Source organism: Phaseolus vulgaris, chromosome 9 (assembly GCF_051622355.1).
Source record: "Phaseolus vulgaris cultivar YP4 chromosome 9, ASM5162235v1, whole genome shotgun sequence".
NCBI lineage: Eukaryota > Viridiplantae > Streptophyta > Magnoliopsida > Fabales > Fabaceae > Phaseolus > Phaseolus vulgaris.
The window spans coordinates 28451430-28517349 of record NC_143506.1 but is presented as its reverse complement, the minus strand read 5'-3'; the positions used below and the strand labels follow the sequence as shown (position 1 = coordinate 28517349).

Sequence of the window (65920 nt, the reverse complement as noted above, 5' to 3'; positions counted from 1 at the left end):
TCAGCTAAAAAGTTGGATTTGTGAAACGTGTCAAATAGAAAGTAGAAGTTAGAAACGTGATACGGGGTTAATCAACACTTGAGAATGATGTGTTTCTTTTTTTTTCTTACAAGTTCTTTTTTGCGTATTTTTATCTACTACAGTTGGGCTGTACCAGATCTTTAATGAATTTCCCCCCACCCTCTAGACATATATAAGTGTATTTCATACAAGTAGAAGTAAAGAAGTATAGAATTAAAAGTAAAATATACTTAAGGAGGCATTCCCTGGGGATCCAATGCAAATAACCAAAACATTTGAGCATCGTGTAAAACAATTTAAACAAGTTCTATATTTGAATTCAATTTTAGATCCCCTAAAGTACACGGTACAGCTAAATTGTTTCATGAACCAAATCAATACTGTTTTGGTACTTTATAAAAACTCAAAAAGTGTTGTTATATGCAGAGCCACAGACAAGTTTTATTATACAACTGAAATCTCCGAATTCATCATTGCCATTCATTTTTCTCTTCCATCTTTTCCTCTTCGTTTCACAAAAATCATTTGTCCACAAAATGTTCGAGATTCCTAAACCTCTTTCTGTGCAAACCCAAGCACTTGGAAACCCACCCTCAAAAACAAGTTATTGAGGGGGAGAACAACCTCTATAGGTAGTCCTTTCCGAGACACTTCCAACTAGGTTCCAATACCGATTGATAAGTACCCTAGCATTGGAGGATCCCACCCTCAAAAGCTAGCTATTAAGGGGGAAAACCAAACACTTGAATACTCCAGCAAGTATCTCATATCACTCAATGTAGGACTTAGGCACCCCATAATGCCCAAGTTCTTATCACTATACGTTGTCAAATCTTATTTGATTTATTCATCAATAGATTCTAGTGTACTTTTATTTGCTACTGTGCACTAAGCCCCTATGGAGCCTGATTAAAATTCTAAAAAATCGTTACTCTTCTCATCGATATTATCTAATTCTACACTATAGAATCTTAGCTATTGACATATACACACCTGAAATGGGAAAATTAGAGAAGATGGGTCACTACAATCTTGTCGGGCATTACACGGGTCTCCCACATCACAGCATACAAGGCATTGGTCAGTAATGTGTTCCATGATTTTCCTTGACACAGTTTCCACCATCACAGGAAGTGCTGCAAAAAAGTTGCTATTTGTTAAGAACACTGGATATAGGGAATGCAACAACTTATAAATTAACCAATGGTTAGCTCCGGATTGCATAAAACAAAGAAAAATGAAACACACAATCTGCATGATAATTCTACATAGGCTGATTTCTTTAACTTTATCTTAGTAATGAATTCCATTTCTTGTTAGTTTCAATACTTGATGCCCACCTCCAAACAAAAATATGTTCATTACCACCAGAGTAAAACTGGATCCCACATCTTGATTTGCAGGTCTATCCACTAAATAAATAGTTAAAACTGACACAGCCACATCCCTGAAGGTTTTATGAGCTATAATTTTAAGATGCTTACTACTGTTGTTACCTCACATAGTTTAGATACCATATGCCTTTCATGCTATCTGTTTAAAAAGTTAATCAAGAACCGACAATGACTGGGTACCATAGGGTAGAGAGAGATCCATTGAACCAGATAAAAAAACTGATATTCTCCAACCCCAATTAATCCCTAAATTAAAATAAATCAAATCTATATTCACCACACCATGAATATAAATTCAAAGTACATAATGAGTAATAAATCCATCCAATTAGAAAGAGGAAAAAGAAGAAATCAGTAATACAATCTGACTTAACAAATTATGCATGTCTGCGCATCCATCAAAACTGAGCTTTAGATATCATTGAGCAATCAAAAGAAGTGAAACACATGTATGACTAATTGAAACGAACTCTCATTTAAAGCACTAATAAACAACAATAATAGAAACTAACCAGCAAAGACTCCTCTGGAAAGATCAATCAAATCTCTAAGAGCAAAAAAGTCATTGCTTTCAAGAAGATATCTCCTGTTTCCAAGTCCTCTGTTAATGGCCCTCCGAAACGGGCAGCGAACGTATGGAAGCATTATACCTATCTTTTTTCTGACACTCATAATATGAAGTAAAGCTGGGACCTTTGACAAAAGGAAGGGATTAACGGCAGTGACACAGAGCATGGGCTGCAGAAGAAATTTAATCAATAAAATTGAAAAGTGAATGGTAAGAATATTACAAAATATACAACAGAAAAAAGTACAAGGAGGAAAAGAATAGCATGCATCTAGTGTATTAATTGATAAACAACCAAGAAAACACAACACAGATTTCACATAAACACAAATATTTCAGTGTCCAATCCAGAGTTATGCATTATTTTCTACTTAGAACACATCCTGGGGACTCCTGGAAGAAAAATCCAATGATATATGTTCACAATGCTAATCGTAATTGCAAGCAAATAAACAGAACTCATTCAAAACTAGTAATCCTACATTAGCATATATCCACCCTGCAGGAATAAAGAGTTATGCAATGGTAAATAGAACTCTTCAATTTGGACATTCTATCTCAGAACTTTCTCTCACTTTCTATCGTTTTTCTTTACTTCCTCAACCAAATAAGTTTTTAAATATTAACGTGGAATATAAACATTCACATCAAAGATAAGGTAAGAACATTATAAAAGACAAACATTAGAATTAAATTTACCTGTTCATATATAGAATCTAGATAGGATTTTGCCAGCTGAGAAACATGATAATGAGTAAAATCCCAGTGATGTAAAACTCTGGCTGGCAAGACTGCAGTCTCATTTGTGTGGCAAGAATAACAAAACAATTGGCCCGTGTATTCACAAAGTCGAGGCTTCCCCCATCCAAATGTCTGTACAAAATCCCAAATCAAAGTCTTTCCATCATCAAAATGCTTATGGCATCCAGCACAGGTATGATGCTGTGCTTCTAACAACTGTTTGATAGATTTGTTTGGTGGAATTTCAACAATGAGTGAAATTGTCTTTCCTAAATTGGAAACGTTTCGAAAACTTTTCCATCTTGTAAAAGAAGACTGAGACACCAGTACATTTGACACAGGTGAAATAGGGTACGAATCTTGATGGGACAAAAACCATGTCAATGCCCTAGGAGGACTTAAAGAGAACCTGGAATGGATAATAGACTGTAAACACTCTTGAATGAGGACACTTCTCTTCACAATAATATCAGGAGATGCACTTCTAAATATCTGGGTTTCCTTCTCAACAGAAGACCATGGCAAAGGTAGTTTCCAGCCTTGCTCTTTGAATAATGCTTTCATGCAACTATAGAGAGTGAAGAAATCACGATATCGCCTTTCAACCTCCCACTGGTCCTTGCCACTCCACACTTTAATTTTGTACACAGTGTATTCCTTCACTCCAACCAATCTTTCACTGAAAGAAACATCCCCTTTCTTCTGCCTCGCACCTACCACTTCAATCCTATCAATTCTTCTTGGCCGTTGAACTAGCAGGTAAGCATCATCTGTGCTAGAAGTAGAAGCAGTCAACCCACCATCTCTTGAAGGCATAGAAAATTGAGGCTCAGCCAATCTGTTACCAATGGAAAGCCTAGCCCCAGGAGAATCCACTGATTCCAGTAAAATTTCTTCCATTTCCTGAACAACCTCGTCATAAAATTCACTTAGCTCAAAGTCTTCTGTCTGCAATATTTAGTGAAACATCCAATACCACAATGTCAAATCAAGTATATGTGCAGCCAAAAATGAGTAACTTCAACAATAAGTCTATGACATCATTTATCACCATCTCTTTTAAGGGATATGGCATAATAGCAACCTTGACATAAAAATAAAAATAAAAATTATAAGGCTAGTTAAATCACACATCTAACGTTTCAAAATTCAAAAATTAATTTAGATGCTAGGCTCTAGTTTCAATTGCATACATCTTATAGAATTAGTAATAAATAATTACATTACTCAGCCAAAATAATCTTCCTCAAATGGCAACCCAATGGGTTTACACAACGTTTTAGATAGAGACTACACACCACTTGATCCAGCCACTACAATTTGGTTGCAGTTATCACAAGTACATCACACTGTGATCGTTCTCCATATTGGCCTACAACAGTCATAATGCAACTATGACCATAACACAACAACTACAACCCCAACTTAAACAACGGGACTACGCATTAATTAAAATTGACAAAATTCAAGTGGCAAATATTAACTGAAAAGGGTTGAATTGAAAATGATAACCTGAAAGACAATGGGATGCATTGCTCACCTTAGATACCACAGGACTTTTCTGTAAGAGATTTGTTGAAGTGGACGAACTCTCTAACGTTTTCTTCATTCCACTGTCTGGCAGCTGCGCAGTTGATTCAATACACTCAAATGATTTTGAAATAACGTTCTCAAGATGGCTGGATGTATTGGAATAACTTTTATGAAATTGGCTATCATCAGTAATGTGATCAAGCCGGAACATAGAATCATCAAGCACCGACTTTACACCATAAGCATCACTAGCTGCAATAGCTTCTTCACTGTTCACATTCCCCTTCTCCGTCCAACCACAACCATTAACACCCAAACCCATATTGCGAGGAGCTTCTTTCTCCCGCAGCTCCAAATCAACTTCATCCACCTCGGCAACCGAAGAAATTTCAGGACAACTAACCAAATCCCCAGAACCTCGGACCGGCATTTTGACACTGCGCGGAGAATCGATTGGTGCAGAACTTTCCTCTAAGTAAACAGGCATAACAACTTCTCTGTCCCTAACCTCTTCTACGGCATCAGAATAACCTATATCTTTAGTTTCTTCAACTTCATTGACTATAACCATGTTCTTTTCATTCTGCCCTTGCTCCTTTTGACCAGAACCCGAATTCAATCTATCATTCTTTTTTCGCTGAGTGTGGAATAGATCAGACATGACACAAACGGGACCGTTTTGCAGCAAAAAATCATCCAAGTCTAGCGAACCATAGGCCACGGAAGTGTTCATAAACAAAGAGTTCTCGTTTCTCACTTCCGTTTCTTCACAATAACCCATGTTTTCCGTCAAATAAATTTCCTTCCCACCATCACCATCATCATCACCATTACCATCACTGTCATAGTTATACATAGAATCATCACCCTCCGATAACTCTTCCAATTCTTCTTCTTCTTCTTCTTCCTCTTCCCTTTTATCAATTTGAATTTCAAAACCATTTTTACCACCTTCTCCAACACTCACTTCACCGTTCCCATTCGACACTCCGATCCGGTTAAACCCAATCAATTCCGATGAATCGAGCGCAGTCAAAGCGAGCTCCTCACTGCAATCACCGTACAGCTCCAATCCACTGGAACCGTACCGCAGACTCCGTCTTCGGTCGCCGGCACGATTCGCCTCCGCCGTTCCCTTTCCCAAACTGAAACTCTCGAAACCCTCCGCGGAAGAGGCGAAATCGTAATCGGAGAAATCGTGGAAGAGCGTGACAGCGCTGCACATGCTCATGCTGGTGCTGGGCGTTCCCATCACCGAGTTGGCGCTGCAATACCTCTCGAACTCGGAATCGTCCGACGCACCGTCCGATTCCCGAACCCGTAACGGAGGAAACGAATCCAACGGATCCGGAGAACTGAGTTCTCCGCGCGCATTCATGGCTTCAAATTCGACCAAAAAAAATATAGAAGGTTACATGCGATTGATCGAAGATGCGAAGCTTCGGAAGGTTCTCGAAGGAACCGCACGGTTCGATAGAGGTGAAAATCGCACAGGGAAGGCGATGATGATGCAGAGGGAAACAAAAATAATAAAAATTAAAAAAAATGAAAGAAAAATAAAAATAAGAATCTGATATTTGTTTTTTTGTCCTCAAAAAAATAAAAAACAGAGAGAAAAAAGAATTGTGAGATGGGAGAAAAGTGGATTCAAAACTACCAGTATAAATAAATATACGACCATTTATTTATGTGCATCTTGTTTTACCTACCAATCAAACAATTGAACTTTTTTTAAAACTCAGTTGAGTTTGACCAACTTCATATCTTATTTTCTTATCAATTTAATGTTACATATTGATTATCCAGAGACATTTTGTATTTGTATTTTTAGAAAATCACAACTTTTTTTAAGAAAAAAAATAATTTGTTAGTCCAATAATTTCTTTAAATAACTATATCAGAGGGATCCGTTTCAAATAAATAACTTTTTTCACAATGATGAGTTTAAAATCTTTTAATTATATGAGTGATACAATTTTGTAGTTGCATGAAACTTGGTTAGTTATTACTTTAAACAATGTTTTTTAGATTGTTTGAAGGACTTTGTTAGTTGGTTTGAGTTGGTATCTTTTTATGGTTTGAGGGACTATTGTGGTATTCGTCCTTGTTATAACTGATATGGTACACTCTTAATTAAACCCGAAAATCTTTTCTTTTTAATTCAATTAGGTAAGTGGTGTGAATAAGATTGCAGATTATTTAATAAAAGCTAATAAACATTATCGTTCTCATTTTTAGATAACTATGTAATAAACATCATATCAGGTATTCAAGAGTTTGATTGATAATGAATATTTTACTGTGTTCAAATTACTTTAATCAAATTTGGTATACGGAATCTTAATCGAACTTATAACTCATATGTGAGATACACAAATATTAAAGATATATTAATTGATAAATCTTGTTGTTTAATTATGTTATGATAATTTTTAATTTTTTATATGATATTATGCTTAAACAGCTGATAAAAAAAATATATTAATTGATAATGTTTTTATTGTTCAATTATATTATGATAGTTTTTATTCTTTATATGATATTATGTCGATACATAAAAACTAAAGATATATTAATTAATAATATTTTTGTTACTTAATTTTATTATGATAGTTGTTATTCTTTACATGATATTATGTTAATACATAAAGATAAGTGTGATAAGATTCTCAAAAGTTCTATAAATAAAGGAAAGTTCTTAGGAAGTAAGGCAAATTATATATTTTGAATACATATTACACTCAAATACAATATTTTATGCTCTCACTTATTTGAGCTTAGAATTTTCTAGTGATGAAGTTTCTCTCCTCACTTTGTGACTTCCAACATCATAGACAAAGTGTGTTTTGTCAAACAAATCACTATAAAAAATATTTGATGTATTTTTCTTCCCCGGTCTCCTTTATATTGTATATTATTATTATCTACATTAACTTAAGAAGAAGAATTATTGTGAGAATTGATTTATAAAAGTTTTTAAACAAGTAAATATATTAAGTTATGAAGTTGTATCTATTTCATCCAATCAGATGCAATATAGGTTAAAAAGTCATTAACAAATTGTCTGTCATAAGAAATTATTATTTAAGTAATCATTAAACGAGGATATTTATGAAATTTTAAAAAAACACAATTTATCCCTCCCTTCTTATATTTTGCATTTCCTTACAAAGATGTTAGAGAATAAACATTTCAATAAATATTCTTATTATTTTCATCTCAATCACATTTCTCCCATCAAAATCCTATTTTATATTTTTCCAATTAAATGGATCCAAATAATTATAATTTACAAGCTTATTAATTATTTGGAAAATTACCAATATATTTCTACTAGTCAAGTTCTTATAATAGTCTTATTTTACTAACATTTCCACCACCATCATAAGAAGTTATTAACTGATCACTATGTAAAATTAGAATTTTGTTAATCTAAGTGTATTGATATAAAGTTAGTTTGTTACTTTATAATGCAATTTTTATGAACTCTTCACCTCAAACCTTCAAATCTAAAGTGTGATGCTTAATAAAGGTGGATGTTTCTTCTATTAGATTTGTTGTTGTACCTCTTATGTTTCACAACCATAAAATCTCATCGAATTAATTAGAGATAATTTGTTCTTTAGGAAAGTATTCCTCAAGACCCATTAAACTTATATAAACTTTATAAAGAAAATATGAAAGAAAGAACATATATATTGGTCATAATATTATAAAAGCGAATTGCAATGGAAATGATTATCATAGTCAATTAATTTCAAGAAAATGAGTTATATGGGAATCACCATTTGCATAATAATACAAAATATACAATCATCTTACTATATATATATAACATATAACATATAAGTGGCACCAAATATTCAAGAGTTATATGACATTTTTCTTTTCAACAATATAATATGATACATCAAAGTAGATCCTACAACACATACCCCCAACATAATTATTAATGTGTTGGTTTTCTTCAAATACACACACGATAATATATTGATTAATCTAATATTCAACACTTGAAATTGTTCGAATTTATAGAACATCCTCACAACCTTTATCATCAATTTTTATTTCAACAAGTTACTTTTACCTGTAAAACTTTTTTGTCCCATTCAATTTTGTTTACGATCGTGAAATATATTTGTCACCTTTTTTTTATCACACTATCATAGTCATATAATCTAACATCATTTATGGGTAGTTATAAACCTCCTTACACAAATACTACCCATGCAATTAATGAAAAGATAGATAGAAAGTGTGCAATCATGAACATGGTAATAAAGGGAAATTCAACCACCTCCACCACTAGCATAGAGCATAAATCACAAGGAAGACCATTGGAGACTAACTTATATGGGACAAAATTTCATGAATAATTTGATTGTACAATTTTATTAAATTATTTTATATATATTCAATAATATTTTCAACTTAATTTAAAATATTTATCATAATCTTTTTTAAATAAAGCTTCATTTTAAGCATCCTACCATAACGTAAAAAAATATTATTAAAAAAAAAAAAAAACAAAACAAAGACTAGACCAATACCCATATACAATGAAGAACTTCCATCTATATTAATTAGAACATAGGTTTTAACACCTTTTAAGAAATAACCCCAAAGAAAAACTATGGAGTAAACAAAAGAACTAAAACAACACCTATAGATAAATATCACAAAAAGACAATGATTTTCCTTTCTTATTAACAAACATTTTAAAACATTTTATAGAATGTCCAAACCTCCTAGTAATTTTAACAACATCATCTCCATTATCACTAAGAGGTTGTCCCGTATCAGCCTCACCATTCAAATACTTAGCAACAATTTCATATTCTTTCAGAAACAAAGTAACACTTGAAGAGGGAACCGCATTAGACTCTAGAGCAACATTTGTATTAGGCACAATTGTCAAAAGAGTAAACTTCTAAAAGACAACATCAGACACCAAAGCAACATCTAGAGAAACATATGTTAGGCCATAAGATGCAACATTTTTGTCGAAAGCCAACTTAACTTGGGTAGTGCAATTGGTCTATGCTACTACATTCTCCAACCTAAAAGGGATTCAAAACAATTTTGCAAGGTCAAATCATTAGAGATAGTTTTAGATGAATTTTTTTTTGTCAACAATAGACAAGGAGTCCTTTTCTTATAGTAAATCTCCCGACTCATGAAAACTCTTCAACAAGGGCATATTAGCAAAAATATCAACCAAAGATCCAGACCCAATCTCTATATCATCAATAGGGTTAGGAACAACAAACAAATTCTTATTGACTTTCTGAACAACAACATCATGAACTACAACAATATCCTTAACATATACAATAACATCAAAATTTAGAACATTATCAATAGATTGTAAAATTGGTTTGTCCCTCATTTCCCTCTTTTGAGAAACTTCTTCCTGTTGGCTATTCGAGATGCTAGCTTCCTTGGACTGAGCAACAACAAGCTTATATTGAACAACCACAAATTTAGGCAAAAAAGTATTACCTGTATTAGTATCAAGTTGTCTCCTACATTCAGATAAATTATGACCAATCATTTTGCATGATGAGCAAACTAGAGGCAACTTCTCATATTCAATATCTGCAATGGAAACATAGTCAGACATTTCCACCAAATTTTGATTGGACAATTTGATAACATATCAATATCAATTAGGACCCTAGCAAAAAATCTTCTAGATTTATTCATTGTGTAATCATTAAGAGTTAGCGGGGTATCAACCCCTTTAGTAATATAAAACATAGCTTTTGGTTGCCAATATTCCAAAAGAAGACTATGTATTCTAATCCAACATTGGATTTTGGTAAGCTTCAAAAGTAGGGACGAAATCTCTAGATCAAACAAATATTCTCAGAAATTCCAAAACCTCGGACAAGGACTCTCCTCATATCCTCAAGGAAATAAAAAAACATACTCATAAAATCCCTTTTCAAGGGGAATAACCCTTTACGATAATTTATTTTAATTTTGTTTTTTCTTTTAAATTACATAATAAAAAAAATCTAACCTAAATAAAAAACCATATTCAAAATTTATCATTTAAAAACAACGAATTACGTCTTTAGAAACATGACCTAAATATTATTTGTAAAAGTAACATTATTATAATAAAAAAATATTAATAAATTTTTCAATTAACTACATTAATAGTTTTAATTTATATATTACTAATTAGTTTATATATTATTTTATGTTTTCAATTTCACTTTTGTAATTAAAATATAGATATATAGATAATTAAAATAAGAAGTTAAAAAGAAGGTAAAGCCATAATTCCAATTTATAAGAAAAAGCAGTAATATGATGACTTCAGTAACAGGAAAATACACAAATTTGTCAATTGGGTGACAACTTCGTCATGGAGTTATCAACCAATAAGGACTTTCTCAAATCCGTATTTAAGAAAAACTCAATTTAGTAATTTTGAAAAAAAAAAATCACACCATCGTAAGTGTAAGGAAAAAGAGGTGATATTAGTTTATAGATAAGTGTAAGGAAAAAGAGGTGATATTAGTTTATAGATAAGTGTAAGGAAAAAGTAGAGTAGACAGGGAAATATGGGGTTTGGAAACGGAAAAGATGAAAGCATTTAAGATATTCAAATAATATAAAGAAAGCACCAAGTAACCTTTTTTTTGCAACAATTCCACTTAATGAATGCAAGCTTTATTAGCATCTTGTCTTGACGAAATCTAACACAAAATCTCAAAAACTCAAGGTTCCTTTTTTTTCAGATACAAAAAGAATCCATTTCCAATGTCACTTTTTTGTGACGTAAATGTAAACAATTTATGATCCTTCTTTCTATTCTAAAACCCTTTTTTGCACAGTACAGAGATTATTTTTGTACATCTCTGTAAAACATGTACTGCATGAGGCCTGAATTACAAAAGTCAAATCTGAGTCACGATTCAGACATCCATGCCCACATCATCTTTAAATTTCTGCAAAACAAAACAGGAAAAGAGGTTAGTCAATACAGCATTGCAACTGAGTAGGTTCACTATCCAACTTAACTCACATTTGAGACATCCTTAAACAAGTTGAGAGTTTTCAGAGCCTTCCCTGATTGTTGTGTTTCCCGCGCCAGAGCCACCCCTTCAGCTAGGTTCCTCACATGGCCACTAACCAATAGAGCCGCTGCTGCATTTAGAATCTAACCATTTTGTTTGCACAGAATAAGTAAAACATGTCTTAATTAAAAGACAAGAGAATGCATTCAAAATATCAGAGGAGACCAGATTATTCATAAAGAATGAGACAAGTATCAAAATATTTTATGCAGGAGATAAACACGAATTTCGATATTTTAACAGCAAAAAAGTCTTATCTCACCAAGATGTGGTTGGTTGCATTAACAGACAGCATTATTTAGTTTGATTATAAACTCTATGGTCTCGGCCAGTTCCAAGTTATAGAATAAAGGAGGGCTGTGTTAGGCCTTCGCCAGTCAACTTAAAACTCCCCAAAACAACACATGGATAACTCGTGAAATTGGGAATTTCACTGTGAAAGTTTTATATGAATAGGACAATAAACAGCGGCCCTAAATGGATTTCAATAAAATAGGACCCTAAAGCTTTCTACTTCCGAGTAAAAGAAAAATACAGACCCAAACAACTGCTGTTCCTATTACGTCAAGTGGACAATTTTTATCTGTTTTAGATGCAAAATGTTAATGCTGGAAAAAGAATATTAAAAGGGAAAAACAAGATATCAAGGTAGGTTACTAACATGATTCCACAGCAATCAGAGTCGTAAACCCATAAAATTATAAAGGTTAACTTACAAAGTAGTTTATGCCTAACTCAACTGTATAAACCTCTTTGTAAAATAGTATCAGAACCTATCCTAAATCCATTAAAAAGGTCACTCACCATCTTATCCACATACTAAGTTCAATAGTTTTGGATGTGAGGGGGATGTATTACAAAAAACTCAAGTTCCATATTGACTATAGATAGTATCAAAATATAATACGCGAATAATTGTCACTTTATAAGGCGGTTTTGTAAGGGTGCATTAATGCCTAAACCACTTGGTAAGATGTGTTACAATCAAAATAATGTGTACAAAATTTGAAGGTAACAAGGCCAAATTTAGAAGGGCACATGTTCCATCTCAATCAAAGTTTCGTAAACTCCTAGCATCTTCCCACGACTTACACAAAGATGTCATCCTCTCAGCCCCAAAAAATATTTAAAAGAAAAAAAAGGAAATGAAACAGATGTACTCACTAAAGCATCTGCAATAGCCCCCTTCTCTCCACCTAGAACACGCTTCAGAACCTCTGCATTGTACTCGGGACCACCACCTTTTAAGTCCTCAATAGTACAACGAGGAATGTCAAAGTCCACTGTTCCAATGAAAGATCTATTATAGCACTCAATTGGCAGCATGAGAGATTTATTAATTTACTGCATAACAGAATCATATAAAACCATAAACTAACATATGCTTACAGGGATCAAATGAGAACTTATCAACCCTGTCAGCAGTAACATCAAGCACTAAACCAGGTCCTGCATGTAATGCAAATAACTGGATCAGATATAGTACCGATTTAGAAAAACTTCTCAAAACACACTTATGAGAGAAGAGAAAATATGGCGATAAAATGAATCAACCTTTCCTTCTCATAAGTTAAAACTAAATTATTCACCATGAGCCTTTTAGAAGTTTTCTTGTCTAACTTTTCCAAAAGTTGAAGCATATAACTTCATTCTAACTCGTAATAAGAGTTTGATTCATTTTTTTACCAATCTATTTCTTCTCCAGTAAGCTCTTATGGAGAAGTTTATTCATAATAGGCTTAAGATATTTATAACTTAAAAGAAAAATATTTCAGATACAGAAACAAACTAGAGATCTTACCAAGAGGACTCATCTCATCCAAACCTTCAGAGTGAACAACTAAAGCTCTTTTCATGCCAAATCTGTTGAGTGCTTTAGCCATTTTGGAGACCTATCCAGAAAAACATGACCAATAGCTAATTAGGGATGACATAGATGGAGAAAGTCAGAAACATTAGTCCTCAACCATTCAACCTCTATCTTATTTTTAAGGAAAAGATACAAAAGTAATAAACAAAAGCAAATGTTTCTGGAATAAGAGTATAAAAAACCACATAATCCATAATGTTTGTTTGACAAATACAATTCCCCAATAAAACAAGTCAAATTCGATTTGTGGTACAATCTCTTCAGTTAAACAGAATGACTCTGGGCAATTTAAAAGTTTTAATTTGAGGAGAAACAATCTATAGGGATGAATAGTTCAACCAATGGATTATAGAGATTTTTAGAAGGATACAAATAAAAAAAATGTGAAGGAAAAAAACAAGTCGGAGTTCAGATGCTTTACAGACCAACTTTATAGAATAAAGAAAAAAAAAATACTAAAACAAGTTGATAATACAGAAAAGAATTCAGCTTGTTCGTAGGATTTCAATGTGAACATTCCTTCAAAATTCAACCTGATTTCAAAATTACAAATCTTTAATTCCAAATTTAGAGCAAATAGACTTTTATATTTTATCCTTTCATGATTTAGATATTCTATCCTTAACTCAATTTTGGCTTTCCAAAAACTTGCGAAGAAGATTACTCTGCATGTAAATATTAGAGTGATACGAAAGTCTTTTCTGTAAGATTATTTGAATAAATAACAAGTCAAACCTGTAAGACAGGATGGCACTTACCAAGTCCTCTGTGTATACTCCAACAACTGCAAAAGGTGCGTGTGCTGGATTCAACATTGGACCCAATATATTGAATACAGTTTTGATCTTCAACTTCTTTCTTATTGGCCTGACAATCTTCATCGACGGGTGATATTTTGGAGACATCATAAACCCAATCCCAGCTTCATTCACACACTTCTTTACTCCCTAATTCACAAAACATAACAAAACAAAAACAAATAAGCAAACACATCAATAATAGCAATTTCTGTTCAATAAATTCTATCAATGCAAGACAAACCTATAGTCAACATACACAAAAATGCATATTACTGAGCAATAAATGCATCAGAGCTTAACTAACAAACTTACCACTTTTATTTTCTAAGTAAGCCCGAAATACACCACAGTATTGGATAATATCAATTTCATTACATAAATTGAACACTAACAGAAAGATTAGTATTGTTAATATATTGCAGCAGTGGTCACAGTTCCAGTTTTGTGACAATCTTCGATATTACAAAATAAAGACAACTTAAATGCATTTCCTCCTGTGTTTCTAGTGTTGTTTTGGTAATCATGATTCCTGAAATTCATATATATCAAAAATCATGATTTCTAAGAATGATAAAGTCCTGTTTGATTGGTCCTGTATATTCTTTGGACATTTAGAGTAAAAAACTTTAATTAGTTACCACATAAATAATCAATAAAAGTAATGTTTGTTTTTTTACAAATTGGGAAAGTTAAATAATGCAGCTATTTTTTACTGCGGTAAAACCCTTTTTACATCTAGCATGAAAACAATTTTGTGGGGAAAAAAAGAAAAAAAAAATCAGAAAACAATGTTTGATCGAAATGATAATTTCTTTTTCAACTTGAGAAAGTTAAATAATGCAGCATTTTTTTTACTGCAGTAAAACCCTTTTTCCATATCGCATGAAAACAATTTTGTGGGGAAAAAAAGATAAAGAAAATTCAGAAAACAATGTTTGATCGAAATGTTATTTTTTAAAACATAATACAAACACAAATTTTCCAACCTCTGATGCCTAAACAATTAAAAAAAAAACTCTCTAGTAACAAATACCCATTTTGAGATCAACATAGATTATCAAAAGTAATACACTTTAAAAAAACACCCCAAAATAATTGTGTCCAGATGATTTCCAAATTGGTAATTGATATCTTGCACTAACCTCAGGACCTAAATCAATCACCACTCCGAGGGCTTCTAACACGTCCGCACTTCCACACGCAGAAGAACTGGACCGGTTCCCTTGCTGCAACACATCACCCTTTCAAATTTCAACCACACAATTTCAATTTACTCACACACCGCAACTTAACAACAGCAAACACCTTCGCAACTCTGGCACCGCAAGCCGCCGTGAGAATGGAAGCCCCCGTTGAAATGTTGACGGTGTTGGCACCGTCCCCTCCTGTTCCCACAATATCCACAACATCGTTCAATCCCTCAACCTTCGTCGCATGTCTCAACATTGCCCTTGCTAACCCCACAACCTACGAATCCACAAAAACAAATCAACAAAATATAAAAACTCAAACTTTGCAAACACAACCACTCACTTCTTCGAAAGTCTCTCCTTTGGCTCTGAGAAGCACAAGAACCGCGCTGATTAAGGCCTCGTTTGGGTCCTGAAGCAGCGAGTCCAGACACGCTTCGGCTTCATCTTCCGACAAATTCACCCGGGAAATCAGCGTTTCAATCAGCTAGAAACGCGTTTTAGATTTAAATTAAAAGAATGAAACATAAAATTATGAACTAAAATCTGATGAATTGTGGAGTGACCTGGGGCAGAGGTTGAATGGAGGTAGCTACATTGCTGGAAACGGTGGCGTTTGAGGAGGCAATCGAGGTCGTTTGAATTAGGGGTGAAACTGGATGAGAAAAGAAACGGCGTCGTTGGGAGCTGAGATTGGAATAGCATGAAGGAAACGGAAGAGTGCAGGGTGAGAAGAGAGATTGTGGGTGTGTCATGTTGAAGAAGAACTGGATTTGGTTAAAGAAAGTGATAATAGTTAAGAATGAATCAGAGATAGAGAATTTAAAGAACTCACATCTTACACTTGAGAATAGTGATTTACACCATCAAATACATAAATTAACATTACAATTCACATAAATAAATTTCAGACAAAGTTTTGTGATTTTAAAGGTGGGTGAGAAATTGAAAACAAGAAAAAGAAATAAAAAAAAGTTAAAATGTTTAGAAAATAAAACAAAACAATTGTAATAGTGTGATTTGTGAGATGCACATTTTTTTTAAAAATTTTAATATATTTTTAATCCATATATAATATATATTAAACAATATTACGCACAAAATCTATTGTAAAAAATGTACATACAAAATATATGATCTTCTTTTATTTTAATTTTTTTAAAAGAAAAATATTAGTTGGACTTGATACTTTTGTAGTTTTTTTGGTTGTTATAATTAATTACATATTTTAGCTCTAAAAAATTAACATATTTGAAAATTAAACAATATTTTAAATTAAACTAATTAAACTATTTTTACATGGACAATTCAATCAAGTAATTTACTTACTATTCATTAAAATAATTATATTTGTTTATCATTTTGTACGTATTGTGTGAGCACAAGAGTGTTTGTTGTTAGGATATGTCTTGAAAACATTTATTCATATTTATTTTAGAGTTAAATTAGTTCTATTCAAGTTTAATTGTCCATTTTAAATTTTGATTCATCAAAATGCTATTGCATTTTTTAATGGAAATAATTCTATAAAAAATTAAGTCATAACTTTGGAAACCATGTGATACTCGCCTTTATATTAAACTATATTAGTTATGATCAATAATCGCTTAAGAAAAATTAAAATGAAAATTTTATAATAAATGAATAAATTGTATATTAGTTCTTCTATTATCTAATCTTAAAATGACTTCACTTTTGTTTTCATATGGAAGTAAGTTGATTATATTAATATAGTTTTTATACCATCAATATAAAAAATTTCCTTTTGTAGAATCGTTATGCGTGAAAGTGAAGGTATTTTGATGGAAGAGATTTAAAATAAAATTTATCAATACATAATAATATGGATAATAACTTTGTTACTTATTTTTTAGTATCATTGCAAAATGGTACCTCGCTATGAGGCTCAGACACTTATCTTAAATGGGTGTATCCGTGTCAGATACACGTATCGGTATCGACGCTCGTAGGACACTTATCAATGAAATGTTCAATTCAAAAAATATTTGTTGGATTTTTGAAAATTCTAAATTTTAAAAGGTATAAATACAATAATTTTCTAAAAATTCAAATTTATTGTATAAATTTTTATTATGATTATAAAAATAAGGAACAAATTCTTTTGAACTCCGTGTCCTACATTTTAGAAATTATACGTATCTCCGTGTTCGTATCCATGTCGTGTAAGTGTCGGTATCCGTATCTGTGCTACATAGCTCGCAACTTTTTTTAATTTTCCATTTTTTGTTAACGTGGTTTTTTTTGTCCAGGGTTTGTGGTTTTTCTAAGTCTATTAAATAATAGTTTACTTATAACTCTAATACTTTAAAGTCTCGCTAAGGTTTTTGAACTTATCCTTTATCATTTATTGAAGAATTTAGAGGCAAATTTTATGCTTCAGGATGTGGGAGTTACTGGAGTTATTGTGCCTTGAAAGATTTCATGTTGCAAGAATCTAATTCTAGTTTGAGCTAGTTTCGTTTTCTTTGTATATATTCTAATACCATTTTGTTTTATAGGATTTTTAAATATTCTTAATTATTTAATATGTTTTTATATTGAGTTAGAAAATATTAATGCATCATCCAAATCTGAATAAGGATTTAAAATATTGTTCTTTATATTTTGAAATTTTAAGGGACATTTTTTTAATTTCATTGGCACAACATTTCGTATTTATAATGTATATTTTTTGTAATGTAAAAGCAGGACTACAAATATATATTTATCCCTTTTCTTTTCATTTGATTTCATAGTAACTAAATTCTATTTCAAATTTTGATTAATTAAAGTTTAGTATAATCTATTAATTAATTATTATTTATAATTAATTAGATTTTAAGTCAAAAGTTTTCCCTTAAATTTAAGCATTCAATGTTAGTTATTTGTCGTGACTAAGGTCTTCTTGGCCTTCTTCTTCTTTATTTATTTATGGTGAGGTTTTCTTTTTTAGGGTTGCAATTTGTTCTCCATCACACTTTTCATCTTTAACTTCTCGTTTGTTGTTTACTAAATTTGATGTTAAGGAAAAACCTCCAAACACTTTTGGCTAAATTGTGTATTATTTACTCTTTAGTTACTTCTTACTAACATGGAAAAGATTGAAATTTTGACAGTGATCCTAGTTTAAGCTTTGGGATCCTTTTTGAAACATTTTAGGATTGTTTATCTTCTTGACAACATTTTGACATAGTGCATTCTTTACTCTTGTACTATTCTTCTTAATGATAGGCTTTATATATTCGTTGAAAGAAGGTAATCGTTAAGAGACTGTTTATAGTCGTTGCGCAACTTCAACTCTTCTTTCACGTCTTCCTTTGGTCTTACGAGCTTTAACTTAACCATTGTATTTAATGCACCTTAAGTAGTTTAAAATGTTTTTCTTCTTTATGCAATCTTTTACATGATTGACAACATATACTTACCTCGATATTAGAGCATTATATACCATTACATGGTAAAGGTGCACCGTATAGACAAGTTGTTGGGCAAAAATTTGAAAGTAGTTGTGTCTAGAGAATTGGTGGTCCTTGTAGTTTTAGCTCATGTACCAAGAAATATTTGAACATTGATGTCTAGCGCGAGTCTTCTTGAGGATAAATCTAGGAGGTAATATCTGTAAGTAGACTCAAGCTTCAGGATATTCTTTGATCTTTTGTTAGTTTGGAGTCTGCATTAAGTTTATCATCTGATACTCTTTAACTTCTGATGGGGTTCTCATTGGTTCATTGACAAATTCTTCTGTTGAAATGGATTTGAATGGAAATTGAAGAAGTGAAGATAAAAAACAATGGAAACCACGAGTTTATGGAGGATAATAAGTGTTAGGAAGGAGGTTAGGTCAACCTTCTAACAATGCTCTAAGCTTTTGAGAATGAGAGCAAATGAAAAGAGAGACTAAGAGAAATTTTGAAACCAATTTGGTAGAAAATTCATTACTCAAACAAAGTATATCCATATTACATGGTAAACACTCTTATTTATAGTGTCTTACTCTCCTAAACTTGTCTCTAAGATCCTAAAATCCTATCCACTCACATAGTGACATGTAGCACTAGTGATTTGTCCTTTAGGCTTCTAAAATCCTAACCATTTACATGTGGCAATCCATGCTTCAATAAAATCTCCAATGAAAAGGGGAAAAATGACATTAAGTTGAACTTGGGCCCAAATGCCTTATAGAAGGTCCAAACAAGCCCAATTAGGCATAAATTCCTAGTAAACTCTTGATCAAGTCTCTAGCTATGTGACCTCTTATTTTTTACTACAGTCTCTCATATGGGTTTGCATCAACTTCTTTATCAGACGTTTTGGTTTATCTTTGTGATGCTCCTTCCGTCTGACATTCATCAATGCTTATCAAATGAAGTGTAAGGTTTGTTCAATGTTCTTTCGTCTCTTTCTCATTCTTCAATTGATAAATGTTGTTGTTGATCAACAATCTCTTATCATTTAACAAACAATATAATGATATGATTTGTTTTTTGTCTGACCAAACGCAACTACATGCTTTGTTGGTTTAGACACTTAATCAAAATTGTAAAATGTTAAACTTCTTCCTTAACAATCTCCCCATTTTTAATGATGAAACTTGGAAAGTCAAGTTGAAAGAGTGGAAGAAGCGTCTTTTGATCCATGCATTTTCTCTTAATCACCAAGTCACCTTTTTTTTTTTTAATCACCAAGTCACCTAACATGCTCGTTGTGATTTTAAATTTATTTATGTTTACTTTGTCAATAAAATTTTCTTATAAAACAAAAATTGAATTGACACATTTAATGTTATTACCTATATATTGACAAATGTAATTAATAATAATTTTAGAGCCTGAAATATTATTCATACAATATAAATTAAGTTGTTTAAAAGTTTAAATTATTATAAATTTAGAATATTCAGGAGTAATAATTATTGAAATTTAGAACACATTTAATCAAACTTTCATAAAATATTACAATTTCATGCAACTTTTATACAATTGGTCTTTTCTATGTGATACAATTTCTATAAGTTGAAGTCATTACAAGTGCCACGATTTCGGTATTACAAAAGTCATTATTAATTAGCACGACTTCTTTGTTGGTTATTAATTCAAATTTTATTAGTCTTAAATTATTTACCATTAATATTGCATTAGTGGTTAGTTTACAGGGCTGTTAGTATTCCTATTTTATAATTTTTAGTAATTGTAATTTTATTATATAATTGAAGCAAATCAAAATGAATGTATCAGTTCAACAATTTTACAATTTTGTGCAATTACGTTCAATCAGTTTCTACAACTTTTTGTCTTCTGTTATTTTCTTCAATTAGTTTCTACAACTAGTATCAAAGTCAGTCTGTTATCATGAACTCTACCCAATTATCAGTCCTTATCCTTGATGGAAAAAATTACAATCAGTGGTGTGTGTGCAAATGAGAGTTTTGTTTGATTATCATGAGTTATGAGATGTCGTTGAGAGTAGAGTGTCTGCATTAGTTGATAATGCACTGAGACGCAACAACTAGCGCATCATGATCAGAAGAAGAATGACAAGAATGCTTTGTATCTCATCCATCAAGGGATGAATGACGAGACGTTTGAGCAAATAAAATGAGCAACAACTGCAAGTGAGGCTTGAATCATTTTGTCAACCAATTATAAAGGTGATGACAAGATCAAGAGGGTGTGTTTTCAAACCCTAAGACACCAATATGAATTGTTGCAGATGGAAACCACAGAGACTGTTGATGTTTATATAAGTAAAGTTTTTGCCTTGACAAATCAGATGAAGACCAATGGTGAAACACATTCGGAGCAAGCAAAGGTGGAGAAGATTTTGAGGTCTTTAAATCCCAAATTTGAACATGTTGTTGCCACAATTAAAGAGGCCAATGACATTTCAACAATGACAGTAAGGTTATTGTCCGGTTCCCTGCGAGTGCATGAGCAGCGAATGAATGACAATAAGATTGAAAAACCAATTGAACGGGATTTACAAGCACAAACCTCAATTGGTAGCTCTTATCATAAACACGGTAGTTCACGAGGCAGAGGACGGGGACGTGATGGTAGCTATTCCAACAAAGGTCGTGGTGGCCAGAATGATGGAGGCGTTGAGCAAAACAACACTAGTTCCAATCACAATCCAAGTTCAAATAACTCTTGGCGCGAAAGACGTGGTCACGGAGGATGAGGAGGCATGTATAATAAATCAAATGTGGAGTGTTATAACTTCCATAAACGTGACCATTATGCAAATGAGTGCAGATCAAATTGTGATAATCATGCTGCCAATTGTGCTCAAGAAGACAATAATCACAAACAAGATGAAAAAGATCATGTTGTACTAATGACAACCACATCAAATGAAACTTCAAACAATCAAATTTGATATACAGGTTGCACGAACCATATGTGTGGTCAGAAGGAGCTGCTTGCAGATTTGGATGACTCATTTCGCACAAAAGTGAAATTCGGTGATGGCAGGTTTGTTTCGGTGCCTGGAAAAGGACGAATTCTTATCACATTGAAGAATGGTGATCACATGTATATCTATGATGTTTTCTATGTATCTGATATGAAAAGTAATTTGTAGAGTATGGGACAACTGGCCGAAAAGGGTTACGTAATGCACATAGTTGAAAATCAATTCTCAATTTTTGATAAAAAAAAAATGTAGTTTGATTCTTAAAACCTTTTTATCAAAAAACCGTATGTTTTCAGTAGATTTTCATATGGGTGATTTCAAGTGATTGAATACAATAGTGAATAATGAATCGCGGTTATGGCATTTACGCTTTGGACACTTAAATTTTCAGAGTCTAGAAAATCTCTACAAACGAAATTGAGTGAATGGTTTACCCCATATTCATCACCCTGACCAATTGTGTGAGACTTGCATTTTTTGAAAGAATCACAAGATACCATTTGTTAAGGAGCCTTGGCGTGCAAAATTTTCTTTGGAGCTTATTCATACAAATGTTTGTGGCTCGATGAACATATCATCAATTGGAGGTAATAAGTATTTTTTAACCTTTATTGATGATTGTTGAAGGAAAACCTAGATTTATCTATTGAAAAGCAAGGATAAGGTATTTCGATGCTTTAAAATATTTAAAGCATTGTTGAAAGACAGAGTGACAAACTAATTAAGATGGTGCTTAGTGATGGAGGGGGTGAGTACAAGTCTAATGAGTTCAAGAGGCACTGTGAAGAATTTGGGTTGCAGCATAACATAATTTGTCCCTACACACCTCAACACAATGTAGTTGCCAAGAGAAAGAATAGAACAATCATGGACATGACGGGGAGCATGCTTAAAGCGAAAGGTATGTCAAATTATTTTTGGACTGAGGTCGTAACACGTGCGGTATGTTTCGAAAAGAAAAAATCAAAAGTCGTTTTTAAAAGGGGTAAAACAATCTTCTTATAAAATGATGGGGTGCATGAAGAAGTTTGTTAGGGTGCAGAAAGAAACAACCCTTCAATAAACGTTCCTAAAAAATTCATTCTAACATAGCCAAATCAAAATATGTTCACTTTGTTCACACTTTCCTCTCAAATTTTCACACTTTCACTCCTCAATTCAAATACAACTTAAGTGATAAACATGAATTGGTCATAAACAAAAATATAAACTCCAAAAAAAACACTCCAATCTAACCACCAACTTTAATAATATAATAATATATATTATGATTTTACATTAAAAATAAATAAATTATTTTTATCTTTTAATAATGTTAAGTGAATATATTTTGTCTTTTAGTGATATTAGATGAATGTATTTGGTCTTTTTTAGTGATGTCAAATATCACCACTTGGTCATAAAAAGTATGTATAAATTCGGTAACTTGCGCCTACTCCATCAGAAACAAGTGTGGAGGTTAGATCATTTATAATAATTCAATTTTTTTTATTTGATTACAATTCACTTTCTAATACCAATTTAGAAAAAAAAAAAGAATAAAAACGTCTGTTCAATCTCAAATGATTTTTAACTGGGTTGATATTTAATTTTTTCTGTAAAAATCGACATTTTGTAAGAAGATGTTTTACTTTGATTTAATTATTTTATTATGTCCTAATTTTAAGAATTTAATTTAATGAGTTTTAAGAGAGAAATTTATAATATATATCTATTGAATTGATAGAAGTGTCAATAAAATTTAAATATGAAATTTCATTTGAAAACATCGAATTTAGTTAAATAATGCAATTTTGTTATTCAGTTTAAATAATCTTTATTTCAGCAAATTATAAGTATCACATATATATATTATTAAATATTATAATGATTAAGTAAAAAGTAGTATTTAAAATAATTTATAATAAGTTCATAATGTAAAAATATTTGATATGATATTGATAGTATATTAAAATGGAATTCTTTAACGGATTGTTATAAATAAACTTTCGAACAAGTGAATAGAATTGTATTGACAGGTTATTTAAATAATGTTTTTATTAATTAAATTAAAAAGGGCTAGCTATGATTAGGTTTAAATGCCTTGAACGTGATACAATAAGTAACAAAAGATGCTAGTTTGCATTTAATAATTAGGTGAGGGTCAATAGGATGGTTCATCACGTCAAGAAATATGGGAGGTGGACTATTCATCGAGTCTTTAAAATGCGGATCACACACATGTTTTGTTATAATAAGCATGAGATCCACTTACAAAGTTACAACAAAATGAGGATCACATGTTTTGTTATAAGTATCCACTTATAAAATTACAACCGTGTTTTTAAATGGGTAAAATGGTTTAGTCCGTTTTGTTTTGGATTGAGTTTTTGATCGAGTTAGGCTGATATACGTATTAAAATTGATAATTTGTTCTATTATAAGGTGATGATGAGTTTTTTTTCAATTTTTTTTTTGTAATTTTTTGATTTGGTCTATTTATTTGGATGTTGTCATTGATATTACTTTTTGGACAATAAAAATGCAAGGAAGAATAATAAAATGGAATCAAAATTTAATATTATGATCACATAAGGTTTAATGTCTAACAAAATAAAGTAAAAATAAACAATACTTCAATGAATCAAATAATGTAAATAAAGTTATATATAAAACATTGACCATTACCAATTTTAATTCTAAAATCATGAAATTCCTCTTTAAAAGTGCTAAAGATAAAAAAAAAAAGAACGAATTGATGGGCTAGTCCATGCCTTGTCCCGCTTGTGGCCTGTCGGGTTGGCGAGTTAGACGGATCAGACCAATACGGGCTGATAGGTTCAAAAGGTTGACCTTCCCCACCTAAATGATGACAGGTTGACATATTGAAACCTGACCCACTTTGCCGTCTCTATTTTTTATTACAACTTTGCATAAAAGTGGGTTCAATGTAACTTGATAGGTGTAACCGAGTGAAGTAATGGTGTGCTACTATGTAATCTTTTTATGATTATTATTTTCACTTTTCTTCCGTTTTCTTTATCCACCTTTTATATTTATTTAAAAAAATCAAAAATTAAAATACAATTATTTATAATTATAATAATTATTTACAAGAATTAAAATTATATATTATTACAATAATTATAATTATTAAAATTATTTCTAACTATTACTATTAAATTATAATTCTTATATGATATGATTGCTCAACATGTACGAGTATATATTCTTTCACTGATTGGAATTTACTATGCCTGATATATCAACAAGTAGAATGCATTTCATGTATATTTTATTATTGACTGATTTAACACGCGTTAAAAATTATAATTGGAATTGACCTGTCTTGACTTGTGTTAATCGTGCTTTAGATTATAGAATTGACTTCAACCAAGATAACATAAAAGGTTGGATGCTACTATTGCAATGTTGGGCTTGGAAACATATTAAATGCTTTTCCTCGTCAATTGAGCCATTACTTACCGAAGACATTAATTTCTATATACATAATTACTTTTCCAAATGAAACTTTGAATATTTATTAACATTTATATTCTTTATAATAATTATTTATGTAAGGCGGTCTCGTGCACCGTTACAAAGAGAATACTCACCTACAGTGAGTTTAATAAGGAAGACGTTAAATCAATTACAACCCAAACACGTTCTTTTAATAAAATTAAACTTACAACAAATCTTAACAATATTTATTGTCTAATACTAATGATAATTTTTTTCATTTCTTGTGGACTTCTTGCAGTAGAGACGATGTCACTCCCTTAATAATTGTTAAGGTTTCTTCTGTGTGTAGGATAGTAGTTTCTCTTATATGTTTTGACATTATTGAATTTCATCAAGTTGACCGGGTAATGTGACAATTTGGTTTTCGAAAAGCTATTCTATCAAACTCATTAAACTTAGATTAGCTACAAAAAAAAATATGAGAGGTATAATAGACAAATATTGGTCAAGGTACCATCAAAGGTGGATAATATGTTGACTGATAGATATAATCGTCTCATTGAAGGTATTCAATTAAGTGGTAATGCCATTTGTGTGACATGATACATGCAATGGTACATTAACCATACTATCTAGTACATATTGCCTCTAGATTCAATATCCAACAATGATGTAAGTTAACTTTTCTATACCTTTCGATGCAATTTTGTTTTATCTAAAATTTGACATTGTTTTATAACAATACGACATGCCACATTTTCTTGACCACATCACATGACAATAGAAAAGTATATATTCCCAGACCTCAAATTGAAGAAAGGAGGAAAAGTAATTTTCGAAAGAGACCAACATGGTCAGGTGATTGGTGGCGGTTAGGTAAGTCTAAAACCTTCTTTGTATATTAGCAATGTGTTATTAGTAGAAGGTTTAAAACACAACCTACTTAGCATAAGTCAATTGTTTGACATTGAGAATAATGTTATATTGGGCAAGGACTAATGTACAATCTATCAAAATGATGAAACCAAAATAGTGACCAAAAGTGGAAGAGGCAAAAGGTTTGGTCACTAAATTGGTGGTTGTGTTGAAGAAAATAAAAATGATGCTTTCTGTGACCGAATTAGCAACCAAAAGTATTAATTTTTGAGCGACCGAGTAGTTTTCGATGGCGAATGGGAATTGTGAATTTCAGCCATCACATTAGGGACCAATATAAGTGGATTATTAGCGACCCTTGGTGGTTCAGTCGATAAAACTTTTTTCATTCCTTTAACCATTTCATTTTTGGCTCGGTCAATTCGTTAATACTTTAAGTTTTTTCATTTGTGGTTATCTCTATGCTGGGTTGCTTCCGCAGAGAAGTTAATCTAAAACTCTTTCAAAAGCTTCTAAGTGTAAAACAACCAATTGAAACAATAAATAAACTGATTAATTTTCCATTTATCTTTGAAAACTTATCTTTTTAAAAGGTTTCAAGATCAAATGGCCTTGGATCAATTCTTGAAGTGGATTACAAATTCAAAAACTACAAAATACCCAACAAAACAAGCAGCAACAAAACATCACACAATTCTTCAAGATTTGGAGTCATCAAAGCCTTTGTTCAACAACCTTGTCTTGAAAAAGTGGGTTTGACACAAACCCATTTTGCTAAGTACACTCCCATTTATGCTATGTGAACCTATTCTAGCCTATTTTTCTATTTGGACCCCAAAGTGAGCCCAATTATTTACAACATCTTTGTCTTGTAAGAAGACTAGAAGAAAGAACATTTGATGTTTTGGTCTGGTCTATGCCCAGTTCTTTTTCTGTTGAGGTCCTTCTAATATTTGGTAGGGCCTTGTCTTGAGTGCTTAGATGACTGATCACATAGTGAATTGTCTCTTGAGTCCTTGGTCATCTATTTGGCTACTTGGATTGCATCACTTCCATGACTTGATCTCATGCCTCTCATGGATGCACTAACATTTTACACTTTACTTTCATATTTTTATCAATGTAAAAGCAACATAATAGATTACAAGCTTTGGAAAACACAAAAATTATTGCATTCATGAGAGAAATATCTCTATCATTGACTACTACCCTACGATATGAATCAAATCTAAAAAGCAACCCTTTAAGTCTCTCAAGCGCCCACACAAATTATTTTCACGCTCACATGCCAATAAAACAAATGCAACAGAGGAGGTCAAACCCAATGAGGTAACACCCACAACCTCAAGTAAGGACATCCTATACCTATTAGTTTTGTACATATTATCCATCATTAATACCATGTTAAAGGAATTCAGTAGTTTCACTAAATTAGGGTGTGTCCGAAATATATCTGTCACTACATTTACATGTCTCACTCAAGTAACATCATCAATTTTTGCATTAGTTCTACGACCTTGGTCTGATCTACGATACACATACCTTACATTATAAACTTGCTTTATGGTGGTTACATTATTCTCATTGTGGTCCTTTACTGTCAGGAAAATATTTCTAGGTTTCACTAAACTCTTTGTCATATCAACAAGCATTGACCATATTCTCATTAAGTGTTAACCTATCAGCATATAGATGACTTTCCATCGTATTTTCTAAGTTGTGATTATGAGAGACATAAAGTAACTTCACAATCCATTCTTCATCAAATTGTACCGATTTCCCTCTCAATCTAAAAGGACATTTACATTTCCTACTTCCACTATTAGTTATTTTTAAGTCATTTTTGTATCGTTCGTATTTATCTCATCTCTCAAAACTTAATAATATGGATGTCTTCCTTCCTTGTTACACATTTGATGTATTTGACCTTAATATAACAAATCCAAATTTATAAGCCACCCATTTTTCCCACTTCAAGAGATCATTTTGAATAGAGAATACTTAAAAAACGTGACAACTTTATATTTAATTTACCAAAGATGTTTCATGAATACACACTATGTAAATACTAATATGACATTAAACTATACCTCTTTTATTACAAATGCACCGTACATAGAATATTTCATATTAACATTTAGACTTACTCAAACCTCAACCTACTTTGATATCCTTGTGTAAAATTCTTAATCCATTTCTGCCAAAAATAAAATTTAGTCACTAAAAACCAACAATGTCCAACATTCTCTAGATTAATGAATTCGAACTATAAAATTCAATTTCTGAAAAGAGAAATTTAGAATAGCAGTTGAGATTTCTATAAAGACAATTCCAAGATTATAATTTTGTATTTCAGAATTTTTTCCGAAATGGAAAAATACAATTCTCATGATATCTTTTTGAAAATCTCAACTAGTATTTTGGATTTCTATTTCTAGAAATCCTTTGATATCATTGTGTACAATTTTTAATTTATTTCTGCCAAAAATAAAATTTAGTCACTGAAAAACCAAAAACTTCCAACATTTTAGATTAACGAATCCGAACTATAAAATTCAATTTATGAAAAAAAAATTAAAATAATAATTTAGATTTATAGAAAGATAATTCCAAAATTATAATTTTCTATTTCCAAATATGATTTTCAAAATAAAAAAAAACAATTATCAGAATATCTTTTTAGAAATCTCAACTATTATTTTTGAATTTCTCTTCTTAGATTTCTCTTTCTGAAAATAAATATTCAATTCTAGAACACACTTTGCAAGAGACATATAATTCCTTAACCTTTTGGATTTAGTCTTCCAAAAATATTTTGAAATTCCATTCCAGAACCCTTGTGAATTACTTATAGAATGCACCTTCTAGAATAAACTAAATTGGGTTCTAGAAACACTGTTTCGAAATGTGTAATTCAAAAAAATCATATCAATTCTGGAAATCATTGTGTGTTCGGCTAAAGCCTTTTTTCAGACTAAAAAATAGGATAACAAATTTTCAAAAGTTGAGTTTTGGCGGTGCAGTTAGAAATTGAAGAGGTAGAGGGAGGCAAAAGCCGAATAAATATATCCCTATTTAAACATTTTTTGTTTTAATATTTTTAATGTTTAAATCAAAACCCACTCAAAACTAACCAAATCCGTTAGGGAAAGTTTAAATCAAAGTAACCCAACCGAATATTTTGAATGAATAAATTAAATTAACTTAACAAAATAACATTTTATTACTTTATTATTATTATTATTATTATATTATTATTATTATATTATTATTATTATTATTATTATTATATTATTATTATTATTATTATTATTATTTTATACTACTTAGCATTCAAATGTTTTATGCAGCTTATTAACATCCTTATTAATGTCTGGCGTACCTGTTTTTATTTAATTGAGTTTGGGGTTGTTGGATTTTAAGTCTTAATTAATCCTAAAATGAAACAATCGAACACATTAAATCACTCAATTACCCATAATTAACGCATCCTTTGACTGCTTTCAGTTTCTTTTTATTATGTATTAGTAATAGTAATACCTCCATTATGATAAAAATACGGTACTTTATATATTTTAATTTATCTTTTTAACATATACCTTTTCTCTCATATCATTTCATTTAATTTTTCAGTGTTTTTATTTCATTGTAAAGAAAAAAACAATTAGTATTGTCTCTATTCTTGTATATACATGACCCTTTACTAAATTTATGACCAATTTTTGATAAATTTTCAAGAATTATTATTGGAATACTCCATTTTCTAATTATCTTATTTCACATACTTAATAAGTTAATCACATAAGTAATCACTTTTTCCATTTTATAATTAATAACATGCAAAGTTTAAATAAAGAGCTTATTATACATAGTAATTTTGTTCTCACGATTGAGTAACTGAGTGATTAAGTTTATTTTAAAAAAAAATGATAAACGTTTAGAGGGATTTTATTAAAATGTGTTGTATAGACCTAATGGTAGCAATCAAAATTAGAGCATTAAAAAATGTATATCCCTTGATCCTTGAATCATAGTGACAACATAAATAAAAAAGTATAAAAAGAATCGGAAGTTTATACTTAAAGTGGATAAAAATTGTGATAAATAAAAAAGTTATTTTAAAAGCACGAAATATCAATTATTTTAAAATAATGACATTGTGAAAAAAAAAATGAAGTTTCATCTTTTCATTGTTTTATCCTCAAATATGACCATTTTATTTTTATCTCTTACTAAATGACCAATGATATTTTTTTTAAAGTGGTGATAATTATGTGTGTCACTTAATAGATACAAAATATTAAATTTTGAGAAAACTACATACCACCTATGGTTATATGTTATATTCACTTAAAAATTAAGAAAATCAGTTAATTAAGAAAATATGTTTACAGGTGTTCACGAAACACAATTTATTGAATTCACTATTAAATATAACAAATATCCTTTTTATTCGAATATTTATTTTAATCACTCATCTAAACTTTAAACTAGGACAAACAGCTAAAAAAAATCACACGTTTAAATTTGATAACAATTTTCATACTTTTTTAATTTTGTTTAAATTCGTAAAATTTCATTCTCTTAGTAATTCCATCAGCATTGCATCCATAGAGAAATGTGAATGAAAGATTCCATTTCATTTTCTCTTGCTCAATTATGGTAATTCAAAACATTAAATATACTTTCCTCCTCCAACAAGGATCCTTAAAAAACCACAATACCTCATAAAACGGTAACATTAGAATCATTATTTCTTTGACTCAATGTAGGTATTATTGAAAGCACTATATAATTACACATAAAAAGTTTCATTATTAATCTGAGAGATCATCTCAACCAAATCCAGCTCATTCTTAACTTCAACCTTCAACATCTCTAGTGCCATATCTCTCTCAACATCATTCTCATCCATATTAACACATGCAACACACTCTATTCCTCCATAATCACAATGTTTTATTCCCTCCATCATTCCATCAAATTGCATTTTTCCTTCAAAAATTTTGTTATTCTCGAGAGGAACACAAGGCACACCATCTAGAAGAGAATCGATACAGCATCCTTCTTCAAACAAATTCTCACCAAAGAGAAAATCTGGAACCACATTGAAATCAGAATTTGGTGCCAAGCATTCAGTGGCACAAAATTGAAAAACTGTCTGGGGCAAAGCTGGTGCAGTGGCTTTGCTTGTGCTGGTTTTGATATTCATGGGAGTAGCATAATTAACACAAGATTTTCTCCTATAATCTCTTGGGGGGTTCTTGTCTAAGTTCAAACTCTTGATATACTCTTGGAGAAGGGTGCCTCTAGGGTACTTGGATCGACACTTTCTTTTGGAATATTGCCTTCTCTTGGTTGCATTCCAGTGGTTTTTGATCGAGTTCTCAGTTCTTCCAGGCAACCTTTTAGCAATCTCTGCCCATTTGTTTCCAATCTCAGCATGAGCTTCGATTAGTATTTTATCTTCTTCACAATTCCATGTGTCCTTCTGCATAATGGCACCACAAAAATTCAAAACATAAGATAAAGTGTGTACATAAAATATGATAAAAAAAAATTATACCTTGATATCAGGCCTTAGATGGTTATGCCATCTCTCTCTGCACTGTTTTCCAATTCTTCCAGGCAATATCTTAGCAATATGAGACCACTTCCTTAATCCGTATTGTTCCACCAGTTGAATCAATATTCTGTTCGTGCAAACACAAATGCATATTTTTAATAGAATTTGCATATTGTAAACAAATAATATGGTATAAATATGACAAGGTTTTAAAAAGGGTTTGTGACCAATTTTTGCAACCTGCAGTTGTAGTCATGTATATCATGACAACGAAACTGTGACCATGAAACAATGTAAAAGCATGGCGTAAATGGCCACAAATGACAAATTTCATGAAATTATTATGTTTTTTACCCATCTTCTTCTATTGTCCAATGCCCCTTGACTGTGTTGGACTTCTTGTGAACTTTGTATGTTCTTCGAGTGGTTGGATAGGATCTATGGTTTTTGTTAACGCCAATTCCTTTGTAATAATTCATTGAGGATATGCATGAAAGTTCATCTGGTAAAGCAAAATTGGAGTGTTTGATTTGTTGAGGAGTAAAAGGCAAAAAGCTTTGATTTGAAACCATGATATCTAGTTCAATATTTCTTTGAGAATTTCCATAAAGGAAATTGTCCATAACAAAAGGCTTGCACTCATATACATCTAAATTAGGTGATGAAGGTGTAAAGGTGAAATTGTGAAAAGCATGAAATGTTGAATTAATCGATGAGGGCACACTGAATTGAAACTCATCAATATGGTGAAAATGCTCTTGCAAGAGTTGATGAGATGAAGGATTTCCCAAAGGAATCATATCTTTCGTACAACTTTCTTGCAAGGGCTGTGGGACAAAGCTTTCTTTCACCAATGTATCAATATCCATGTCCTTTGATAATATTAGTTAGAAGAACCAATTCACTTTCAATACAAGAGACCTATTATTCCTACTCATCTACCATTATATTTTCGATCAACATTTCATTTTCATAACTACGTTGGTAACCGTCATTTTATTAATGAAGACATTTATGTTTCTTTTTCCGGTTACTAACCATTACTGTAGTCAAAGTTACATGGAGTCATTTTTCTAGAAACTCCATCAATAAGAGAATAATATAATGACAAATGTCACAAATCAACACAAATGAGGTGAGAAAAACCATTAGTATAATTTAATTTCTTTATTTCTTTTTATTATATTTTACATATATAATATAACGTACCATTGGTTACAATGCAAAAAATAAAAATGCTCCAGAAAGGGGAGACAGGCTTTATTATAGGACCCATGGTAATTGAGGTTTTTGAATGTGTTTTGTGCTTTTGCAAACCAACTTTGATTTAAAAAAATATGTTCTGGCCATTATGAACTAACTGAAAACATTATCATATAATTTATTGTGGTCAAAAGTGTAACTTTCAATTAAAAGAAAAAAAAAACTAGTTACTTATTGTACGTTCTAAAATAAAAATAGAGTTCATTTCTACTTAATTGGGTGGTTATCTAAATACTTATTGTATATGTTACTTTTTTTACTATTGTTGTAAAAGGGAAAATGTAATTAGTTGATGAAATTTCTTTATGAAATTTTATTATTAATATTGTAAAGAGAAATGACAATAGATAGGTATTAAGAAATGTATTCCATAGGACAGAGACACATTTGGTTAATAACATTAGTAGCATGATAGTCTAGGAGATATTTTCCATAGATTGTATTCTATATATGTAGACCATGGGAGGGGGAAGTAGTGAGTTTGGTGAAATTAAAACCTGCACTGGGAAAGGAATATATTTGAGTGGAAAGAGCACATAAAATAAAAATTGTCAATCATTTAAACAATGTAAACCTAAATAGAGAAATATAGCTAGGTGATGAAGAATGACAGTTAGGTCTGTCTACTATATATTAATAAATGGAAGTAGGTATAGCTGTCTAAGGAGCTGGAATTTTGCCAAAGATATAACAGCGGATCTAATCTAAGTTTGGGAGCATATATATATATATATATATATATATATATATATATATATATATATATATATACTTTCTTTTAAGAAAGTAACAAGATCACTATAGTATGTATTTTTGGTATAAGTAACAAGATCACTAAACGTAGCATAATGATATTTTGTATATGAGGGGATGTATGTAGGTGGTAAAGGAAGAATTGTCTTACATAATTTGTTTTACAGGGTTTGGACATCCTTTTTATATTCATTTAATTGAATTTTTCATTTTGTCGAGAAAAAAAAACAGTACTATCATAGGTTTTTTTTATTAAAATATGTTAAGAATAATATAACTTTAACATTTTAACTAGATTGAGACTTTAAAGTTTCATCAATCACATGTCACCACATAAAAAATAAGAAAAAAAATATACAAAGAGTATGAGGAAACCAAACAAAAACTCGTGGAATGAATAAACAACTTCTAAATAACTAATAAAAACTTAAATTTAGGAAAACTTAAACGATTTCTAAAAAAGAACACGAGACGATGTAAAGACTAAAGCATTCAGTCTGTTAATAAGATCAATATTAGCAAAATCATCAACACATTTTTTATTCTGGCAAAAGATATGGAAGACTTTAAAATTCATATCTTTATAAATGGTAAGAGTACTATTCTACCAATGATCTTTCGGTCTTCATGGAACAATACCCAACTATTATAAATATGTCACTATTAATTATCACTAGTACTCTTGTCACGATTATACTTATGAAAATAATTTTAAATATTACTAAAACTAGGTTCTATTGATAAAGTTAATTAATAATAGTTTAGAAATGTAAAGATGTAATTATAGACATATATTAATACAAAACTTTAAACAATAATATAACTTACTATATTTGATGGAACATTTGAACGTCTAAATAACCCTGCAAATAAAGTAGTCATTGGACTTTTCATCTCCCTTTCAATTTAGTTGATCATGTTGAGTTTTCATAGCAAGTTATGCTTCAATTAATTAACATTGAGATTTCAATTCAGTTTGAAGTTGAATGTTAGTCTCTTCTTGTTTTTAGATTTTTTTTATCAGGAAGAAATAATAAATAATTATAAATCACTTAAGGGTGACCAAACCTTTATACTGAAAAAAATATTGCACTTCTAACTCTAAATCATTTGTTTTTTTTTGTGCATTTTCCACTTGACTTTGAAAAAATATTCTCTCTACATTTATTTTTGTCATTGTTACACTTCTTATACCTTGTGAGTGATTTGGTTTTATTCCTAATACAAATACAAAATATTCTCTCTACATTTATTTTTATCATTGTTACACTTCTTATACCTTGTGAGTGATTTGGTTTTATTCCTAATACAAATACAAAATATTCTCTCTACATTTATTTTTATCATTGTTACACTTCTTATACCTTGTGAGTGATTTGGTTTTATTCCTAATACAAATACAAAATATTCTCTCTACATTTATTTTTATCATTGTTACACTTCTTATACCTTGTGAGTGATTTGGTTTTATTCCTAATACAAATACAAAATGTTTAACCAATGACACATGTGTTTTTGAAATTTCTTCTTCATATACTCTATCCACATTTTTCAAATATTGTCCTATACAATGTTAACATCATATAGTTAACCTTTTAGAATATTTCATAATATTAAAATAAAAGTGCTATGAATATGATTACATCAAATAAAGAAAGATTTCAAATATATAAAGCAAATTTAACATTAATATGACACTCAAAATGTATATATGAAACAAACCGTAAAATAACCTTCGATATCTCTATAAATATTTTTATATGTTGTCTTATTTACATATTTAAATTTAAAATTTCTATCCATAAATCAAATATCTATACTTAAATTGTAAAATTTTAACAACAAAAAATATAGGTTTTAAATTTATTAAAATAAAAGTGAAAGTTTTTTTTTACTTACCATAATTTGTTATTCATTAGTAATACACCAAGTTCCATTATATATCATGTGTGTAGCCTTCTATAATTCCACTATGTTTGGCCATTCATTACTTTTCAATTCTTTTTTATTAAAAATTTAAAAAAATGGGTAATATAATGTTAGATTAAATAAAATAAAAAACAAAACAGACTTATAAATGCGAAACATAAAAAAATCATATAAAACATATAAAATTTGTATAAATTTGTATGTATGAAATATAAAGTGGTATTACTATTTTAAATGGCTTTTGGACAATTGAATTTGGCCAATAACTAGTTTTCTTTTTTCTCATTTCCTTAAATGTAGAAATAATTTATATTATAATATAAGAATATAAAAAATAAAATTCAAATTTAGGATATAGATATATAAAGAAAACCATTTGTTTTTATTAACCAATTCTAATATTTAGGACGTACACAATTTTGTCTACCTTTGTTTTGAATATATGTTTGATATAAATGATGATACAATCCAATTAGTCAAGTAGATGATCAAGAACACAAGAGATTATTTACACTGTGATCAATCATCTCAACATTCAAGGCAATGACCCACCAAATATCGGAAGGACTCAACAGAAGAACAACTAGTATATCATAGCATCAAATGTTCTTTCTTCTGGTCTTCTTACAAGACAAAAATGTTTGTAAATAAATTGGACTCACTTTGACGGTCCAAATAGAAGAATAAACTAGAGTTGGATGTGCTTAGTAATTTGAGTAGAGTGTGCTTAGTAATTTTTTATCTTCCTTTGTGCGCCATCCATTCCCTTCCTTTTTATGATATCATGTTTGTCTTTTAATTTTGGTTATCACTTGTCGTTCTTTATCTTATGTTTTTTCCATTTCCGCAATTTACCTTCATCATCATAATCATCATATTGAGTTTTTCTCTTTGCCTCTAGAAGTGAACCTTCACACTTGGTTAAGTTCGTGTCCAGTGGAAATCTTCTTTGGGTTTCTCATCATAATTGCTAATACAAAAAAGTCCTAAACAAAGTGCAACCCATAAAATGTGCTATTTTAAAATCAACTCACATCATGTGGTAATCAGAGCATGGTTATAATTGTTGCTTTTATATTCTGCTTTCAATTTTTAGCACATTTCAATTCTTGCTTTTATATTCAAGCAATTTCAATTTGTCCTTTCAATTCTTGTCATTTACAACTCCGTCTTTTTATTCACTAAGCACTTTAAATTCTGCTTTTGAATTTTTTTTTTGTCAATTTTTTTTCTTACCTCATTTGCTTGAGTCTTATGTTCTTAGTGTCTTAGGAGTCTTAAATTTATTCAACTTATTTTGATTTTAATGGTGAAGAACTAAAAATAAATTATAAGTTGTTTGAGTAATGATTAATTTAATGTCAAACATAGAATGCAAGTGTTCATATGAATTGAATCTCAATCCAATCTTTTTCAAATATGCATGAACAAAAGAATCTTTTTCAACACTATCAACTTGAATTAGATGATACATTACTTGTGTAATTAAACTAAAGAAAAACATTTATATATTTTAAGAGTCTCATTACCTTTTTTACTACATTTTTCATCTTTTCTACTTGAATATTAAAACTCTTCTAATTCTTTAGGCTTATACTCTTCATCTTCATCTCTTTTTTTTCCTTCTTTTTTGTATTTTGAGTTGAGACTTAGAATAAGTATATGTGATAATCCCAAAAGCCTTTAATTTTACTTTGTTTTTTTTTTAATTCTTTGTAAACTTTGTTATTCATAGTTAGACATGTTTTGCCTTCAAATAAACAAAGAGACATTTTCTATCAATTATTTCACCTACATTTAGGACAAAAAAAATAACAATTAAATAAATAAAAAGGGATTACTAGTTCTCAAGTTTTCTAAACAGCTACAATAACAAATAATGTGCTATATTATATTTGTTCTATAAATCATAAAAGAAATTAGGGAAATCAAATAGTGCATAAAAGTAATGATAAAATATGTCAAATTTAAAAAATTATCAAAAAAAGTCACGGATCTTTAAAAAGCTCCTACTCATAATGATCTAAAGCGTGCAACTCGCAATTTTGTGGAGACCTGAACACTACAAAAAATTCATTAAATACAAATCAATTTTAGAGACAAAAAATAATTAGTTATTATATTAACTAAATTTGATACTATTTTAGAGTGAAAAAAATTATTGATATCTAAAGTAATTTTTATTATTAATAAAATTTATAAACTAGTTTCTAAATTGGTATATGTTTAGTTATCAAGATTTAGCTACCAACTTTATAATATAAATTAATTGATAGCTAAAACCTTGCTAGCTAATTGGATATCAATTTAGAAACTAGTTTATAAATTTTATTAATAATAGAAATTACTTTAGATATCAATAATTTTTTAGTCTCTAAATATCTAATTTAGTCAATATAGTAACTAATTATTTTTTATCTCTAAAATTAGTTTCTATTTAATAATTTTTTGTGGTGGAAGCACCTACATGAAAAAGACTAACATTCCAAAATACAACTAACAAACCTCACGTGCATGAGAATTGTGTTAAAAAACCTTCAAGTGCTTATATTGTAGTTCTTCTACTAGACGACTTAGACAGAGATAGATCTTTATATCTTTCATTGTTGTGAAGTTATCTGTAGAAGTAAGGATGTATTAGGAATCTTATGTTTATGAATTCTTTGAATCAAAGTCTTATTGACAGGTTTTTCAAGTAAGTGTCCTGTTAAGATAAATCGTGCAAATAAATGTTAGAAATGTTTCTGCTTGAAGGGAAGTGTCCAATGTGGAAGGGACTCACACTTGAGGGGAAGATTGTTAGGAATCCAAGTGTGAGTTTTAGTCCCATATTGAGTAGAAATGAGAAAGTTTAGCAACATATAAGGAGGAAGACCCATAAATTCATTACTTTAAGATTTTGGGTAGGAGGTGGTGTTGTAATCTCTTATACCAGTTTGTTCATGGCTCATTGGTGTTGAATTTTCCTAGTGTCACTTCCTTGAAAAGGCTTTAGAGTCAATAGTTCATCTTGGTGATTGACTTAGTGGAGTATGATATAGAGTGATCTTTGTATTGAAAGCCTTTCTAGCATAGGTTTCATGCAAATGTGTTTTATTATGGTAAATGGGGTATAAGTAAGGGTCACTTGTGAGGTACTCGTTGTGAAAAATGTTTTCGATTGAGGAAAAATGTAGCAATATAGAAAGGACTCACACTTGAGGAGGATATTATTGGGAGTCTTAGTGTAAGTTTGAGTCTCACATTAAATAGAAATAGGAATGTTGAGCAACATATAAAGAATACAACTCATAAATCCATTACCTCAAAGTTAGAGGTGATGACATAGTCTCTTATATGGATTTGTTCATAATTCATTAGTGTCAAATTTTCTTGGTGTATTTCCTTTCAAAAGACTTAAACACATGTAGTTTCATATTCATTCATTTAAACACATGTAGTTTCATATTCATTTGAGTATAAACCTCGTAAACAAACAACTCTTTTATAATATAGCCTAGAAAAATTGTATTTTATTTGGGAAGAATTTAGTATTTTGTCCGGAGATGCCTTGTATACTCGTGTTTAGTGTTTAAAGTCAAGGAGAATTTTAGTGTATATAGCTTATAAAGATTATGTATTTAACCTTGAAAAGCATTGTATATATTCATTACGAGCCAATGACACTAGTAATAATTGTAATCTCAAAAATACTTATAAGTGTAAGTTTATTTGTCATCACTAATCGTTGCATGAATTGGTTAGTAAATGGAAAATTATGAGTATTGTTGCATGAATTGGTTAGTAAATGGAGAAAAGTAAAGGTTTTAGGACAAGATCTTCAATAGTGTCGCTTACACCCTTGGAAGTTTGTTTAGCAATTAGGAGTTATAGGTCAAATTGTGCCCCTAGATGGAACCGAAGAAATCATTGAATGTTCTGTGAATTTTTATTCAACAATGAATTAATAAATTTACCGAACACATGAAACAATGTTAGATGGTAATAAAAATGAAGTTATAAGATATTTGTAAGGTCTACATTTTGTTATAGTTTTTATGTTTTACATTTTTACAATACATTAAAACCCTAAGATTATATTAATAGTTTAGGACAATACCAACAATGTAAATGAAACTTGAGTGTGTTGTTTGGAACAGATTAATTAACAAGCAACCTCTGAAACCAGTGACAGTGGAGAACCCAACAACAAGAACAAAGGACACAACGAATTCTAACATGCTATTTTTTCCTCTCACGTTTTCTCTCCTTTTCGTTTCTTTTGTTTTTTTATCAAGTTAAATAAATCCTATATACAACAAACCCTTTTCAAAACAGAACAACAATAACGCGTGAAAAATGGTTAGAACTCTACAACAGGTGACCTAATCACTTAGAAAAATCACACATAATGATATGTTTCAACTTTGATAATACATTTTCATGATAATAAGAGTCTTATTTCACATAATTTGAGCACATTACTCATGCTTGTTGAGCATGATATTCATGCAAAGTTATTCAAGAAATTGTAGCATATACTTTCTCCTTATTTAAGAAAATATTGTGTTGCTAAACATAGCTGCTCACAGTTGAGCAGAGTTATTGACAATCGCCCCAGAATCATGCAGAAGAGGAACCAGTTGGTCTTCTCTGTGTTTCTTCAAAACAGCTGCAATCAAGAGATAAAATTTTAGATACAAATAAAGAAAATAAAGCAATAAAAACATTGGCAAGGTCTTCTCAAAAGAAACACATGTGCAGGGCCTTACTGTCACAGCCACCAATGTGCTTTCCTCCAATAAACACATTAGGCACGGTCCTAAGCCCTGTCCACTCAATTATTGCTGAATGAATATTATCTCCATTACCTTCAATTACATAAAGCATTATATAAGAAACAGTATAAAGTAATCACTAAAGGCACCATATTATTGATAACAGACTAGTTTCTCAGCAATACAGTTCAACAGCCACTTTATACAATGATTGTTAGGTGGACTTAGAGTTTTTTTATACCATATTCACAACTGTAAAATTCATAACACACGTGTATATATAATTACAATTCCAACAAATAGTTTTTTTTCCTATAAAGAAATTAAATCTCACAATACAATTAGCAAATGTCAATGAAAAGGAACTACCTATGCTAGACAATCTCAGAACATTACATCTGCTAGAAACATGAAAACATTATCTACATGTATGTGCTCAGAACCAATCAAATTACTGTCACATTTGCGCTAATCTAGAACTAACAAACATAAAAATTCAAGAGAAATGCTAGCAGTCTCCATCTTATCACACTCTTTTGAATACATTATCTACCATTAATTAAAATTTATTACAAACACAAAATTTAATGGGTTTTACTTATTTAGTATGTACTACTTATGATTTTACAGTTTTCTATAAATTTTAGCAGATAATAAAGAATATTTGAAAGAGTGTGTTACTAACATACTTCAAAACATTACAAGTGAGAAAGGGTAATAAACTACTAATGGGGATTGACAAGTGCTGACAACACACTCCTATTATTGGTTAAATTTTATTGACAACTACAATATCACAAGTAAAGTTCATTGAATAAAGAAGTAAGACCCATGAGATTTTGTGATTTGCTAAGTTTCAACTTCAACTGGTTAATAGTGTACCTAGAAGAGTACTTTAGAGAATGTGTTACTAGTAGTATAGTATGAGTGTACGAATCCATTCCAGCAACATCAACTGAGGCAAGAATGTGTTGCATATCTGATTTGAGAACAACCATTCTTATTATTCTCCTGGGATTGACACGAAGGCTACAAATCTAAGCTATGAGAGCAGAAAGAACTCAAACTCCTACACTAAACTGGCAGCCTCTTTCCAGTTACTAAAAGAAGAAAAAAACGAAATAGCAGCAGCTACGTGTACATGAGCTAATGCCAGTGGATTCCTCCTTTAAGATTCCTAATTTGAAAGAAATCTTCTACTTATTTTTTTATATTTGTATACACTCTAAAGCAGGTACCTCACTAGAACTTGAAAAAATAAAGCAAAGAATCACTAAAGACAACAAACATGAAAAAAAAAATTGATCTATCAAGCAAAGAAAACAAAAATTGATATAATAGTCCAAACATGAAATCACTAGAGAGAGCATTCATAGCACCCTTACTTTCCGTGTCCAATTCAAAAACCTTGTAGGCTGCTCCAAGCTGTTCCAAGAGATCTTTGACCCGCTTGCAGTAACCACAGTAAGTCTTACTGGTACCACAAAAATTACACGATGGAATTACCAATATGAAAAAGAAAAAAAAAATGAAAGCTATTTCATTCTAGTGCACACTTAAGCTCACAACCAAAAACTAATTTGTTAAAGGGTAAAGATAATTTTAGGGAACTTTGAATCTCTCCACAAAACTTTTTCTATTGACAATATCAGTTGTCAAACTCATTAATTGTTCACATCTATTAACTAATTACTATGGACTTGATTAGTAAAAGAGATATTTTGTTGAGCTTCCTCCCATTCTATCAAATAAAACGTATCATATCACATCAAATTTACGCTATAAGTCCTTCTGCACCGAGTGTAGGGAAAATGGTGTGTCCGAACTTCATAGGTAATATGCCCACCAAAATAGTGTATACAAATAGCGAACAACTCTCATATTATTATCATGAACTTAGTTTTAGAGTTGATTTAGACCTAATCACATATTCTATACTCTAAATACATTTTAATCAAATTATTAGGATTTCATGGATGAATGGAGTTAGGTTGAAAAAAATTACCTGAAGACAATAACAGGGGCAGAGGATACTATCTCCTTAGCCTTATTCAACGATGCTTCCATCTCTTCTTTGCTTTTCGGTGAACTCAAGAAAGATCCCATTTCTTTATAAGTATGTTTTTATGGTATAGTAGTTGAAGAGGAGCAGAATAGAGAGAAAGCTTGAAGCTTCGTCTTTCGACAAGTGTTGGAAGGAAACAGAACTAAGACGAAAACAGAGCACAGGTGTTGAATTTTGCTGCTGCTTGGTGGCACGGGGTTTGGGAGCATAAGAACAAAACTTGAAAGTGTACCTTAGCGTGGAAAAAAAGGTAGAATAAAATCTTATTAGTAAGAATTGACTTTTGGGTATGGAAAGAAGGGAATTGGAAAATTAGGGTTCACTTCAACTTCGGTTGTGAGGCAAATTGGTAATTTGTGTTTCTTGGTGGAAATTGATCATGGCTCTTTATATTTTCTTAGACTAAAATCTTATTTTATTCTTAATGTGCTCGTAACAAAATTATAAATATTACGTGTACTGGTAGGGTTTGCACGACCGAGATCATGATTCGGTATTCGGTTCAAGTCGATCGACACTACAAAGTTCATTACGTCTAAGTAGAATTAATGAGGCTAATCAGCGATCAAACACTAGGTAATGCATTCTTAAGTATGATCTAATTTCCTAATCCGACCCAATAACAAAGAGTTTATGATAATAATATAAATAGACACAAATTATAAGAATCACGTACGTCATTACAACGTACTGATAACACTGAGTGTTGAATACCGAATTCTCACTTGAGCATCAGAGTGCCTTTTGTAATTACCATCCGAGCCTGAAGTTCGCGAAGACCGAGAGAGAGAGTGACGAAAGAAGATTGAGAAGTTTGTTTTAAGAGGAAGGAAAGAAGTGCAGACCGACCAACCGAATATATATATATATATATATATATATATATATATATAACTATAAAGTACTAAAAAAGAGAATCTCAATTTGCTTTAAAAAATGTATGTATATATATTTCAGTTTTATGTTTGCATGTCAAGTACATAATTTTATAGGTCAAATTATGCAAAACCTTCCAAATTCCACATTAATTCTCATTAAGAAACCTTGAATTTCCACTACTAATTAACTCCACTAGGTATTGTCTTTAGTTATCACTATATGCATCATTATTTCCTATCAGAGAATATAAATAATTCACCTTCTTGTGTTTTTTTTCATGTGACCATTCAACCACTTCACTAAAAAAATTTACAAAGAAACCCAAAATTATATTTATTCCATGAAGATCATAGCACATGAGAGTTATGATTAGCTACATCCAACCCCAAAAATGAGAAGAAAATATTTGAATTTGTAACGACATGCTTTAGAGTGTTCTTCACTTGTCACAAGTTGTTCTCAAAACCCTCTTTGTCACAAGTTGTCTTAGTTAATAACATGCAATTGTAAAGAGTTAAGGCAAAAAAAGATTTATTTTGAATATTTTTATACTAGTTTGTATTAATGAAGACTACATCCAGTTCTTGATTAATACAATCAAGTTCCACTATGCAGACCACTGCTACAAAATACAACCGAGTATTGTTTGGATGTCAACTACTCTCATCTAAAAAAAACAAATATTATTTGTACCTCAACCACTTTTGGGTAAACAACTTGAGTACTCTTTGGAATAAGTCACTCTTGACTAAACACACAAGTATTATTTGGACCTCAACCACTTCTAGTAAATCAACCTAAGTTTTCTTTGAAATGCAATCATTCTTGGCTAAACAAACAAGATTACAAAGATAGTAATCTAAAAGATCACATATTCGCTCACTAAAAGAGAATTAACCTCCTAAGACAGATACAAATAAAGTTCAATCTTCTATATTAACTAATAAAAACAAATAAAGTTCCAAGTTTTCAAGGTTAGAACTCAAGGGTTACTTAAAAATTGCAAGAGTAGCATTAATTTTGTTGTCATCAACCTTTCTTCTTCAAGGGTACGGTACATTCTATTTATAGAGGATTAGAATAAAAAGTCATTTAGAGAAAGTCTTCTTTCTCTAACATAAAGATGTATTAAAAGTTCTTCAAGTAGCATTAATTGCATCTCTCTTCTTCAAGTAACATTATGATATATGACATGACTTATTAAGTCCAGGTTAGATAACTTTTTATACAAAGTGAAGTAAAAAGCAAGACTGTACAAGGTTGATGGTCTTCATGGAGTTGACATTCAGTCTTTTAAGAATGATTGTTGGCGTGGAACAATTTTAGTGTGTTATTCAAGAGATTTTTTTATGTAGACAAGTCTTCACGAAGTCCTCTTGTAATACAAACCGAAGAAACAGTCTCTGCAAATGTAGAATAAGCATTTGATATATTTGAATTGTACCATGAAATGCTTAAAAGCTACATCTCTTTATCATTTCAAACGAAAATATGTGCACAAGGTGTTTTCCATCTGTCAACAAATGAAGTACTTGTGTCTTTCATGATTTAATACTAATATAAAATATGCTTCATGTGCTACACTTGGCTGTAAAAACACTTTAATCAAAATAACTTAGGGGTCTAATGAATTTTTATCTAACAACGTCAACTTATAAGATTTATGGTAAATGTATAATTATATAATTGAAATGTTATGCTCTACGAAGAATAAAAATGTTATGCTTAAATGTCATTATTATGTAATCAACTGATATATGTGTTTCTTGTTATGTTGTGTCCACAATGTTTATTTTAAACTATTAATGAAACTTTTTTTTACTAGTTTATTTAAAATATTTTTATTTTTAGATAGAGCTTGGAGTAAGAAAAAAAAAGATCTTATTTTCATGGTTTTATAAATATATTAAAAATTTTAGTATTTTATGATATATTAGGAACTTTCTACAGAGGCTTTTTTATAAGAAGATTTGTAAGATATATAGGATATTTTTGTTTGAAGAATTATGTTTTTGCTTTAAATTGAGGTTTTAAATTAATTTAACATTATATGTATGGAAATTTGTTATATATAGAAACAATTCATGTTTTTATAAAAAGACACAAATCATAATTTCCTAATTTTACTATTGAAACCTAAGTTTCTATCATAAAAAAAGAGTTTTTTTTATTTGTCTAATATAAACTGTCTAATGTGAAATAGGTTTTAGACGAACCAAAGATGACATTGGATCATGAATGAAGAATGAAACATAAGTTCTTAGCAAGATGCAAGTTGAGCTTTAAGTAAAAAATGCAAGAAAAGTGAGTCAAAAGAAACATGTGTTATAAGAGAATATATAAGTTAAAAAGAAGAGTCGTGCACAAGAAGCGTTAGACGTCTACGTCGAGACTAGATGACCAAATAATTAACGGACACATTGTACTTATAGAAAATCTCATCAACATATGCAAGCCTCAAAAGACAAAAGTATATAGAAGACATGAAGTGCCTTGTTGAAACAATTGTTTTTTAGGAAACTATAGAAGAACAAAAGTTCTAAGCGTTGTTGAAATATAAATAAGTCTAGCAAATATAGTCACACATTGTGTTTGATGCTAAAGAAAAAAATAGATGAATTTATTAATAGCTAGAGGAAACAAATGTTCTCTCATAAGTCGAGAAAAATATATGGAAATCATAAGTACCTAGTGCTAGATTGGGGTGACCATGAAAAATAGGTCAAAATACAAGAATGGATTGTTGAATTGTGTTTTAAAACTTTTTGTATATCGTTTGAAGATACCTAGTTAGAAGATAGTTTTATGCTTGACAAATGAAATATCAAAGACCTACAAAAACTTAGTTTACAATCTCCTTTTTAAGTTAGCACATAAGCAATAACATGCAATTTTAACAAGATAAGAAATGAAGAAATTACTCATAGATTTTTATACTGGTTCGTTTGATAACATAAATTATATCTAGTTCTCAATCAAAGTATTGAGTTACACTATACAGACTGACACTGCAAGTTACAACACGAGTATTCTTTCGTCTCGTAGTCACTCTTGGGTAACCTGTTTCAATATTGTTTCATAACGTAGTCACTAATGGCTAACTCGTCAAGTATTCCTAAAACACTTAGTCATTTTTGGATAATAACCTAGGTATTATTTTGGATCGTTGTCACTCATGGTTAACAACCGAGTATTCTTTAACAAATAACCAATCTTGGTTAAGACAAAAGATTATCTAAGATGTGATAAAAAAGATCACAGGTTTCGCTCACTAGAGAGGGTAGTGTCTTTCGACGTATACAAGGTTTAAACTTTCTCTTATAGTTTTCTAATGAAGAAACAATGTGCTTACAAAACTGTTAGGGAACAAAAAACAATTTTGACAACATATTGGCACTTTGCAAATTATGGCTCAGATTCTTGGCCTTCTTTTTGGAAGATAACTTTATATAGATGTTGAAGAAAATAGGCATTGCAACTCCTTCTTTGTTCGTTAAGCAACTTTAACTCATGTGAATATCTTTCTTGTGTCTAAGCAGCTTGAACGTAGAGGGTACATTAAATGCGTTTTATGCATGCATTAAATGCTTTTTTCCTTTTTTTGAAGTAACATCTTGATAGTTGGTAAAAAAATTCAATCATTGGTAAAAAATCCTCTACATGGACAAATAGGGCAACCCACATAAGACTTGCGGGTTAATTGGTTTGGCCACCTCTCATAATCGCCAGTTAGTAAGCTTGCAAGCATACCATCATAAATTAAAAAAAATTGAAAATGAAAATCTATTTTAATCCCAAATTTGAGTATCATAAGGATTGAAGTATAACAATTAAAAAAATTAAACATTAATAATTTATTATTTACTACATGTAACTGAGAAAACATACACACAAAACTGATTTTAAAGATTAATTTAAAAACTATTAGTAATAATAATAATATTATTATTATAGTTCACATTATTATTATTACTATTATTATTATTATTATTATTATTATTATTATTGTAAAATTTACTAAAATTTATCGATAAATAATATTAACGTTCAATTACTAACCGATATTAGTGACGAATAATATTTCGCACTTAATTTCCAACGGATTTTTATTTACACTTATTTTTTTTTTTAATTTTCAAATCCTTCAATAAGTACGATGGATAGAAATTCGTAAGTAAATTGATAATTTCTTTTAGTAATATTATGAAAATAGTTAGACATATTCAACATCTAAACAATATTACAAAACAAAAAATTAAAAAAAATTAATGCGGATTGCGAGTTACACGTAACTAACCTTTGCGGCTTAATAAGCTCATTGTCTAGTCCTCCCCACACTTTTTTTTATAGTGGGTCACTTTTTTTATAGTGGGTTGTGGGCTAGCTCTAATGGCTCACCTTACAATTTACAATGTCATCCCTAGTATTATACCTATATATGCGATGTCATATTGTCTAATCTCTACAATGTCATCCCTAGTATTAGACCTATATATGCGATGTCATATGCTCTAATCTCTACAAATTGATTAAGGATGTTTTCTAAAGAAGATTTTAGTACCATTCTTAAATGTTCCTAAGCTCAATTTAGTATTGTAACTGAAACAAGACATCTCAGAGTTAAAAAGTATGGTTTATACATCTCGTTGTACTACATAGCAAAGATTTTCAGCAAAATGTCATGAATCTCTAAAGAAACTCTTACGATGCTCTGAAGCCTGCAACCTTCCACGGTCCGCTATAGACGCCTATATAAGGAAGCACTTATATGCAGAAAATACTAAGGTTCCAAAATATAACTAATGAACTCACTTGCATGATAGTTGTGTTGAAAAACCTTTAAGTGCTTAAGTTGAACCTTGTAAACAAACAACTCTTTTGTTGCATAGCTTGGGGAGATTTTATCTACGGGATAGATTCTGAATGACTCTCATACCATCTTAATATATGGATTCATGTTTAACTCAACCTCTTAAAACCAAAGTAATGATTGCACCATATTTATATATTATAATTTCGACTTACATCTCCACCAATTCTTTCAAAATTATAAAGTCCAGTAGCTTGCGGAAGGCCAATTTCATTTTTTAAGGGATCAAGTGAACAGGGAAAATTTGCAGCTAATACTGCAATACTGAAAACCAGATTGCGGATATATTCACAAAAGCTGTTGAACATAAATGTCAAGGTTTGAGAGACGAATTGGGTGTTTTTTCTTTAGCAAATCTGAATTAAGGATATGTGTTGAGAGTAAAATAGTTTTGTGATGTTTTAAATTACAGTTAATAGAGGGTAGCAATTATAAGTAACCCAATAAACTAGTTGGTGGGATTTGTGAGAAGTGTATTAAAGCAAGTTGTTATGATCAATGAAGTGTGGTTATTCTTTTCCTTCATGTCTTTCTTTCTGTGTAGAATTCTCTCTTTAGTGTTGCATCAACAATATGGACAAAGTAGTGGACTCTAAATTCATGTCTTTTTCTCTTTAATAGAATCAAATCCTTAATTTATATTATTAAAGGTTAAGAAGATCGAAATCCAACTAGTAACATACGATAAAACTTTTCTGGTTTGAACTGTGGAACGATATCAACCTTCAAAATATGCAAAAACAATTAACACACAGAATTGTGCACCATCTGACACGATAAACAAGTTGACAGGAATCGGGGACCAATCCATGTAGAATTATTATAGTAAGATACAAATAGCTATTTTCTGTATGACTTAATTTCACTTGGAAGAAAAAATGGCTTCCAAATCTTTGTACAATGAACTTGATTTTGATTTGTACTCAGAAGATGAGCTCCCACTCCTTTTGTTTCCCCAGAACCCACTCCATCCAGTAGTGCCACTAGTAGAAGGATCATTTACACCACTTCTTTCCCTACTAATGCTAGACTTTGCAAATTCCCTTAGCTGTTTCAACCATGCTCCATCAGGTGTACCAGAGCTTCTACTACTTGAGAGTCTTGACCTGTCACCACCTGAAGCAGTGTCTCTAGACTCTTCATTCCCATTGCCATTTTCTGGAAACCTCTTTACCAAGTCTTTGATGCACTTTTGAGGGATGAAATACAAAAGAAAACCAATCGAGGCATTTTTTAAACCTGTCAAGAGTGATTTTTCCTCAGGGTCCAGCATCTTTGTTTGCACATATAAAGCATACCATTCATTAATGATCTGTGCACAATACCCCACTAGGAACAGCACAAGCATAAAAATCCCAGTCTTAGTCTCAGCTCTCACAGAAAAATCCTTCTTCAAAAGGAGAAAACAAGTAGCAAATAAAGTAACTTCACAGACGAGTGAGATAATCTCCACTAGCTGAACCCTTTTCTTTATAAAAGGTTTCTTTAGCAACATGAAGAATAGCTGAAAAGAAGTCATAGACAACATAATAATCACAGGAGTCTTAGAAGACTGAGTTGAAACAAAGAGACCTGACAAAATCCCCAGTGAGACACGCCTTATGGATTCAAGAAGCACGTAATATATCCTAAGAATTCCAAACAACTTTTGTATGAAAGGTGCTTCTGCATCTTCTGTTTCATCATCAGAGGCAATGATGCGGTCTCTTTGGCTTGGAGGATTGCCTGTGCCACCAGATATCTGTGAAAGCATGTACTTTGGAGGGCCTCTTAAGTCTTCAAACATTGGGCCAAAGATGGTTAGATAAACAGATCTTGGTTGTTCTTTCCACGTCCATTGACCCCTTTTACCTGGCCCCAGAGTTACTCTCACAAGCTCTTGATACCAGTGAAATGTCAAACCTTCTTGATGAACTTCCTTGTATTGAAGCAACTTTCCAAATGTGATTCCAATGGAGAGGAACAAGAACAAAGCTAGAAGCACAATGCACACAAAAACGAACAGTAGAGTGCCAACTGCAATTCCAGAAGGAGATCCCCCTAAAGCCATAATGCAAAAGAGAAAAATTAAACCTAATAATGGTGTAATAGAGGTTTTGGACTTCTGAAGAAATGGCCTTGCAGTGAAGACTGAAATCATTTGTAAGTGAAATGATCTATTGCTGTTATCTATTTCTAATTTTTCTATTATCCTCCTCATAACATTCAATAGAACAAATGAATATACATTGCCAAGAGCTATTATTTAGACCAGGAGAAATAATGATTGGAATATATGTGTTCAACTTCTAAGATGGAAGTTATCTAGTATAGGTAGCATGCAACCAAAGGAAAACAGGAACTATAAACTCTTCAGTTATCAGTTTAGATTTTTTCAAAACAAAGAAGACAATAGACATACTTTTTTTTTGTCAAGAATTCTGTATTTTTTTTCTCAATTTTGCATCACACCTTTCATTTTTCTTAAAAAATTCCCCTTTCTGCAATGTTGTTTTAGGGTTTAGAATGACGTGTATAATAGGGACAACCTGATCACTGCTGCTTACATGGTGGTTGTTATAATAAGAAAGCAGAGTTTTTCCTGAATAAGCTCTATCAGGTGTGGTTTAGATAAGGACCAGATACTTATGACTATATCTATCTGTAGAAGAAAAAAACAAGGCACAGTAGCCCCCAGGGACACCACTAATTAGAAGAAATACCAATCCATACATCATAAAGCACTCTATAATGTGATTGACCTCACTGATAGTTTGAAACAACTAGTATGCACTTCATATGTCTAATATCATTTATCTGTCATTGCTTTGTTTTTTGCTTTACTTACTGGTCACAAAAAATGGTTAGGTGACAAATAATAACATTATCATTATGGTTACCTTGAATTAGGACAGCAGAGGACTTGCAAATATTAGGTAGTGCAAGAAAGATAAGAAATATCTCAAATCTTGGGAATTTTAGTGCTCCATGTATTCTATGCTTCTCAGAATTTCTCTTCCCAAATTTCAGGACAATGAGGAGAAAAATATGTAGAACCATTAAACCACCACAAATCACAGCTAACCAAAACATGCCTCTGTAAAATTCTGTCCATCTATTAGAAAAAAAGAAATTAATCTTATAAGCGATTATAAGTAAGAATATACAGTTGAAGCGTTTGAACTTTGAATACTTGACAAATAAATGAATTATAATCTGAAAACAGAGTGTGCCTTTTGATTTATCTCATGGAATGCCTCTTCTTATAGTTATAGTGCAGAAAAAAACTGTATCAAGTTCATAACGAGACAAAATGTTCACTTTTTATTTCATAAAATTTGACTTGTAATATGTGAGATCAGTGTTTTGCTAGTATTCCTTGTATGCTAATTATTACCTTTTCTGTAAATGAAAAAACTAATTTCCTGAGATATTATAATGTATTGAATCATATAACTTACCCAGAGGATGGTTGTGAATCCAAAATATATTCAGCTTCTGGTTTCATATTTTCGCTCTGCAAGTGTGCATTATGAATTAAGAATTGACGGCTTTTTCATCAACATAGATAAGAAATTAACTTTCTCTGCGCCATTGATAGACATGTCAACTTATTCTAACCTCAAAATATTGCTGGTACTCTGAAGAAGTAAGTGGTGATCCATACACTGAAGCAGCCAAATTCAAACTCTTAACTAACAACTTGTTTGGGATTGTTGCTGGGGCCTTGGTGATGACCTTAGAGGCTCCAAAGGGATTAGAACCTACCATGAATAGGTTCATGGTTTCACTTTCCCATGGAACTGTAAAATAAGGTATGGTCCATTGTAAATGTTTGGCAAATTCATAAAACTCGACCGGCAACTTAACTGCTAACCATCTAGATAGTGCAAACACCTGAATATGGCTCAAAATTCTCTGCATGATTAAAATTTAGCCTATCAATGTGGTATTCTCTCCATAATCACTATAAAAATATAAGAACTTTCTGTAATTTACAGAAACTTTTCAAAGTTGAAAGAAAACTAAAAGTTCAAGATGTTAAAAGAAAAATAATTTCATGTTAGTTGAGAAGAAGTGTTAAAGTGTTAACAGTGGAGGATAATGAATTTGGAAAAAATAAAGATATGATATATTATCAGAAGAGGATGCTTCACAATCATAAAAAATTCACTTTATACAGAATGAACCCTAAGAGTTGCCATTGTAGCCTTACAGAAAGTGCTCACATTTACTCTACATAGTACTAAACTATTCATTTTCTCATATGTTATGTGAAACAAATTACTTTAATGTAAAAAGACAATAAATGATAACAAAAAAACCCATCAGATATGAAGAAACTTCTCAAATTCTAACAAGAAGCAATGGTCTCTACTCTACCCTTGAATGCAAAATTTACAATCTATATTTTGTTTGTGACAACTTGACAAGGAAGAAAGTGAGTGGAATTAGTTACTCCAACCATTGTTTTGTTTTTATTTTTCCTTGTTTATAAAGTCTATCTCCCTCCATTTGATACTTTATCAAGGTTGGTGTTCGAGATTTCCTCTGCTATGAAGTATGTTACTGATTCCAAATTTAAATAACAAGATATAAACTTGTAACTAGTCAGCAGGATTCAAGTTGAGTTCTCACAAGAAGATTCCTTGCTGGATCGAAGACCAAGAAAGACGATGATCTTGTAAATGTACCAATAGATTGAAGGCTTGCAGTTGAGATAGTAAGAAAACCCGCGGCAATTGATGTCAGCACAAAAGAAGCAGTTGCAAATGCAGAAACCACGGAGGAAATGAGAGGCATAGAGTCTGCATGATTGCAAAATCATGAATAAGTTAACAACCATGGATGAAATAGATGCAAACAAGATGGACAAAATATAACATTATCAGCTCTAATAACAACACTATCACCAAAAAAAAAATGAATAAGCAAAAATAAAAAAATCTTACAGCGCCTCACTTGTAGAAAATTGGAAGCTAGATTTTTGTTTCCAGCAACATCTCGTGTTACATTCTCAGGCACACTAACAAAGACTAGACCATCTTCTGCAAGTAACTCAACCATGTATGTGTCCCTTCTTATTTCGTGGAAACTAGACAGAAAGCAAAAGTTTCAAGAGAAAAGATGTCTGTCAATGGACATTTGGCTTTCTCATAATTCAATGTCAATGAACTGATCATTTTAAATTAATTCATGCAGAGAGAGAGATATTTGCAAACATCATTGAATCACTATTATGGTTTCATACTATACAACATCTAAGAAAATGAACATCTACAAAATACTTGCCTTTTTAGTAAACCCCCTGAAATTGATATGCAAGAGGAGTTGAAGCCAAAAACAGGCTTCACAAATTTAATTAATATTTGGAGATTGTGTTCTCTTGTCCTCATGCTGTATGTACTCAACATCACAGCAGGCCTCGTGGTATCTGAATTCCATACATGGCTATGTTAGCAAAGAGCATTGGAATCTCAAGATTCTCAAGACAAAGGTGTGTGAAAACAATACATGTTGATATTATTATATAAATCTAGATTGTGTTTTCCTAGTGGTTGGTGGGTAGCATGTACCATAAAGGAAAGTAATTGGTGCAATTGGAGAAACTTGAGTCCCTTGTCTGGTTATTATAGACTCTGAATTGAAGTCAATTGATATTATAGCAGTAGAGGATATATTAGCAACCTGAAATAAGAGTTGGCCAAAAGAAAGTGTAAGCAGAGGAGAAGCACTTAGAATAAGCATAACATACACACTTAAACATTATCATATGAACAAATCAACTGACCAGGAATCCAAATCTACGATCTCCAAGGCTTTTTGAATTATGTGGAAGAAGTGAACCCTGACTAATGTTGATAGAATTCAAAATCTCTGTGGATGAATTCAGAACTGGAGCTGAAAAGTACAAATATATCTTTAGCCTGTCAAACTCATTAGTTGCCTGTACTGTTCTCGTTTCACTGTTAAGTTGAAGTAGTTCTTCTGGTACACGAGTCCTGATGTTGACATAAACTTTTCTCCTGTCTGTGTTCACGGTTCCCATAGAGTAAGTCAAGTTTTGAACATTAAAAACTGATGAAATTTGTTCTTTAGTCAAGTTTTTTTATATTTCGAATGCATATCCTAGCCTCTAACAGCAGTACAACAATCTACAATACTGATAATGTTCAATTCTATTGGATTAAAATCAAGCACCTGTATAATAAAAAGACAGTACAGTATTCCTGAGGCCACAAGCACCAAATGCACATGAACTTTTATCCATGAAGTAATCAAACAAATGATACATCATGCATTGCTGAAGATATATACTAGGGTATGACATAATAAAATATCACTTACCAAAATGTATTATAACACTAGAATTTGGCATTCTCATAAAGCTGTTGCCAGCAAGGTCAGTGCAGAAGTTCTTATCCATTACAAGGATTGCCCGGCCATGTTGAACTGTAGGTGAGAGACTAACGAGAAGAGAATAAGTGAGATTTGGCTGTAAAATTCTAAAGGAAGATGGTATGACCTGGCCAGCACCATAGACAAGAAGCTGTAGAGAAATAATAAAGCAGTATGTTAAAGACTGAGGCAGTATTGTATGAACATATCATTATTTTTTTTCAAGAACCCTCACCCCCTTATTTTTATTGTTCCTCCTGGCTAACTAATATGGATTTTTGCATTTTCCATAACCACAACAGAGAAAGCTTGGGAGAAATTCTCATTGATTAAACTGGTAGAAAAATGCCATATTTTTTTTACATCAATTTCTTGGAAAAATATGGCATTCAATGGAAACAAGCTACAGAGAAGTGATGAAGCAAGGAGGGGGAGGCATAAGATGCACAGTAAAAACAATATCTTAACTTCAGAAATATAAGCAACCTACTTACATTGCATCCATTTACGGACTTGCATCCAAAACCTCCTCCACCTATACAGGGTTCTGTGAAAGATATGTTTACGGATACATTTAAGGAACTTGTAAAAGATGTTGAGGCAGAAACATGTGCCGTTGGGGGAGTTGTATCTGAAATAAAATAACACAGTGATATATTAAAATGGTATTTCAATGAAGAACAAATTTATGTTAATCTGTCAGGCAAAAAGTTCAAGAATATTTCTACTTTCCCTCCTTTCCACGATTTTGTAAACTTTTTTTCCATGTTACAAAGATGCAAGCAAAAGGAAGTTAAGATAATGAGATGCATGAGCTATCCAACTCAAAATGGGAAAAGAGATTTTGCTAGTCATATTTGTGGTATAAACTATTAAGCTTGAAACATTTTTGTTCTCCTATTTTATGCTACATTATTTGGTCAAAGTTCTCTGGACTTAGGTTCTTTCACTCCCAAGACAGGTGACATGATTCATTAACCACACATCATCAGGAATTAAAAGGGTCCAAATCCCATAAGGGATAGTTAACTAATAACAAGCATAAGGAAAAGTATCGTTTCTTAACCAACAGTCCAGTTATAGGTGGCACAGCCAAGTCCTTCATGTCTGGTGCAGACTTCAAAAGTATGATTTCCATCCCTCAAGCTTCTGTATGTAGCTTTTCCATTTTTACATACTCTTGTGATCTCATCATCCAGCTGCAACATGGTATTTTAGAACAATCAGAATAGTTTATAACATCCCCCTCACAAAAATGCAAAACGGAAAAAGAATATAAAACAAAATTAACACCATGAACCAGCATTTTAGTTCTAGTTGCAACATACAAACAGAGTAGTTAACTACAACTTGATAATCTGCATGTGAATCTACCCCCTTAACCTTGAAATGATTGTATCATATGGTGCCTCACATGTTTATGGTCCCGTCCAATAATCACGTCACAAATGGCCGTTTTTAGATTTGTTAGGAACGAACAGTTAATAAAACTGTGCTTCAAGTGAAGATTGGTCAAGACCATAGACGTGTGTCAGTTGAAGATCATGCAATAATTGCTCCCGAAAAGGATTTAAGAAATTTAATGCACACGCAATCTGTACTATGTTTCCCCTGTCATCCCACAAAAAAGAAAGCTCTTGAATCAGGAAATTGATAAATTTGGTGATTTAACTTCTTTTTCGTTCTCTGTCTTGTATAAAAACATGCCCACGTTCTTTGATAATAAAGAACTACACTAAGTAATATAATTAACATTTCACTACAACAAAATGATTGAGTTTCTGGGGAAATTAAGGTGCCCTTAGAAGTAAACGACTTGCCAAATTAACACACACAAACCTTGCATCTGAGGGTGCAGTTTGAGCAAGTGCCCCCACTAGAAGTGTTAAGAACTTGGAAAGCAAATGTTGCTGAATTAGAGTGAGAGAATGCACGGGGGAACTTCAAGAACTTCACATAAACATCAGAACCACCACATTTGGTAATGGAACACAGCAATGGTAAAAGGCAACAGAGTACAGAAAGAAATGGGAGTCTAAGAAGACCCATCTTGGGACACAGTGGGAGTAGATGCCACTTAAGTGTGAAAGAGTGACATTTTCATGTCAGTGTGGTGAAAATGTTTGAAGAGAGTGAAGAAGACCTTTGCATGCAAGAGGGTGCACAGAGATAGAGAAAAGAGAGATAAGAGGAAGCTGTTGTGCACTAAGTGGCTTGAACCATGGCCATTGAATCATTGATGATGATAATTGCATTAAGGATAAGCGAACATGAGCTTGTGCCGTACAATACTCGATGAATTTCGTGGTCTTTGTCTTTGTTGTGATAATTATTGTATCACTATTGATAGACAGAGAAAAGTGAAAAGAGTACTGTTACTCAATGTTCCATCATGTTGTTGTTTTTATTAAACAGAACTTGTTTTAAAGAGAAATGATATATAACTATTTTTGATAAATTTTTATGTGATTTAGATATAAATATATATAATAAAAGGTAAATTTGTAATTAAATGATATGAAAAAAATATTAAAATAATAGTATTGAGAGTTGTAATGTGGTTGTATTAAAAAGTAGGATTGTCAATATATCATTATCCTTATTTTAAATGACAAATTATCTCTTCACCCTAACTTCCTTTATACCTCCATATTTTTTAATTCTAATAATACCTATCTTAGAATGATGAAGAGTATAATGTATTCTACTTCATTTTCAAGTGGTAGTGGTAATAATGGTAATAGTGTTTGCTTGTGATGACTAAGAGAGAATGTTGGTAACTAAGATCAATTTTATAGTAATTTTATTCATAACTATATTTTCTTCAACTTATTTTTTATTCATTTATTTGGAAGTCAGACAACTCAAAAAATAATAACAAGATGCAAAAGTGGGATAAAAAAATTAAAAAAAAATTATCTTAAAAAAAATATTAAATATAACGAATTTTCTCGTTAACTATATCTCAGACACTCCAACATTATCTCTTTGAGATAGAAAGTGTTGGGGGTGCAAGAAATTATTTAAAAAGTGAGATTGTGATTTAGGGTTATTTAAATTTTTTTAAAAGATTGAAACCAACTTTGATGCAAGAAGGTACAGAGGTGGATGAGAATTTGTCTTTTAAATTGGTGAAACTGTAAGAACTTAAACCATTTTTTTTCTAATTTAAAACTCTCTCCTATACTGTATGCCATAACACCAACCTTATCACACTTGTCATGTTGGAGAAGAATAAATGCTGGTAACATTACAAAGAGGAAGAAACTTCAGTACAAAACGGTCTCAAGAACCAGCTCCATAAATGCAAATCAAATAAACCTTGTACCATTTTCATTTAGTGAAACAAAATGTTGGTCCAATTTTGTGATGGCCCATGATGTGATACAATAAATGAAGACAAAATGTGAGTGGAGACCAGATCTCTATCTCTCATTCACATAGTGATAATATGGTTAGGGTGAGATATTAAAATGTGTGAGATATCTCAACCTTATAAACATTATCTCTCGTTACATTTTAAATATTATCATAAAGTTGTACACTCTCATGAGAGCTATCAAATATTGAGAGCTACAAAACAAGAAAATGGGGTCAAAGAAAGAAAACGAAAATAAAGAATTACACACAGCAGAAAGCTGCAGCTTACATAATAAAACACTCCGTTCCACTGTTTGTTTAGATCAGATCATATTTCTAGTTGGTTCAACTCGTTTCACAAAAATTAGTCTCATAATTCATCTGCTAAATTAAAGAAAAATAAGCAACAACTCTTCATAAAATACATGTGAATTAATATATAGCAGGTGTGGAAAATTGATTTGAATATTTTTTTTAAATTAAAAATAAATCATATTTTTAATTTTTAATATTTTACTTAACTAAAGTATTTTTTTAGGATACCAAAAAATAATATTTAAATATTATATGGGTGTAAAATGTTTTTCCAATTACTTTTAAAAGTAAGCTGTCTGTGTATGAATTCAGTACTCAAAATTATTTTTATATCACTAGTTAAATTAAAAATATATTAAAAATACTCTTGTATTATAAATTAAAATAACTTAAATGGGCCTAAAAATAATAAGTAGTATCATCTTGTATATCATTTGTCAAGATTGATAATTGAGACCATTATAGCTAAATTCACGACCATGTAATAGGATAAGGTTTTGAAGTTGACCAATATTTATACTCCACCACATCTAATTCATTAAATTAATTATTTAATCGAATAAACATTATAAGTTAATAATTAGTTTTTATTCTTTAATTTCTTTAAGAAATGAACCTATATTTTTTCTGTACATTATTTAAATTTAGTTTTACCAGTAAAGTTATATTTGTTTTAGTGTATGAAAAACTCTCGAGTGTTTAGTAGACAAGATTAAAAGCAATTTATAAACTTCATTATCTTTTAATCTATCTATATTTCTTTTCTAAAGACAACCAATATTTCAAAATTTTGTTTTAGATTAATTTAACTTAAGAAATTTTGACCAAAATAGAACATTTGAACAATTTTTTTCTCCAATAACATATGGTGTTAATTATTTACTCAAATAATATATTGTATCAAATAATTATCTAGCACAATTTAATAATATATTGTATCTAATAATTATCTAAATAGCACAATTTAATAATATATCGTGCCACATAATTATCCAAATAGCACAATTTAATGTAACAGTCCATTAATTTTACTTTTTTTATATATAAAATTGAAGAAAATACAATTTTAAAATAAAATTATTATCTTGAGAAATAAATATTTTAAAAAATAAGTTTTATACTTAATTGTTTAATTACACTATCAAAACTAAATAAAAAACTAAATAAGGGGTATGTTGAACTTCAATATAATAATTACCACATTTTTTAAGGAGTTTAAAATAATAAAGTTTAAACATATTTTTTCAATACTGATTTATCCTGAAGTTGATTGTATGTATATATTTCTATATTTGAATTTGGAAGCATCATAAGTTTCTAATTTAATTTTTTTTTAGTGAATTAAGGTGTTTTGGTATTTAAATTTAAATATATTCATTTACTTTTACTTGAGAACAAAAAGATTTTAAATTGGATAGAGTTGATAAGTGACAAATTTAAGTAATATTTCATATTAAAATATAGGAACTTATGAGTATTATTGTTAATATAAGTATAAAATATTCTCTAATTTATGAATTTATACCTTTTAACATATTTTATGATTTTAATTTGAATAAAAATGATTTATTCACAAATTTGTATTAGTTTCAGGATTCTAAGGAATAATGTAGATAATTGGGCAAAAGGAAAATATACAAAGCTAAAAAGAGAAAGTTGGAATGCATCAACACTCAAAGTTGTCCCAATTCACAAAAAGCCAAGATGCCACTAGTGGATCTCACTCAAGCGAGTAAAATCTCGCTTGAGCAAGATAGTGTCAGTAGCATTGGGCCTTTTTATGTTTTACTCTCCCAAGCGAGCTCATTAGTCCCAAACAAGAAGTCACTTAAACCCCTAAAAATTAGGTTAAATAAAGGGCTTGAGGCACAACCCTAGTGTGCCAGATTGAGAAGAAAACACCATTGAGTGACTTGTAACATGTACTGGCATGGGCGAGGCCGAGGTCCACCTGGCTGACCGAGGTCGAACCCACTTGGCCGAGACCTTAAAAGACTTCGCCGAGACCTTAGAAGACCTGGCCGAGACCACTGGGATTTGGCCGATGGCCGACCCATACCATGGAAACTTGGCCGACGGCCGACCCCGACTACAGTTAACGCTCAAACCAAGATCAGTGAAGTTAACCCATCATCAAGAATTAGGTAATATAACCTTAAGCGGTATCCACCTCGATAAACGGGCCCAACAAGGCAGGCCCACTAGAATAATATAAATAGCACGTATTCCAAGGAGCAAGGTATGTCATTTATTACTATTCACCTACCTGAGAGCTGACCACCCGCTTTACTGACTTGAGCGTCGGAGTGCCTTCGCAGGTACCCCCACCATCCGGTGTTCAGCCGAGGCCGAGTGCCGAAGGAGAAGCAGGAGGATGAAGAGAATCCCAACTCACCATCCAGTCACCTGACCGACCGAAGGAAGGAAGAGAAGACTTCAATAGTTCTCTAGGTCCCATCTCCCTAGCAGGAACAATTGGCGCCCACCGTGGGGCCGAGGGAAACTAGCTGAAGGAAAAAAGTAGATGGTCTCAACCAGAAGCATGGAGAGAATGACCGAAGCCGACCAGACGATGCTGCTGCTATCTCTCCAAAGAGAGATGGCCGAGATGAGAAGGAAGACCGAGGAGGTTGCTCAGAAAAACGAGCAAGAGCTGCAAGTTCTCCGTAGGGAGAACGAAGAGATGAAGAAGAAGCTGGGGGAGGGAGGACCCTCCGTCATACTGACGAATGTTATCGGCAAGTCATACACCTCTCCCCCCGACCCAGATGTGGCCGAGGGGACGAGAGGCCGACCCCTTCCCTGAGACACCGAGATGGGCGACGAGTCGTGCCTAATCAGGTCCACCCGGACGACCCGAACCGCCGACACCCCTTTACCAACACCATCATCGAAGTCCCACTGCTTGAGAAGTGGAAGGGTTTCAACCGAGACCGATATGAGGGGTCGACCGACCCGGACGAGCATATGGACGCCTACACCACCCATATGAGTCTCTACACCTCGGACGACGCCATCTTCTGCCGAGTGTTCCCCACATCCTTGAAGGGTGCAACCCTTAGTTGGTTCACCAAGCTCTCACCCAACTCCATCGATAGCTTTGCCACGTTCGTCGCAAAGTTTGAAACTCAATTCGCGACCAGCCGGCCGCACCATCTGACTTCCATCGCTCTGGTAGGCATCCGCTAGGAGAAGGGAGAGTCACCGAGAACCTTTGTGGATAGGTTCAGCAAGGTGGCAATGAGCATCCGGAATCTGAGCCTGGACGTTGCCATGCACCACATGCTGACGGCCCTTCGCCCGGGACCCTTCGCCGACAACCTGTGCATGCAGCCGGCCGACAACTTGGACGAGCTGAGGAAGAGAGCTTCCAAATACATGCAGTTGGAAGAGCTAAGAGAGTTCCGCAACCAGGCCCGTGCTGAGGCCGGTGGAGAGAGGAAGGAAGAAAAGAACCGCCAGGCGCGACCGATACAAAAAACTGACCGACGATGGGAGAACCGAGATCAACCAATTCAATTCTCAAGATACACACCTCTGACGACCGAGAGGGGGAGGATTCTGGATGAGGCCCTCAGTGCCGAATTGATCCCTCCTCCAAGGAAGGTAGCCAGCCCAAATAATGCCGACCGAAGGAAGCAGTGTCGGTACCACCAGAACACCAGCAACTCAACCGAGGAGTGCGAGGCCCTAAAAGATAAGATCGAGGAACTTATCCAGGCTGGGCATCTCCGCCGTTTCGTGAGAAATGGTCGAGACCCACCCCGCTGGGCGGATCCACCCAGGCTGACGAGGTCGCCTCATCGCGGTCGAAATGACCAAGACAATAGAGGCGATCGACAACCCGCAAGGGACGACCCCCCCCCCCCCCCTCTCCCCCCGAAGGGACGACCCCCTAGGGAGATCGATAGGAGAGGTAACCAAGAGGTTATCAACACTATAACCGACGGCTTCGCCGGAGAAGGAAGTACGAACAACGCCCGGAAGAAACACCTCCGGGCGGTACATCAGGTGAACGCGGTGGCATTCCGGCCGAGGATGCCACCCATCACTTTCACGGACGAGGACGACCCGATGGTGATAGCGGTCGGCATAGACCGATTCACCATACGGAAGACCCTCGTGGACCAAGGAAGTTCGGTAGATATCCTCTACTGGAAAACTTTCAAGGCCATGAGAATGGCCGAGGCCGAGATGATGCCATACGACGACCACGTGGTAGGATTCTCGGGCGAGAGGTGGGTACCAAGGGCTATATCGACTTGTACACCATCTTCGGAGAGGGGAAAAGCACCAGGACCATCAAAATCCGATACCTGGTCATCGACGCCAACACCTCCTACAACATCCTCCTCGGCCGGCCCTCCATCAACCGGCTGATGGTCATAGTATCAACCCCTCACCTCGCAATGAAATTCCCTTCAAGATCAGGGAACATTCTCACAGTCCATGTAGACCAGAAAGAAGCACGGGAGTGCTACGCGAAAGCCTCCGGGTGGAGCCTTTAAGGACCGACATCTCTCCTCTCAAGGCGAGAAAATCCTCCCGCAAGGATCGCTCCGCCAGGAAGGACCGACAGAGGAAGATCGAGCCAACCGTGGCATTGGTGGACCTCGATCCCCGGGCGACCGATGATAGGCTGGAGGCAAGAGAAGAACTGAGGAGAGTCCCCCTCATCGACGAAGAACATAGCACGACTGTAGGAACAGCCTTGGCAGCGACCGAGGCCGAGATCATGCATGTCGCACTAAAAAAGAAAAGAGAATGTCGCGTGGACGCCGGCCGACATGCCGGGGGTGAGCCCGGATGTCATTACCCACCGACTGTCAATTTTCAAAGAGGCCCGCCCGATCTCCCAAAAGAAAAGAGACTTGAGCGACAAACTCATGTCGGTCAGGTTCATACGGGAGGCCCGATACACGACATGGCTGGCAAACGTCGTCATGGTCACCAAGCCGAGCGGTAACTGGAGGATGTGCGTCGACTACAGAAACATCAACAGCGCATGTCCGAAGGATACCTACCCTCTCCCAAATATTGACCGATTGGTGGATGGGGCGGCCGGCCACAAAATTATGAGTTTCTTGGACGCTTATTCTGGTTACAACCAGATAAGCATGCACCCCAGGGACAAGGAGAAAACGGCCTTTATGACGGCCGACGCTAATTACTACTGCGAGGTCATGCCGTTCGACCTCAAGAACGCAGGGGCGACCTACCAGCGCCTCATGGACAAAATCTTCAAAGGCCTAATCGGCCGGGCGGTAGAAGTGTACTTGGACGACATAGTCGTGAAGTCCGACTCATTCGATCAACACCTGAAAGACCTAGACGAGGTCTTCAGGGCCTTAAGGGGAGTCAACATGAAGCTCAACCCCGAAAAATGTACCTTCGGGGTCGAAGGAGGGAAGTTCCTAGGCTTCATGTTCATCCACTGGGGGATAGAGGCCAACCCCGACAAGTGTCAGACCATACTCAACATGAGAAGTCCGAACAACGTGAAGGAGGTACAATAGCTCCTAGGGCGGCTGACCGCCCTCTCCCAGTTTGTCCCCCGCCTGGCCGAGAGGACGAGGTCGATGGTCCAGCTGCTCCGGAAGGGCAAAAAATTCGCCTGGGATGACCAATGCGAGGAAATCTTCAAGCACTTTAAGGAGTTCCTCATATCCCCGGCCGTCATCCAGAAGCCGAGACCCGACCACCCGATCCTTGTATATCTGGCAGTCTCGAAGGAGGCAGTCAGCGCTGCCCTGGTACAAGAGACCGAGGGCGAGGAACGACCAGTGTACTTCGTCAGCAGAACCCTCCACTCGGCCGAGACCAGATACCAGATGATAGAAAAGGTGGCCCTCGCCCTAGTCCTCACAGCAAGATGAATGCGTCCCTACTTCCAAAATCACTCCATAACTGTAAGAACCGACTACCCTATTTTTAAGATTTTGTCTAAGCCGGACCTTGCAGGGAGGATGATAGAATGGTCAGTCGAGCTCTCCGAGTTCGATATACGCTACGAACCAAGAGGCGCCATCAAGTCTCAATGCCTGGCCGACTTCTCGGCCGAGCTGACACCACTACCCACCCTTTCGGGCGGGTGGACTCTCTATGTGGATGGCTCCTCAAATAAAACAGCCTGTGGAGCGGGAGTCGTCCTGGAGGGGCCAGGCGACCTCTTCTTGGAACAAGCCCTCCAGTTCGGATTCCAGGCGACCAACAACCAGGCTGAGTACGAGGCCCTGCTCGCCGGGCTGAACTTAGCCTACAACATGGGAGCGCGCGAGGTTACATGCAAAAGTGACTCCCAGGTGATGGTCGGCCAGGTCAATGAAGAGTTCGAGGTTGAAGAACCTTTGTTGCAGCGGTAGTACCACGCGACCAAAAACAGCATCGCCCGTTTCAGCAAAGGACCCTTAGAACACATACCGAGGGAGGACAATAAAAGGGCCGACATCCTATCCAAGTTGTCGGTCACCAAGAAGAAGAGTCATCAGAGGTCAGTCATACAAATAGGGCTGAGACACCCCAGTGTGATGGAGGCCGAGGCCGAGTGTCTGGCAATAGAAGAGGAAGAGGCCGAGGCCGACAACTGGATGACACCTGTCATCCAATACCTAACGGACGACGCATGCAAGGCCGACCAAGAGAAGGTGATGAAGCAACAATGTGCCCGGTACACCATGATCAACGAAGATTTGTACCGGAGAGGTTACTCGACCCCCCTGCTAAAGTGCATCACCAACAAACGGGCCGAGTACATTCTGGCCGAGATCCATGAGGGGATTTGCGGAAATCACGTCGGGGCGAGGTCGATGGCCGCCAAGGTCTTGAGGGTCGGCTACTACTGGCCGACCATACAGGGCGACTGTGCCGAATACGTGAAGAAATGCGCCAAGTGTCAAGAGTTCGGCCCCTTCCACCACACAAGGCCGGAAGAACTGCACAACATCATCTCCCCATGGCCGTTCGCCATATGGGGGATGGACATTATTGGTCCATTTTCCCCAGGAAAAAGGTAGACCAAGTTCCTCCTGGTGGGAGTCGACTACTTCACGAAATGGATCGAGGCTGAACCCCTCGCCTCCATCTCAGTAAAGAATGTGCAAAACTTCGTATGGAAGAGCATTGTCTGCCGGTTCGGCGTCCTGCACATGATAATAACTGACAATGACCGACAGTTTATTGACCGATGCCTACAGTCCTTTTATGACGACCTGCGCATCAAGTCCGTCACAGCCTCAGTGGAACATCCGCAAACCAATGGGTATGCCGAGGCCGCCAACAAGGTCATACTCAATGAACTGAAGAAGCGGCTGGGCAAAACAAAGGGCCGATGGACCAAGGAGCTGATCGAGGTACTTTGGGCGTACAGGTGCACCCCCCAAACTACCACACAAGAGACACCCTACAGCTTGACATACGGGACCAAGGCCATGATCCCGGTTGAAGTGGCCGAGCCCACCATACGACGACAGATGTTCGATCTCACCCTAAACGAGGAAAGCCTAGCGCTTAACCTCGACCTGGTAAGTGAGTTTCGTGACCAAAGCAGGATTCGGGAGGCCGCCTACAAAGTTCGGGCGTCCAGGCGATACAACACAAAGGATCGGCCGAGAAGTTTTCAGAAGGGCGACCTCATCTAGAGAATGCGCAGCGACGCGAGAAAAAACGAAGGGAAGTTCTCATCCAACTGGGAGCAGCCTTTCCGAGTCCGAGAAGTCGCGCAGGGAGGAGCTTATAATTTAGAATGGCTTTCAGGAAAAATTATACCGAGGACGTGGAATGCCACGCACCTCAAGTTCTATTACAGCTAAAGTCAATAAAATCACGCACTCTTTCCTCACCCAACCAG

At 33.0% G+C, this 65920-nt stretch overlaps 5 protein-coding genes across 6 annotated transcripts in view; all 5 read right to left on the bottom strand.

The window, feature by feature from the left end:
• The window catches only part of LOC137820464 (Phox (PX) domain-containing protein), a 7132-nt gene extending 1082 nt beyond the window's left edge, over window positions 1–6050 (bottom strand). Inside the window, exons 1-4 of the mRNA XM_068624573.2 lie at window positions 4265–6050; window positions 2683–3672; window positions 1928–2153; window positions 1015–1157 (exon numbers count right to left, since the gene is read on the bottom strand). Coding sequence (XP_068480674.1) covers window positions 1015–1157; window positions 1928–2153; window positions 2683–3672; window positions 4265–5635 — 2730 coding nt within the window. The 5' untranslated portion in view covers window positions 5636–6050. The remainder of the gene's footprint in view (window positions 1–1014; window positions 1158–1927; window positions 2154–2682; window positions 3673–4264) is intronic.
• A 4784-nt stretch (window positions 6051–10834) lies between these two features.
• TRP1 (tryptophan biosynthesis 1) lies at window positions 10835–16190 on the bottom strand. The gene is made up of 10 exons (XM_068625634.2): window positions 15775–16190; window positions 15552–15695; window positions 15324–15485; window positions 15161–15244; window positions 13977–14165; window positions 13150–13240; window positions 12738–12797; window positions 12513–12631; window positions 11297–11431; window positions 10835–11219 (listed from the first exon to the last, which is right to left on the bottom strand). The coding sequence occupies exons 1-10, from the start codon at window positions 15961–15963 to the stop codon at window positions 11187–11189; spliced, it is 1206 nt and encodes a 401-aa protein (XP_068481735.1). The 5' UTR covers window positions 15964–16190; the 3' UTR covers window positions 10835–11186.
• A 14544-nt stretch (window positions 16191–30734) lies between these two features.
• LOC137822341 (transcription factor MYB98) lies at window positions 30735–32374 on the bottom strand. Its single transcript, XM_090295849.1, has 3 exons — window positions 31860–32374; window positions 31506–31632; window positions 30735–31430 (listed from the first exon to the last, which is right to left on the bottom strand). The coding sequence occupies exons 1-3, from the start codon at window positions 32372–32374 to the stop codon at window positions 30735–30737; spliced, it is 1338 nt and encodes a 445-aa protein (XP_090151975.1).
• Window positions 32375–39846: 7472 nt separating this feature from the next.
• Window positions 39847–42691, bottom strand: GRXC1 (Thioredoxin superfamily protein). Its single transcript, XM_068626825.2, has 4 exons — window positions 42213–42691; window positions 41593–41681; window positions 40202–40300; window positions 39847–40101 (listed from the first exon to the last, which is right to left on the bottom strand). The coding sequence occupies exons 1-4, from the start codon at window positions 42311–42313 to the stop codon at window positions 40016–40018; spliced, it is 375 nt and encodes a 124-aa protein (XP_068482926.1). The 5' UTR covers window positions 42314–42691; the 3' UTR covers window positions 39847–40015.
• A 6002-nt stretch (window positions 42692–48693) lies between these two features.
• On the bottom strand, window positions 48694–56808 carry LOC137820527 (uncharacterized). Of its 2 annotated transcripts, none has more exons than XM_068624659.2 (13): window positions 56239–56808; window positions 55466–55598; window positions 54894–55030; window positions 54349–54550; window positions 53792–54030; window positions 53577–53688; window positions 53293–53434; window positions 52953–53095; window positions 52639–52808; window positions 51622–51918; window positions 51462–51517; window positions 50901–51115; window positions 48694–50061 (listed from the first exon to the last, which is right to left on the bottom strand). In XM_068624659.2, the coding sequence occupies exons 1-13, from the start codon at window positions 56446–56448 to the stop codon at window positions 48884–48886; spliced, it is 3234 nt and encodes a 1077-aa protein (XP_068480760.2). In that variant the 5' UTR covers window positions 56449–56808; the 3' UTR covers window positions 48694–48883. The 2 variants fall into 2 exon arrangements, with proteins under 2 accessions (XP_068480760.2, XP_068480761.2); XM_068624660.2 differs by having other exon boundaries at window positions 55470–55598; window positions 56239–56626.
• Window positions 56809–65920: the final 9112 nt, after the last annotated feature.

Bases quoted from the DNA above. Each gene is read 5' to 3' on its own strand.
- GRXC1 (XM_068626825.2), bottom strand. From the start codon at position 42,313: ATGGGATCTTTCTTGAGTTCACCGAAAAGCAAAGAAGAGATGGAAGCA. The intron at 40,301-41,592 runs GTAAGGGTGCTA...ATGTAATTGAAG, and splicing joins TTTTGAATTGGACACGGAAA to GTAATGGAGATAATATTCAT. The intron at 40,102-40,201 runs GTAAGGCCCTGC...TCTTGATTGCAG, and splicing joins GCACATTGGTGGCTGTGACA to CTGTTTTGAAGAAACACAGA.
- TRP1 (XM_068625634.2), bottom strand. From the start codon at position 15,963: ATGACACACCCACAATCTCTCTTCTCACCCTGCACTCTTCCGTTTCCT. The intron at 13,241-13,976 runs GTAAGTGCCATC...TTTTCTGGATAG, and splicing joins GAGTATACACAGAGGACTTG to GTCTCCAAAATGGCTAAAGC. The intron at 11,220-11,296 runs GTGAGTTAAGTT...TTTGTTTTGCAG, and splicing joins TGTTTAAGGATGTCTCAAAT to AAATTTAAAGATGATGTGGG.
- LOC137820527 (XM_068624659.2), bottom strand. From the start codon at position 56,448: ATGGGTCTTCTTAGACTCCCATTTCTTTCTGTACTCTGTTGCCTTTTA. The intron at 53,435-53,576 runs GTACATGCTACC...TATGGAATTCAG, and splicing joins ACCAATTACTTTCCTTTATG to ATACCACGAGGCCTGCTGTG. The intron at 51,518-51,621 runs GTTAGAATAAGT...GCACACTTGCAG, and splicing joins AGTACCAGCAATATTTTGAG to AGCGAAAATATGAAACCAGA.
- LOC137822341 (XM_090295849.1), bottom strand. From the start codon at position 32,374: ATGGATATTGATACATTGGTGAAAGAAAGCTTTGTCCCACAGCCCTTG. The intron at 31,633-31,859 runs GTAAAAAACATA...TTGCACGAACAG, and splicing joins TGGACAATAGAAGAAGATGG to AATATTGATTCAACTGGTGG. The intron at 31,431-31,505 runs GTATAATTTTTT...GCCATTATGCAG, and splicing joins ATCTAAGGCCTGATATCAAG to AAGGACACATGGAATTGTGA.